The sequence below is a fragment of the Acomys minous genome (genome assembly GCF_964271855.1).
Source record: "Acomys minous genome assembly, chromosome: 6".
Classification (NCBI taxonomy): Eukaryota; Metazoa; Chordata; class Mammalia; order Rodentia; family Muridae; genus Acomys; species Acomys minous.
Window position 1 is genome coordinate 21,981,141 of NC_140487.1, and position 72,089 is coordinate 22,053,229.

The following is a 72,089-nucleotide window of genomic DNA, read 5'->3' on the forward strand; positions in this document are numbered from 1 at the left end:
TAGTTGAAGTAGAACTTGATTGTGTAGGTTTTGTTTTACCTTTGTCCCAAGTCTGTAGCGATGCCCAGACAAGAGACAAGGAGAAATGAAAAAGATTTTTCACGAGGAAGAAAGGCCTCTTCCGGTGAGGCCTTAGTCACAGGTGCTTTCGCAAGGACTTCAGCGGGAATCGTATTGGGCTGTGTCCTCCATCCTGCCTAGAACTACGGAAGCTCAGCTCACCCTGGAAAGTGGGGCTGGAGGAAGATGCATGCAGTACACAGCAGCGAAGGAGGATGAATTCAGTGCAGGAAGTTTCCACAAACTGACCAGGAAACACCCAACTCATGTTTTAAATTAGTGAAAAGTCATTGTTGCTTTTAGGGAAGATAAAAAAAGAAAGAAAGAAAGAAAGAAAGAAAGAAAGAAAGAAAGAAAGAAAGAAAGAAAGAAAGAAAAAAGGGCCTGCAATGGACTGGCAGAGTGGGTGCAAAATATTCAAAAATCTTCTCAGATACCAGCCAGTGGTGGCCACCTAAGCACTAGTGGGAGAAGGATTTTTTTTTTCTGATTCACAGTCCTGTCCCTTTCCCAAGGACACTGCTACAGGGACACTTTGAACCAGATCTAAATGATCCAGCCCAGGGAAGTGTTAAAGTAGACTTGGTTTGGCAGGGTTCCTGGCTCCCAGCCTGACTCCTGTTAATGTCATTAGGAATTCTATGGGCTCCCGTCCCTAATAGTTAAAATTACATCAAACACATTCCAGAAGTCAGAATGTTGGCACGGTAAACACATGGATCGCGGAGAGCTGGACTGGAAAACACGTCAAAACACATTCCTAATCTTATGATACTAAGCCCCAAACACTAGAAGAGTTACAGAAGGAAACTCAACAGATAATGAAAGAAAAGCACTGTCCTTTAAGTCACCACCACTAATTTTCCCAAGACAAAACTTTATTGGAGGCAGCAAGGGGTATCCTGAAAGGAGAGAGTTCTGCTTTCATCCCATGGCTGCATGAAAGTGTGCGTCGCCAGAGCAAAGGTGAGAAGCAGACATGTTTCGTACATAAACCGCTCGGAGAGTGTTTACAACCATCTTTCTCAATTTCATTCCCCCTCCCCCTCTTTAACATGTACTTTGACCTCATTTGAGGGGAAATTACACAAACAAATAAACAAACAAAAAGAATAACCTGCCCCAACTGGGAATAGAGTTTCCCCCAGAGTTAATTAGGAGACAACGCAGCTGCCCTTTTCTTTAAAGGGGTTCTTGTCTTCCGGGATTCCCTTCACCAAGGGATCCTCTCCAGAACGCTCTTCGATGTAGTTCTTTATTTCCTCAGAGCATTTGGACACCTGCAGCACAGAAAAAGAGGGAAACCAAGAGAAATAAATTAGGTCGAGGATATTGAACTTTCCCACTGGCTTTTGTGAGGTTCTTATATATATTTTTAAAAATAATGTATTTTTAAAAATTCTACCTATAATCTAAAATTTTATTCTATTTTTATATGTCATATACTCTATGAGAAAAGCACTTTATCACTCAAGAAATATTTTGAAAGTCACTGTTCATCCATGAATTTTTTTATTTTTTTTTATTTTTTTATTTTTGGTTTTTCAAGACAGGGTTTCTCTGTGTAGCCTTGGCCATCCTGGACTCACTTTGTAGACCAGGCTGGCCACGAACTCACAGCAATCTGCTTGCCTCTGCCTCCCGAGTGCTGGGACTAAAGGTGTGTGCCACCACGCCCTGCTGTCATCCATGAAATTTTTTACTCATACTTGTTCAGTGATTTCCTTACTCCCTAAAATACAAATACAACAAATCTATCATGTTCAAGTTCTCTGGATAACAGGCAGATGTTAGGCAGTCCCAGATGTTAAGGGCTGTGTCATACCACAGCTCTTAACAGAGGGCTGCATACCATGTTCCAGACCTCCACACAGTTGCACTGATACTAGTATTCATGGAAGTGGTGGCAAAGGCTGATGGGAAATGCTAGACTTGTCCGCATGTCTCACTCTGAGTCTTGCCTCAGACCTCCTCTTACAAGTTTAAAAAAAAAAAAAAAGATTATAATAAAAGCTTTCCTAGAGGCTTGGCAGGAAATCAGCTTAAACTTGTCTTGTCATGGGAAAGACTGAATAGATTTTTCTTTCCTTTTCTTTTTTCTTTCTTTTTAAAAGAATTCTATCCTTAGGAGACAAGTATGCAGTTTTATGTTTTTTTAAAAAAGATAATAAATGAGAAGTGAAAAGCAAAACTGAGTGTCTTCAAAAAGGTCTGATTTGTGAGTTAGAAGTTTGAAGTACTATTAACAATGGTTTGTTTGAGTCTTTGAGTGAGTCTCACTAAATATGGTTACATATATGTCTCCAAACATGCACAATTATTTATAAGTAAGTGAACATACCACAGTGTTATCACATCATGGACAATCATGAACTATAAACTAGTAATTAAAAAATAATGAGATTCAAAAATAAGCAGAAATCTCATTATTTCAATATTTCCTCCCCATACTGTAAAGCACTGTTTGCATAGCAGTGTGTAGAACTTACTGGTCCAAAGTTCAAAACTAGGTCAAACTATTACAGGGATTGATGTGATAATACATGAGACTTCCAAGAATCTAACTGTTGCTGGCATGTATAGTGTGTATGTCTTAAAGGAATTCTCAGAGCTGGTAAAGGGAGCGTGTGTTTCTAGTGAAACATCTGGATAAGCTCAGGGTCCCCACTGTTCTTGCAGAGGCTCCTTCGCCGGGTTTCTGAAAATGTCTGCAATCTCTGAAAGTGGATACTTGCTCCTTCTCAGATGAAGAGGATCCATCTGACCAATAGTTACTCACTGGAGCTAGATGTAACCTGTGAACTTGTCTCTTTGGCCTGAGCAGAGCACGTGCCTTGGGTGTTAGCCAAAGGTTGGCAGGATAACTCGGAGGGCACCAGGAGAACCACTCCTGAAAGGACCTGCCTTGTGGTTCACTGCGGTTTTAAGTGAGGAACTGCTTATCCTATCGGGGAATGAAGTGTTTTTCTTCTTTCAAGTGAGGGGATGAATGGAATGTAAGGGCCACCATGCTTACTCGGCCCGAATACGATCCTCTACACTTTATACTGAAAATATAATGTTTGAGAACTGTGGGCAGTTAGATGGCCCTCTTTGGGTCCAGGAAGATTCAGCGTAAGTCTTTCTGTCTTCCTAGAAGACACCTAGAGTTTTCTGAGTCGGACAGCCTGGGATGTAGGGTGTGTTCCAGGGGTAGGGTGGCTGACAGAGAAAAACTGTAAGTAAGTGATGCTTGATTTTTATGCTGACACACGAGGATGCTGCCTCGTATCTAAATTGAAACTTGAAGATGAAACATGTCCTTTCCTCTACCCTGTAAGTGCTACACAGTGATGCTAAATATTCCGACATCCCAACTTTGAAAAGGCAAACTGTGGCTTCAGCACTCATGATGCTGTCCTTAGACTGACACTTTGTCATCAGCCAAAACATCCCTCTCAAGAAACAAGGCTGAAAGTCATACACGAACTCTGGTGCCTCATATTTGACCATGTCCCCTGGAGAGGGAGACTTGGTGGCACTCAGAGGAAGGATAGCAGGTTACCAAGAAGAGACATGATACCCTAGGAGCATATACAGGGGGGGGAAATCCCCCTCAGGAACAGTCATAGGGGAGGGGAATAAGGGGAAAATGGGAGGGAGGGAAGAATGGGAGGATACAAGGGATGGGATAACCATTGAGATGTAACAAGAATAAATTAATAAAAAATTGAAAAAAAAAAAAAGAAAGAAAGAAAAAGAAACAAGGCTGTCCCACGGTCCGGACAACTGCTTTAGTCTTCTAATCACTAGATTTCTTAAAGTTACAAGAAAGACGTCCCATGGCAAAATCTAGGAACCAAGTAAATTTGTATGAAGCAACGGGCTAAGTCTGAGGGGAAAATACATAAAAAAGTGAAACTCAAAAACTTCCAGCATCTTCCAGTAATCCCTGAGGAGTACTGAGACTCTTCGGTGTTTTTTTATTATTGGCTTCATTTCCATTTCTTCAAAACGTTTTTAAATATTAAAATGTAAACAGAAGGTAAAAAATCAAAGAGCCCAGGGTGTGGCTCAGAGGTGATGACCACGTACACAATGCCCCAAGTTTGAACCTTAGCAGACCCAAATTTTTAAAAATAAAATCAATTCAAATTTTTCTTGCTGTGGAGAAAAGAATGATTTTCTTCAAAGTGGGCACGCTGTCCAAAACCCTTTTTCTGAACTATGCATCGCCTGAAGAGAAGTTAATATAGTGAGGGCTCCTACTGCCAGTGAGAAATTGAAGTAAAAATTCCAAGCCTTCCATGGAGTTTCAACGGAGACTCCTGGATATTTTTTCATTGACTGGTTAGGCTGGTCTGGAACTCTTGACCCTGCTGCCTCCACATCCTAAGTGCTTGGGAATTGCAGGCGTGTACTGCCACACCCAAACGGTAATTTCTTTTAGTTTGCAACCAGATGCCCTTCAGTATAAATTACACATTTATAACTAAATAAAGAAAACACTATGTTAATCATTTGCAATTTACAAGACAAATTGGAAATAGCATAAAAATTTTAAATTAACTAACAGAAATTCAGGCAGTTTGCTCTCAAGTCCCTGTGGAGTCAGGGTCTTTGCAAAATCAAAGCTAAAGCGGTTGGGGGATTTTAAAGTGCAGTTTTACAAAAATTCTCTCATACAATCCCCTTTCCAGAATGGAAGCCAGATGTCCTTTTCGGTATTTATTTGTCTCCCATGTTTGGAACATCTCCCATCTTGATGACATTTGGCTGTATATTCCTTACTAGCTCCTGGCTCCTTTAACCTCTTGTGGATTTCCCCGCATCATGTAGCAGCTGCCAGCCTCAGTCCACCAGAGCCCCTTAAAGAGGAGCTGCCAGAAGAAAACGCCGAACTCTTTAATCAGGAAATCCTGACCTTAGCACATTTCTGAGAGGGGGTTCTGGAATAGCCAGCCGCCTTACCTGTTGTCTCTGCAACTTCACTTCTTTGCGAAGTTGCTCGACTTCCATCTTCAGCTTTTCCTTTTCTGGCAGATCCTCGATGTGAAGGGCAGGCATCTTTGCCTCAGACCTGGGCCCAGAAGTCAGCCCCACAACTGGATTCAGAAGTCACTTGCGCAAGAGAGCCACTGGAAGCGCCCAGAAATGGGACGCTTCCCCCAAATACCCGCTCCCCCCCCAACCTCCGCGCGCTCAGGACGTGACTGGCTAGGGAACTGCAGCTCCCTGCTCCCCAGGGGCTCGGCTTCCTGCCCAAGCCTGCTCCCGATGGCCTTTCCCAGAGTCCAAGCAACTTCAAGGCGGCTTCTCCCGGCCCCACCAGTCCTGTATCCCCAGGCAGCTTGCGAGGGTTAAGTATAAGACATCCTTCTTGGCTGCTCTGAGCAGGCAGCAGACCCTGCAGGACCAGGTCGCAGCTCTGGCCAGGCCTGGCACAGGACCCTTGCCACGCCCAAGGGAGCTGCTGGGCTGGAAACAAAAATTTTACTTTTGTTCCTTTACGGTGTGTGTGTGTGTGTGTGTGTGTGTGTGTGTGTGTGTGTGTCCAGCTTACATCCGGGTTTTGTTTAAAGCCAGGAAAAGGACACTACTCAGCAGGAAAGAACGGTCCTTCACCTCTTCAAGTTTTAAAAATACACAGCATATAAGCATATAACTTTTCCATATACTACATAGGAGGGAAAGTGGATATTTGGAGCCGGAAAAGAAGCGCAATACGGAACTCACTAGGTCTCAGAAATATCTACCAAATACTTGTGCTGACACATTTCATGTGGTTTGCTAAAAAGCTTAAAAGGCTTTTCACAGAAATATGTTTGGAGGAAAGAAGTGGTTTGAGATACGGGTGTTTCCTGTCGTTAAATGACCATCTGCATTCTCAGTACCAGAGTTTTCAAGTTGGGGGAAGGAAGACGTTTTGTAACCCCGGCAGGCTAAGAGGACATCATGAGAAGATTGACAGATGCTTACAACCCCCTCCTCTGCCTCTCCCACCCCCCACAGCTCAGCAGTACACGGAGAGGTAGGGGTAGGTTTCTTGCTTTAAGGTTTTAAAGTCCCAGTGGACTTCTGTGCCTCCATGTAAGCGGCAGAATCACTTAGGATGGTTCTCCCCACTTTCTAGAAAGTAAAAGTTCACGGAGGCACAGCAGCGGATAGCCAGGAAAGTGTCAAATGGGAAATATTTGAACAGGCAGTGTCAACCTGTAGGAAATCTGCCCTTGCGGTACAACACTCCCTATTCTCCCCCAGAGACAGCCTCCCGACTAATAGTTAAATTTGGATGAAGAGTGGAGGCATTAGCTGAATATTTCAGGGTACCCAACCTTAGATACTGGTAATTGTTTAGTAAGGACAAGCTTTGTTTGTGCAGCTTCTCGCCAGGCTCTGCCCACTGTCCTCGCTGAATATATTAAGATGAAAAAAAAAAAAACAATGGGCTATTTAATGAGCACTGTTTGGTAGTCCTCCCAGCTCTTCCCAGAGCCATCGTCGAAAAAGACACTCTTGTTCTGAAAAATATGAGTCAGGGGAGGAGGAGAGCTGCAGAGGTGTCTCTAAGAGTACCTAACTACGATCAAGAAACCAAGAAAATGTTTAGACGCCCCACTTTCTGTATTTGAAACACCAGGATGTCCCAGGCTCGGAGTTGGACCCTCTGACGCAGCTTTGCTTGTTAGTAAACAGTCAAGACAGACCCACATCTGTCCAAAGGGCCTAATCATTGCTTTTAATTCCCTCTTTCTTAGCTTTAAAAGGCTGGCCAGAAATAGCTCAAGTGAGCTAGTGGAAGTAATGTGGGCTAAAGTAAGTCCTATACCAAAATTAAATAAGTTGATTAAGAAAATTATGGTACATATGTCTGCGTTAAATGATCTACTATTTTCACCTGTAAATTTCTTCCTTGTGAGTCAACTAGTTCCAAGCAGGGATACCTATTTATAAATCCATATTGGTTCATAAGCATTTGCCTCAATATGTGAGACTTAAATTAGAAAGTCCATGTATTAATCTATGATTTTTGCTTTCATTCGCAGACAATTCATAGTGTATTATCTTTTTAAAAACAAATTAACCTAAAATGTGAAATACTAAAATTTAATTATCACATAGCAATTTTCGAACAATGCTATTTTTACTTGGCTTTAAGTGGTAAAATGAAGAGGGAACTTTAAAAACTTTGGAGGGACCTGTAGATACCTACCTTTAAGTGCTGAGTTAATCTTCTAGAGAAGAACCAAGACAAGGAATTTCCCATGTAACCCTGCAGAGATGCTCTATCAGCAGTATTCAAAGGGAGTTTCACTCGTCTGAGTGCTTTTTTTCCATTTTTCATACATGCACAAGAACTCTATCAGCTATACAGCACCCAGAGTGAAAAAACATTAAACAATTTTTGTTAAAAGTAAATAAATTTATATTGGCTGATTCAAATGTGGTAGCTACTTTATACTTCTGTGTATTAGTCCACGAGAAGACTATTTACAGGATACTGTGGCTGCAAAAGTAAGTCATATCATAAGGGAAGTCCAGGTGTAGCCAGAAGTAAACTTTCTTTAAACATCTCACAGGCTTTTCTCCAAAATTTATAGAAATCTGTTCAATAAGTAATAGAGGCTAGGGAGATGATGTGGCCAGTAAAAGCGCCTGCCACTGAAAACCTGAGGGCTTAAATCAGACCCCTAACAACTATGTAAAAGGCAGAAGTGGTGCAGCACGTTAATAATCTACGGCTCCATGATGGGGTCTAGCCAGCTGAGGAGTTACAGGTTCAGTGGAAGACTCAATCCAAAAAGCAGGGTGGATATACAAAAGTGCAATAATGGCACCACCATTGTGGGAGGAACCAAGTGCACTGTGCTTATACTCAAGGCTAACTCCACAGGAGGAAATTTGTGCTTGGTAGTATATATCTGTTTTAATAAACTGGCTATGGCTAGGGAGGTCATAGACCCCAAGGGTAACTTAATAATATTATTTAGCTAAATTAGCACGCAGTCGAACTGCCTTCTTAAAACATGTTTATATTCATAGACAAATGCTACGCCCATTCTTCATGAGAAAATCCACTTTCTAGGGAATGAAAGTGAACACAGAGGCTCGTGGCTGCTCAAGAGTCTGAAAATAAGTGACATGTGACTCCTTAGTCCTAAGAAAGACAAATATGCTGTCCTTTCAAAGGCTCCGAAAATGTGGACAGTGTGGTGTGAAAAGAGTGTGAGATAGGGAGGTGGCTGCGAACGGCAACTTTTTGTCACAATTTTAAACTTAGAGTAGCTGCTGATTTCTGCGCTGAGGCCACACAAGAATGAGTCTGTTAGCTGTCAAGTATGGATGAAGGAGAGGCCTCACGGTCTCTACCGGCAAACTATTGGCAACTGATTGATTCTGTGAGGAGAGCTATTATTTTCAGTTGTCCACCTACTGATAGTACCACTTGGCTCCATTTCCCAGCTCTATGCTTGCGGTCTGACAGATGGCCCTGATTAAACTCAGTGGGTCACAAAATGAAACAATAAGACTTGGACTCGAAAAGGGGCTCGGGGCTTGAGTGTTGATAATATAAGAAGAAAATGAGATGGTGTGTGGAGAAAGTAATCAGAATGTGTGTGCGCAAAACTAATCTTAATCAATAAGATAAAAAAAAAATACAGTGAAGATTAATTGCAGAAGATGCCTGGTATTGACCTCTGGCTTTCACACATGTGCAAACACACACATACTATACACACACACACACACACACACACATACACACACACACTCAAACACTAACACACTTACAATCACACACATGCACACAGAAAAGTAACCATTTGCACTTTTAAACTGTAAAAAACTCATGATCTTCAAATAACATCTATAAATTTTCCACTATCTTCTAAATTGTTTCACAAATGTATCAAGTTTACTGCTAAAAATTTTACAAAGGAAGTTCTTTCTAAAAATACCAAAAAAAAAAAAAAAAAAAAAAAGGAAAAATACGTTGCAGTGAAAAACACCAACTTGGATTTTATTTTATTTTATGTGTTAAAACAAAGCAAAACAAAAACACTTTTCTGCCTTTCTTTTGTAGGAAGAAATAAACTAGTTTACATCCCAAATTCTGCCTTCTGAAATCATAAAAATAAATGATAATAAGTTAGGTTATTAAAGTGGTTTCTTTAAGAAAGGTATTTTAGTACATACTTGACTTACTCTTGATTCATTTGATATTTGTTTGAGCTTGATTTTTTAAAAATCTCATAACATTTTCTAGAACTTTATGCAGGTTAACCATATGCATGAGCTTCCTGTTTCAGACAGAGGCATTTTCAAATCACTGGATGACCTGAATCTGATATTCTAAACACCTCCACAGCTATTTGTAACTCGCTATGCCGAACAGTTGCCTTCCTCAGCATTGTCGCTGTACGTCTTTAAATCCTACCACAAGTGATAACTGTTGTTGTTAAAGTTCCCAGCTTACACGTACAATGAGTTTCTTTTGCAACTGATGAAACTTGAGATCAGATTTTTTTTTTTAATTCAAGTAAGTTCAACTCAATTCAAATAACAACACCAGGGTTGTTTTTCCCTCCTCTTTGGGCTTACTCTTCTGGGTCTCCACCCTTCCTCCTCCTCCTCCTCCTCCTCCTCCTCCTCCTCCTCCTCCTCCTCCTCCTCCTCCATCTTCTTGGCCTTTTGGTACATTTTGAACTCACCCACATGCTCACACCTCAAAGTATACGTGATCAAATGCTAGACTCTACAGTTACTCACTCTTACTAATACAACAGCAGACATCGTTAAGGAGCCAAACGCTGAGGCATTTTAGGCGATTTTGTTGTCCTTTGAATGTTGCTTTGTTTTTGTCTGTTTTGGCCAATTCTCCTTAACCTAATAACTCTTGACCCTGAAATGAAGAAAGTGTTTGAAGAAAACATGGCCCATTTTCAACTGCAGCAGTGTTGTCTGAGGGAACAGCCACAACTTCATTTCCTTCATTCTTGATATCTTTCTCTGCAGTTCTTCCCTTTGACTTCTTGCTTACTCAAAATACATCACATATACATCAAAATACAACACATATTTTTAATCAATAATAAACTTAACCTAGTGCCATAAGAATTCCACCTTGCCTAATATAAATATTTACTGTGGTTTTTTTTCCTGTTCTTAATTGAACTAAATATTAATGAATCAGTTTAATTCTAGCAACAGTTTCTTATTAGGTTAAACTGTTTTAAGGATGAACAGAACTTTTAAGCTTGGGGAAATTATGCTATAACATTGAAGTTGAGACCCTAAAAATTACATAAAGAGAGGTAAAGTAATATTAAATGACTTCAAAGGTATACAGAAATCATCTTGAGGGAGTGAAAGAAATTGTCTCAGAAAAGACAGCTTTCAAAGGGCTGAAATTGGAGTGGAAAGACATTTCAGGTGTGAGGATCAACATGACCAAATTCAATGGGAAGATCAGGGCATCCTGTCAGCTACTCCTTATCTCTACAGGAATTCCACGGGGATTACAATGAGGCGTTTTATTGAGCCGTCTATGTGACTATTTCTGAGCTCAGAGATTTCAAATACCCAAATAAAGATCACCCTTAGTTCATTTTATACCTTTCAAAATGACATTTCAAAGAATTGGAGTTGTTGCTTGTCCAAAATTCTCACTACAGTAGAAGAGCTGGGGTTTTTACCTTTGAACCACCGGACTTCAGAATCTATATCAAATGGTAGGATAGAAACTAGAGATGTTAATTCAGAGTATATTTTGCATATTGCTGAATATCCTAACAAAGACTTTGCATTTAATTAGAAAGGAAGGGAAATATGGAATACTTTGTTAAGTAAACACTAACTTGCAGGTGGAAAACTCCTCAGGATAGACTTCAGTCGAATAAATAATTACACTTACTAATATATTGGGTAGTGATGGATGCTATGGAGGAACAGAGAGTAAGGAAGATGAACAAAAATGCTGGGCTTGGTGGAATGAGGTTTTGTACTTCTAAATAGGGAGAAAAATAATTTCTTCTCGGGAAAAATTGAGATTGCATAATCGCTCCGGAGCCTTTATGGCATAAGGTATCTTAAATGAAGACGTGCAGCAAAGGATGTAGAAGTCTTTAGCCTATGACCCAGTGCAGTGTCCTGACCTCAGAAATCAGCCACTTTATTCCTCAGAGTCTATATTTTGCCTGTTTGGGAGGAAATAGGTTGGGTAAGTATCAGAGGGTAACTGTTTAGTGTTTCCTGTGATCTAGTGGGAGAGCACTGAGCCAACCTTCAGACTGTCTGAAAAAACCAACGGTAGACAGCAGCTTCCTGTCTCCAAATTGATGGCCATCACTTTGTGTTGGAGTATTTTGACTACTGAAGCATTCAAAATTCACTGTCCATGTGAGATAGCAATAAAGAGACAGAGTAAAATGCTTTGGTTTGGGTAGTTAGACATGTCATTTCACACAGAAACGGAGACAAAATAGCAGCATCATTCCTCCCTCCCTCCCCCCACCCCCCATGGCTTGCACTCAGCATGCTATGCACTGCACCAATGGGGAGGGCCTTCAAGGGAATGGGATGGGAAGGCTTGTAACTTTCAGCATTTTTCTAGTTCTTTCTCCAGTTAATAATAGTTCATAGCTAACAGCTGCTCAGTCTCACTGTATGGCAGACAATACAAGAGGAGTGTTTTAACTGCATCCTTTAAACTCTGTGAACAGAGGAGCCAGAATCAGTATTACCTTTATCTTTTTAGAGTAGCTGTGCTTCAGGGGAAAGCATGAAACCCCAAAGTCAGTTAGGCAGCAGAGTGGCAGAGCTCTGCCTTCTAACCCTGTGTGCGTAATCGTCTATTCTTTTGCTGGTTAAATTCACTGTGTTCTGTGGCCGCAGACTGGACTTTTTTAATGTAGGTATATTTATTTATTTATTTATTCAATGTATAATGAACTCTTAATCCAGTTCCCACTCTGGGGAAAAGTTACACCGTTAGCAACAGGTAGAACTGAATAAGAATATACATGGGATTATGTTGATAATATCCCTGTTGGTTGGAGTAAGGAAGAAGAAACAAGGAATGAAATTTCAATAATAATAAAAAACCCTGTGGATTATTTCTTGCTAAGACAAATCATCCATGTACCAAAACAATAGGACTTTTACCCCTGTAAACAAGAGAAATGCTGAAAATAATGTATGTTTAACTATAAAGGGTCTAGAAGGGTATCGTTAATATTGAAAGGAAAATGAAGACGCATTAAGCTATGCAGGCAAGTCAGGATATGGTTTTTAAAAAAGAGTTCACCAGTACTTACAGTTAATTTTTTGTTACACCTTATGCTAAATACTTCATGCAAAACAGGAGAATACATATTATTGCATCTTTATTTTTATTAAAATTTCAAGTTCATAAGTTTAAACATGTACAAATTTGATTGCATAGGAGAACAATTTGCTCTGTCAGTAAAATTCTAAATATTTTAAGAAAATTACCCCCCTGCCTATGAAATCACACAGCCTCCTTTGAGCTCCTTGAAGGGATTTTTGTCCTCTGGAATCCCCTTCACCAGAGGGTCCTCTCCAGATCTTTCTTCAATATAATCTCTCACTTCTTCACAACACTTGGAAACCTTCAGAGGAAGGAGACAGAGATAACTCATTTGTTTTAAAAACAGAATTCTGCAGACTCCAGAAATGTGTTTATTACAATACATGTCTATGTTGCAGCTTTTAAAAAGGGATTCCATGTTTTCTGCCAGTGCACATGTATTTTCCAGAGTAGGAAAAAAAACAGACCCCAGCCTTCTCTTCTAGAAGTCTCCAGAGGTTAAAAAGCTGACCCTTCAGCTGTTTCTAGTAGGCCCTGCCTCTGGCTTTGTCAAAGGCGGAGCTCGGCATCTGAGCCCAACTGGAAATACAAATAAGGAATTTCCCCAAAGTAAGTCCTCTTCTTCTTCCTAAATGTTTCATGTGAACGGTTGCTAAATTCCTGGCTTAGTCTCAGTCTTGGATTCTCAGAAGTACAGACACACTGCTTTAAATTCAACTGGAGTGACTGGTCTGAACAGTGCACAGCATGTGCTCCGCGAGGCCATGACTTGGCTGCTGTGTGCAGTATAGCTCAGGCATCTACAACACAGCCTGCACTGAGTCGACACCCAATAACCAGGCGTGTGCTGACTGGGCATTAGTCCGCCGTTTATAGTTTTATAATTATGACTTAGAAAACAATCAGGCTTCAATGTTGTATCTGTATGGGTAATATGCACATGTATATATTCAAAATAGTTCAAATTATTCATGGCTTTCAGCTTCAATTTGTTTTACTTTAAATTTTGTGATAGTAACATAGACCTACTGTATTTTTGATAATGCAGTCACCATTTTATAAGCTATGTAAACAATTTAGTGACTTTTTCAATACAATTTTATGCCATATACATATACACATACATGCATTTATATATATTTATATATGTATATATACATTTACATACATTTATATGCATTTATATACATATATACATGCATGAATATGCACAAACCAGTTATTTGTGTGCTCTAAATTCTATATTTTGAAATAGTCCTGATCTAATGCGCCTAGGTGATGAGACCTCTGACAGCTGCTCCCCCGCTGAGGGTTAGCTCATGATCAACGTGAGTCACCAGGTCAACTCCCTCACTTGCCTCTCTCACCATGTAAGGACACACTGAGAAGACACTACCTTAGAATGAGGGAACAGGCTCTGACCTTGGACCTGCACAGTTCCAGAACCGGAGAGAAAAACAGTAAAATGATTTAGCTCTTACGTAAAGCCATACAATCTATGCTAGTCCCTTACAGCAACCCGAATGGACTAAAATAACATGTGTGTGTGAGGGGTGTGTGTGTGTGTGTGTGTGTGTGTGTGTGTGTGTAACTCTACAGAAAAAAATCTATACTGGAGGAGGTGGGAGAAGAAAAGAAAGGAAAAAGCATGAGGAGGAAGACAACACAGGACAAAGAAGACAGTAAGCTTTATAGCATAATATTATTACTTAAGATTCCAGAAGCAAAAATTTTTTGAGTAGTGGGAAATGGTGGTGGTGGTATATGTCATTTTACCCCAAATAAAAACTCCAAGGTGACTAATAAGCCTAAAAACAACCAACTTGCCAACCAAAAGACACTCAGGATCTTGCACACAAGATAAAGACTTTAGCCTGTCTTCGGTGTGTTCTACTATTGGGATGACTACAGATTTCAGTCTATCTTTATCCCCAAACAAGTTTTGTCTCTATGAGATGGGTAACAGGACAGTTGGAGGCAATTATAAAGGAATTAAAATCTTAAATGTATTTGCTTAGGAATATGGTTTGAGCAATGCATGACAATAATATAAACCGCCTTTCACTCTGTTCTCATAAATATGTATATATGTATATATATATATCACATATCATATCACACACACATGATATGCTGTTATCACTTATGGAGAAGTTTTTGTTCTGCTAACTTTACTGAAATGAAGCTACCTAAAACAGGTATCTGCACTTCTCAAGATTTGCTCAGTTTGGTAAGAGTTTCCTGTTCCTTTTCTTTTCTATTCCACTTAATGCAGAGACTCTGGGTCACTATTCTCAAGAACTAGCAAATGTTTTTAGGAGAAGCCGGTGAGTTCTTGTGGCTAAAATCATCTTTGCAAAGGAAGAATAGAATGTAGTTTTTCCACTACTGGCCAGGACCGGCTGGAGAATATGAGGTCATACATTAAAATGCAACAATGACATCAAAATATTGCATAAAATGAAGAGACTCTTATCAACTCACAAGAACAAGCCCAAAATGTCTCAATGTCTTGCTTCATTTGAACGCTTAGGTAAAATACCATCTCTATCTCATATGATCCCCTATTTTCTTCTTCTTGGTCTTTCCGTAAACATGAAAGATTTCTTAGCTCGGTGATCATACAAAACCAGGCGGAGATCTGCACATGCGTCAGGAAACATAGCTCTCCAACACCTTGAACTTAAACTTATAGTCTAAGCCATAAGTTTAATTATTACCTTTCTTCGATTCTAATTATGTTTATTTTAAACAGGCATTTTATTTGTAAGGACATTGAGCTGTTCCGGTGTATACTGGGTGCATCAGGAGCTTAGTTTTCCCGTGAATTCAGGAGGACACCTACTCACCATCATTCTCTCCAGTGTCACTTCTTTCTTGAGCTGGTCAACTTCCATCTTCAGCTTGTCTTTTTCTGTCAGGTCCTCGATGTTGATGACTGGCATCTTCTGTCTGAAATAAAGGTAGAGTGTTAGCGTACACATCTGGACTACTGAACTAGACCCAGCTCATCCACAAGTGGCCCATCCCTCTGATCTGCACGGACCAGGCAAGCTGTTATTCGTTTTCTTTTAAATTGCCTGTGAGAACCAGCTTCTCATGGATTCTGCTCTGAACACTGCTCTTCTCTGAACACTGCTCTCTCCCTGCTTACTAGGCTTGGGATTTTAAAGCTTCTTCATAATCTTCCCTAATATGATTAAACTAAGTATTTCTCTTCCAACACCTGCCAGTGGATGTGAGGGGAGGGCACTGTTTAGTGGGCATATCGTATAAAATACTTAGCTTCCTCCCCCACACCGCCCTTTCTTCTGTCCTTTTGCAGTCTTACTTTCTTGGTTCTCAATTCTCATCTCTAGTGTCAAAGCCATCCACCAAGTAATCGATGCCATTTAACTCAGTCAGAGGTCATTCTTAGGACTGTCCGTTAATCCTCAAGTTGCTGGAGTATTTAATCTGGTATTAAAAGAGACCTATTAATAAAGAGTACCATTATAAATGTATCACAGAGAATGAACTAAAATGTGAACCAATGAAGCTGAGATATAGTAAATAAACCTGTTCAGAAATAAGCTACTATACAATTCAGAAGCACTGTTCAGCAATACGTGGGATTTAGAGGTAACTGCTGCAGTGCATTGGACAAGTGCTGCTGAGCAGTTATAACTTGCTAAAGGGAGTACATTAATTCTGATCTACCAACATAATTTTCACAAAAAGAATGGAAACTTCTAGCAGTCTTTCTCTTGTTTAGACTCATGGATAATGGAGAAGATGGCTTAATGGCTGTTGGTACGCACATGAAATTGCTTTAAAAGCTTATTATATTCAAATGGCATTGTGTCTTTCCCCTGTTTCTCTCCTTTTCTGTTTTGCATCTATAATTCCATCTATCATATGGTAATATTGTTATGAAACATGGATATGTTCAGATCACACGCTATTTCAGACAATATAACATTGTGCATTTATAGGAAAACACTCGGCTAAGCAACTCATGACAACTAACACATTTCTCTGCATTTATCTGTCATTTTCATTTCCAAAACATGTGCAGAAATAGTACGTGCTTTCAAGTCTTAAGATGTCCTGTGTGTCCTGAGAAAGAGATAATGTATATACTTTTTAGTGAAAAAATTCTGCATGTGCAACACAGACAGACACAGAACAGAGCAACTAATGGGGCCTACCCAAGCCCACTGTTGCCTGTGGGGTTTGCTTTTCTCACTCGGCTTTTTAAAAAATGAGACATCTGGTCTCTACTCAATTATAAGTGAATATTAGCCCAACATAGATGTCCTCTGAGAGACTCCACCCAGTGAGGGATCACAGATGCTGGGACTCGCTCCTGGACTCCAGTAGAGTGGTGAGAGTAATTTGGAAGAAGCGGGTGGCGGTGGGTGGAGAGTGTGGAATGACCCAGAGGGCTCAGAAGACCATCAAGGCCAGTGGATCTGGACCCGGGGGGGGGGGGCCTGCACAAACTGTTGCACCAACCAAAGACAGTGTATTCAGTAAACATAGACCCTCCCTCCCGTTCAGATCTAGACAATGAACAGCTCATTCTCCACAATTGTGGGGAGATTGGGGACTGCCTCTCACATGATCTCTGGTGACCCTGATTTGATCAGTTTCCCTTGGTGGGGAGGCCTGGTGGCACACAGAAAGGGAAGCAGGCTATCCAGATGAGACCTGATAGGTTGTGGCCATATGGTGGGGGAGGAAGTCCTCTTGGGTCAGAGGTCTAGAGGAGGGCAGAAGAGGGAGGAAGGGTGAGAAAGGGAAGAGACAAGTGAGGAGATAACATTCAGGGTGTACTCTGAATAAATCATAGTAAATTTTAAATGAAGGAAATAATGCCACAATAAATAACCAGCTCTGTCTGACGTTTGGCAGGTGAGAACCCATTCTCATGTTTATTCTCGCCTTCCCTCTCACTCCTCTCATAGTGTCTGTAAAACGTCACAAATGTTCCAATGACTTTTACCTGTCGACACCGCTCTTGGCACACATTTCTCCATACTGGCTCTAACACCGCAGCATGTTTCAGAAACATTTCAGTATGTATTGTTATCACCGGTAGCTCTTAATCCTTACACAGGCTAGGCCACCCTTTATTAAGATAAATATGAAAAGAATTTTAAATTAGTGGATCTGGGATAGGTCTAACAATTGACTTTCTGGCCTCCAGGAAGTTCTGGTGTCTTACTAAAAGCAAATGACCTTCCTCTGGTACTTGCTAATGGTATGACTTTGACCAGTTACTAATATCGTGACTTACCTGCCTGGAAATATAAATGAGGATTAAGTAATAACTTGAAATGTAGAAGAAGCCTTCACTGCATGCTAATTATGCACCTCCAATTTTTTCAAATTGCACTTTCGTGTGTGGCATCATCTGATAGATGCCTCTATACCCACTCTTAAATATGCTATGAACATATATTTTGGCTCTTTTTTTTCTCCTTTATTAATTTATTCTTGTTACATCTCAATGGTTATCCCATCCCTTGTATCCTCCCATTCTTCCCTCCCTCCCATTTTCCCCTTATTCCCCTCCCCTATGACTGTTCCTGAGGGGGATTACCTCCCCCTGTATATGTTCATAGGGTATCAAGTCTCTTCTTGGTAACCTGCTGTCCTTCCTCTGAGTGCCACCAGGTCTCCCCCTCCAGGGGACATGGTCAAAGGTGAGGCACCAGAGTATGTGAGAAAGAACAATACAGGCGGTAAACCTTAAACCCCTACCCAGATCTAGCCAATGGACAAAACACTCTCCACAGTAGAGTGGAGAGTGGGATATGACTTTCTCACATATTTTGGCTCTTTTGATGCCATGTATATACTTCTGTAGCCCCCCCAGAGCTCCTTTCCTAGGGAGAGGCACTCATCCACCCATACCTGTGGTTATTGACTATTATGGACAGTCCTTAGTCACAAGTTGGTCCTTGGCTGTAGAAAACACTTTGCCTGGTCCTGCCTGGAAGACTATATTCTTGTCCCCAGAGGATACAGCAGATCACTAGCTAATGGTGTCATAACAACATGACACCCTTGTCTTGGCTGAACTTTCGGTTGTAACTGACCCACTTCTAAAGCTCTGGGAATTTCAGGATGAGGCTAGACTTCTTTTCATAAACTTCTTCTGCCTGTTCTGTTTTCCCAGCTCCATTAGAGGTTCCCGAGGAGAGCTTACCCTTGATAAATCAACAACCTGAGCAGGATCTGCATCTGGGTTCTGCTTCTAGGATGTTCAGTACCTGTCGGAAGCTACATGTACTCACAACTGCCTGTTACTTTGCACACTGTTTGCTAGAATGAAATCAAATGTGCTGATGTAGTCACTACCCTGTGTCATACTTACCTACAATAGAAAAACAGGACAATTATCCAGCATTCCTTATTAATAAGTGATTTCTCAACTCTATGTTTAACATTAACATATTTTATTTCAGAGAATGACCTTAGGAAATTCTAGATAGCTTGCAAATTGAAGGCCCTAGGTCTACTCAAAGAGACTTCCCGGCTTCCTGTACACAAAGTGGGGATCACCACACTTTTCAGCTTCCTCAAGGACACTGAGACACACAAGAAACAGATTTCATGTATGGGGAGGGGACTTTAAATGTTTAGAATCAAATAGAAATTGAGGATTCAAGGAGTCCAGATACAGCTGGAGAGATGGTTCAGTGGGTGAAGTTGTTTGTCACTAGGCCTGACACCATGACTTCAGTCCCAAAATGTTAGAGAGAATCTCCATACACATGCTCACACCCACCCATCCCCAAGTAAATAAACAGAGTAAAAAATTTTAAAAATAAATATAATGAATATAGGTATACCGAAGATATAGTGATACAATTTTTCTACTTTGCTCGCTGACCAGCTTACAATGACATAATTTTTCAGAAATGAATCATGCCCAATAAACTTAAAATCATATGGACATAAACGTTTCTCTATTATTTCTCATCATAACACTCTATTTGGGGCTGTAAAATAATAAGAGCATTTCTTGTTCTGCAATAATAAATACAAACATGTACTTAAGTCCTATTATCTTCTGGACATGTATAAATCAGAGTAAAAAGAAAAAAAAATCACTTCACCTTCTAGAGACTTACACTCTATCAAAGTGGATAAATGACAATAATCAAAAGTAAATTACACGTATTTGGGTGGAATAATAACCAATAAACCAGAAAAAAGTAAGAAGAAGAGTCAGAAATTATTCAATTATTAAAAGGTGGTCAGATGATGTTCTGAGGGATGGCCCAAGGGACAGGTGTGAAGAAAGTTCCTGAACAAGCCAAGCCAAGCCAATCCAAACCAAACCAAACAAACAACAAACCCAAGCTGAAACAAACAACAAGTAAAACAAAGCCAAACAAACAAAGCCAAACCCCCAGTACTTTGACTGAAGCCTCTGCATAGCATATGACTCATTAGTAATTTAATGGTTGTTGCGGGGCTGAGATATTACCGACCCAGAGCCTAGATATAATGTACCCTGGGTTTCCTCTCAAGCCGCAGTAATAGCTACCTTTGCTCATCTTACAGTTTGACCTAGCAGGTCAAGCCTGTGACTAACAGGTGAAGCCTTTTGCAATGTGCTGACGGAATAGACCACTATCTCCAGCCAATCAGAAGGTAAACTGTCATCAGACAGGCATCCAAAGCATGCCCCCGAGATACTTTTGCTCAGCTGCAAGCTGCCTGCCTGCTGCTGTCAGATGTGTGTGAAAAGTGGTCGTGATTGGTGATCCCTTTTGTTCTGTTACTATAGCAATAGTTATCTTTGGGTGGATTTTGCTTCTCTCTGGGACTTGGCTTTCCCTTGGTTTGGTTTAAGTTTCATGCGCTGTTTATTCTGAGGTGACTGCTTAGGATTGTTTCCTGGCCAGATTTTTATTTTTGGTTTGTTTTACGCCTTTAATTCCAGCACTTGGGAGGCAGAGACAGGTGGATCGTTGTGTGTTCGAGGCCAGCCTGGTCTACAAAGTGAGTCTAAGACAGCCAAGGCTACACAGAGAAACCCTGTCTCAAAAAACCAACCAATAAATAAATAAATAAATAAGTAAGTAAGTAAATAAATAAATAAATAAAAGTACCTCACTTAAAATACCCATTCCATTTGTTAGCTATACAAGCACGTTGGTGTTCGGTGATTCCTGTTTTGTTGTTTCTTTGCTTTCCAGCCTCTAAAGACACGCTTCTGGCCTTTCAGTACATTATATCACCAACATCAGTTGCTCCACTGCGCATGCTCCTCCGTATTTGATTTAAGAGAAGAAGTCTATGTCTGAAGAAAGCCAGATTTAGCACAACTAGTTCCATATATGAGACATATATTAATTTAACCTATATGTTTTAGGTTGTTTTGGTTGTTGTTTGGTTTGGTTTTGGTTTTGCATTTAGTTTTGTTTGTTTTTTCAGCTCTGTGTAACCCTGGCTGTCCTGGACCTTGCTCTATAGACCAGGGTGGCTTTAAACTCAGAAATCGCCCTGCCTCAGCCACCTGAGTGCTGGAATTAAAGGTGTGTGCCCCAACCCCCAGGACATGTATTTTTTAAAAATCAGATTAAAAATAACTTGGCTTTACATTTACCTGAATGGTGGATATATCCTATCCACACACACACACACACACTTAACTAAATATACTAGATAATAAAATAAAAAATCATTCATAGACAAATATTTTAACAAATATTCAAAATTACAAAAAAGTGATGAAATAGGTAATCTACAAGTTAGTACAAGCTCTAAAAACTACCTCTAAACTTAAAATTTTTTAAAGTTAAAAGTCAATATCTAGAGGTTATATCAAAACTAGAGATGAATTCTAAATAAATCCTTAATTTATCTCTCTGAACATTTTTTCTTTATTTTCTAAAAGAACAAAAATCAGTTTCACATAAACACATTATGGCCTATTTTAGAATAAAAACTGAGGGGAAAAAAGAGAAAGATACCATTCTACATTAAGACTTTCACAATCAAAAGCTCCTTCCTTCCTTCTTTTCTTTTTTTTTTCCGAGACAAGGTTTCCCTGTGTATCCTTGGCTGTCCTGGATTCACTTTGTGGATGTGCTATGAATTTACAGAGCCCAAGGCTGGTATAACCCGCACACAGAGCTCCCCCTGCCACATCGAGATGATCCTCACTGAAAAGGAGCAGATTGTCCCAAAGCCAGAAAAGGAAGTGGCCCAGAAGAAATAGATATCCCAGAAGAAACTGAAGAAATAAAAACTGATGGCTTGGGAATAAAAAACATACAATTAATGCAGATAAAAGTAAAAACAAAGAAAAAAGAAAGAAAAAACAAAAGAAAAATACTTTTAGATGAGAAAGAATTTACACAGTAAATATTATTCCAATGTGAAAATAGATTAAAACTAAAAGATATAGTATGCTGTAAAATACTGTAAAAAGCTTTAAAAGAGTGAATGTGGTTATAACTAAGTTGATTAGAATTAAGGGTCATTACATTTTTAGGGTCAAAACTCAAAGAAACTGATGCCTAATTCTCTGATTAAGACAATCAGGTCTTCTTGAGAACTGATCGGGTCTTCGAAAGGTTTATGGAGAAACACCTGGGGGTGGGGTGATGCTCAGCAGGCACAATGTATAGCCAGTTGAGAGTCTATTCCAGCCAGCCGGACCACTCCCAAGTGCCGGGGACCCAAGTGTGGTGCTGAAGGTCCACAACACTGGGTTTTTTAAGACAGAAAGGACAACTTAGCATCTCACTGGGCAGCTGCAGAGCCTTTACTAAAGCAAGCACATTGAACCAAGCACTTTTGACAGAAGATAAGATAAGCTGATAGCCGAAGGGGGCTTCTCTATAAACTGGCAGTTTATCAGAAGCTAAGGTCAGTCAGCTAGGACGTCCTGACCTTCAGATCCTTGAATAGAGCTTGGTAATTTTCCATGGAATTCTTCTTCAGGAAGATCATTCTAGTTAAACCTAGAATGGCTTCAGCAAGAATGCAAGATGGAGGAACCTGTGCACTGTTTTAACCCTGTCACAGTGTGTGTGTGTGTGTGTGTGTGTGTGTGTGTGTGTGTGTTGTTATTTTTAACTATATGTAAGTATGTGAGCCTGCATGTGGGTGTGTGCAGGTCCCAGAGGCACTGGATCTCCTGCAGCTGGGGTTGCAGAAGGCTTTGGACTCCTCACATTGGTTCTGGGGACTGAATTCAGTTCCTCTAGAAGAGCAGAAATGGCTCTTAAGTGCATTGAACCATCTCTCCTGCCAAGACACCAATTTCTAATGATAACAACACTCTTAATGTTCTTCACCTGGAAAGTTAGTTTCTTGATTGAGGATTTAAGATACCCTATATCTTGACCAGGATTTTAAAAATTAATTAAGCAGTATTCACATTTTACTAATAAAAAAAGAAAGTAGATAATAGCATGATAACGCCTTCTGGAGTCTAATTTTCTTTTTTATTAAGAATTAAAAGAAAAATGTATTATTATGTCTACACTGTCTATGGAATTTTGGTTTGTAACAGGTTTAATCTCTTGTTTATATCACCATTATTAGTATTATTTAATATAACAAAATCTTGTGAAATTTTACCTGTATTGTTATTTAATTTCTTCTGTAATTTTTCCATTTTCTTTTTCATACTAAGAGTCTGGTGCAATACAAATGTAATAAATCAAGTTAGCATCCACAGATAACAATTATAAACTAATTGGATATCAAAGGCCAGCCTTTCCTAAGCATAGAGACAGATACTCCATATAGAGTATAGATATAAAATCAACTGGAATAAATAGCATAAGCGATAAGAATATGTTTAAACATTGCAAATAGGGCACAAATAATTATAGATATAGGGTGACTATATAGTAAGTTTTAAGACAATATAACTTGATTGGTTAAATCACATATCTCTCATCTATTACCCCCACTTTGTTAGGCTGGACCGTATTCTTAGTAGTTTTAATTTTAGACAAATGACTCCTATTATGTGCCTCATGTTATAAAAAAGAATAAAATAAAACAAAAAAGACCCTGGATAGTGGTGGCTCATACTTGTCTTTATTCAATCCAGGAGGCTCTTCTTCTCTTCTAAAGTCTGCTTTGCTGCCTGCTACGTATCCTTATCTACATCAGATCCAAGGATTGAGCCTTCCTGAAAAAGGGAGAGGGAGCAATGAACAACGTGTGATGTCTGGCCATAGTGGGAAACATCGTGTGGCCATGCCCTACCCTGAGCTTCCTGCAAGGATTATTGACTAATTATAGCTGCCGTGACTGTGGGGAGGTTGGAATGTTGCAGGTCTAGAGCTGACACAATTATCTTGAGCTATCTCTAGCTCCCTTAATAACAGTCCCTTGCCCACCTCCCTGTCAGTTATAACACCTGTATGACTAAGGTATGAAGCATCTTGGAAATCATCATTTAAACAGGCCATTAGCTCCACCAGAGCCATCGGACAGCATCTGAGACTTACAGACCAGATTTCTCTCCCCTCTCCCCCAGCTGATGCTTCTACAAATGTGTTTGAAAGGTGCCTTGATTTATGATTCTGGTTCTGTTACTCTAAAAACTTCACAAACCGTGCTGTCACATTGGAAAATGGACTTGAGGTAACCTGAATCTATGTCTCTGGGCCATGGCTATTCATATTTGCCTCCAGAATAAACTCTTACTCCTGTTAGGTGAGAGTTGTCATTTTGCACCAATCTGGGCATCTAAGAGAAGAAGAGCATCCAAGGTCAAGCCAAAGACAGCACAAAGGGAGTGACAAAGTGCAGCGCGTGAACACACGAGAGGGTAGCATGCGGAGGCAGCACACACTTCTGTCTTGCGAGCTACTCCCAAGGCTTATCTTACCCTGAGTGAATTGGGAAACATGGGGATGTTTTCGGTATTGGGGTGCCATTACATGTCATATATTAGCAGGGTTACCAGCATCTTGGCAGAATCAGGTTGAAAGGTAAAGGCAGAAAAGAGACAAGCGCAGTAACTGAGGTTTGAAAGAGTGATGACTGAACCCGGACAGGAGGGGAAGCCAGCGCGGGAGGAGAGATCCCAGGTAAACTTTCAAAATAGACTCAATGGGGTGTGTTGATGGACCTATTGCTAAATGAACATGGATGAGGAAAAAAAGAAAGAAAGAAAGAAAGAAAGAAAGAAAGAAAGAAAGAAAGTCAGATAAACTTGAGGATTTGGGCCTCACCAACAGAAAGAAGAGATTTTACTCTGAGGTCAAGGACACGGGAATGAGAAGGGAATATTAAGTCTGTGCGGTCTGGTGGCCGAAAGCACTGGCGGAAGAGGAGCTTAGGGACACGCCAGGGGGAGGGACGAGAAAACACAACACTAAACTGCAGCTCACACTTTAGTAGGGAGATGAGATGAAATGAATAAGAAGAGTGAGTTTGCTTTCTCAAGGAAATAATGAGATGACACTAGCTAAATGGTTCCTGCCTTTACCACCTTCCATGTGTGTGTGTGTGTGTGTGTGTGTGTGTGTGTGTGTGTGTGTGTGTGTTGTATGTGGTGTGTGTGTGTGTGGTGTGGTGTGTGTGGTGTGTGGTGTATGTGTGTGTGTGTGCTCTGTTTTCTTTCTAAACTGAAACAAATATAGCACCCGACTACCTCCCCTTACACCCCATCCCGAAATTATCATGGCCAAGCATCCCTATGAGTGTTTGATGTTAACACAGTAAAATAAAATACAGCCATCTTTCCTATCTGGCTGTGCTCTCAGCTTGAGGAGGAACAGGAGTAATGCTCAAGAGATGAGCACTTCATGCAGGCAAAGGCTATGCTGAGGGAACAGCTTGCACAGTCCTTGGAGTTGGAATGAACTTGCAAAACTGGGAAAAATAGAAAACACTATGTAATGTGAGTACAGATCAAATGAGGATGGTGTGATGGGTTGAGGTTAGTAAGGGAGACAGTGCTTGGGTCAGGTTGGGTCTTGTTTAAAAAAAAACAAAAAACAAAAAACATGATATAGCCTGGTGTGGTAGCACATGCCTTTAATCCCAGCACTGGGGAGGCAGAGGTAGGTGGATCTCTGTGAGCTCAAGGTCAGCCTGGTCTACAAAGTGAGTCCAGGACAGCCAAGGCTACAGTGAGAAACCCTGTCTTGAAAAAAACAAACAAACAAAAATCATGATATGAAATGCAAGAGAAATCCCTGAAGGCATTTGGTTTGATTTTGAAGTAGGGGCATCTTGTGACACACGGTCTATACTTCTGTGGGGTTGACTGGGAAACAAGAGTTTGGATAAGGTACTTCTGCAGTCGTGTCTTGGGAGCTGATAGGCTTAACCTACACAGGTTACTTGAAGAGTATGAGGTTAATCTTCACCGTCAACCTGAACTATACTCAGGATCACGAAGAAAATATGTCTTTGCGTGGGTTGATGAAAGTGTTTCCAGAAGGCTTTAACTGAGCCTGGAAGGCCCACCGTGAGTGTGGGCAGCACCCCCCAATTGTGGGCCTACACTACGGGGCAGAGCAAGAGAGCCTGGCCCCAGCAGTTCGTTCTTTTTGCTCTTGGACTGAGGAGGAAATGGGACCAACCATCTTACACTGCTGCCATCACAGTCTCTCAACTTAGATGGACTGTGTCCTTTCTTAAAACAGGAAGCCAAATAAACTCTATCCTCCTTCCTTCCCTCCTCAAGTTGCTTTTAGTTAGATATGTTACCAAGGTAACAATATAAGCAATTAAATGTAGCCCAGGGTATGCTGGTGCACAACTTTAAACCCAGAAAGAAAGAAAGAAAAAAAAAAAGACAAACAAACAAACAAATAAAGCAAGCAACTGATGGATCTGGCTCTAAAAGACACTGGCAAATCAAAATGGGATTCTGAGGCAGGAGTACCATAACTACTGATTGTTGGTAAAATGTTTTCATTTGCTCATTGAGAAATTTATGCAATATACTTTGACCATATTCTTTCCCCTCTCTTAGCTTCTTCCAAATACTACCCCCTCCATAGCATACCACCCCACCTCAACTTCATGGTCTTTCTCTTTAAAAACAAAAACACACACTCAAAAAAAAAAATATGGAGTTTGATTTGTGATGGCAACTATTGAGCACGGACCCTGCCTCCTGTGTGGTTGGTATGCTCAGTGTCACTCCAGTAAATAAAACTAATTATTTTCTCTTTCCCAGGAGCTATCACTTTAGAATAGCTTCTTGGCTAGATAGGAAGCTATACCCATATTCTTCCCCCACCCCCGACTCCATACTGGAATGCTGTCTGTCCTAAGCTTGTCATGCACATCGTGTCAAAGTTCCTGTGAGTTCATATGTGCATCTGCTCTGTTGTGTCTTGAAAGGTTTATTGAATTTATAAGATCCTCAGAGATTGGGTAGCAAGTCAGGGACTGGCTGGGGGAGTCACCCAAGGAAAGGGCAATAGAATACAATGTCAGGAGAGGTAAAGGGAGAGAAGTAAAATGGGGATTAAAGATGGGGGGAATGTGAGGGCACCATAGAGGACAGAATACAGTGAGGAAAAGGTAACACTAGCTGTCTTCTGAAAAGCCATATGGAAGCACACTTAGAGACCATGCCTTAAGCAGCTTCATAGAAGTGTCACTTATTTATTTTTTAAAAGTGTGATGGCTCAGAGGTTAAGAGCACTGACTGCTTTTCCAGAGGCCCTGAGTTCAATTCCCAGCAACCACATGGTGATTCACAACCATCTATAACGTGATCTGATGCCCTCTTCTGGTCTTCATGTGTACATGCAGGCAGAGCACTGTATACATAATAACAAAAAGTGAAGGTATATTAATAAAACATCAGTTTAAGACATTTAATATTTTCTTAATCAGTTCTTAGTTTTCTACTGGACACTAAGGAGCTGCTAAGTAAGCAATGTTGATGATATAAGGGTGGATAAAGACCGTTCCCCATCACATGTTGATGTAGGCATCCGTCTGTGCCTGCATTCACAGTTTATACATTGTAAAGAGTTCTCTTTGCTGCGGCTGTCAAGGCTCTCACCACCTTTACTGCTTACCAAGAGGAAAGGAACAGCTCCCCTGAGAAGTAGGAAGTAACTAAGAAGGTGAGAGGCAGAAGAATATGATATGAAGACCAAGAAAACCACTTCAAATATGAGGAAGGATTAACAGTTGTCAAGCAGTGACATAAAGGTTAGACAAAATAGAAATGTAGTCCTGGGTAATGTTGATTAAACTGTTTGGGGTGTTATGTGTACCAAGAAGTCCTGGACAATGTGACAACAACTATTGTCTTTTATAAAAGCAGCTCCTATTCAGTCTCTCCATAATATGGAACTTTATTTGAAAAAGAATGTGGAGGGGAAAGCAGGAGATGAGGAGGTAGCGTCAGATAGAACCAGGAACAGTTTTGGTAAATTTGACTAAAAATTTGAGCATGAAATGAAGCTCTAGTAGAACATAAAGGACAAATGAACGTTCAGTCTGGGTAACAAGTGCTTCAGAGAGAGAGAGAGAGACAGAGACAGAGAGAGAGAGAGAGAGAGAGACAGACAGAGAGAGACAGAGAGAGAGAGAGAGAGAGAGAGAAACAGACAGACAGACAGACAGACAGACAGACAGAGAGACAGAGACAGACAGAGAGAGAGACAGAGAGAGACAGACAGAGAGAGACAGAAAGAGAGAGAGGAGGGGAGAGAGACAGATAGAAAGAGAGAGAGAGAGAGAGAGAGAGAGAGAGAGAGAGGGAGAGACAGACAGAGAGACAGATAGACAGACAGAAAGAGAGGGGGGAGAGAGACAGACAGACAGACAGAAAGAGAGACAGAGAGAGAGAGAGGGAGAGAGAGAGACAGAGAGACAGAGAAAGAGGGGGGAGACAGACAGACAGACAAACAAAGACACAGAGAAACAGACAGACAGAGACAGGGAGGGAGGGAGACAGACAGACAGACAGACAGACAGAGACACACAGACAGAGAGATAGGGAGGGAGGGGGGGAGAGAGAGAAAGAGAGAGAGAGAGAGAGAGAGAGAAAGAGAGAGAGAGATAGGCTAACTATTAAAACCTGGAAAAGATGCTAGCTAAATGATATAAAAAGTCTAGAATTGATTTTTATAAGAATCAAGGGAGCAAGACTTTTGAAAGGACCAGAGAGGAAAGGATTCCAAATAATAGTCAAAGAACCGATCTGAAATTGGGCAAGAATAGCTTTTCCTTTAAAGTATTTATTTTTGAAATTCTAACAAATATAGTAATCTGTGATATAGATTATGAAATGAGATTAGCTCACTTTGCATTTCTCTTTCATTCTTCCAAGACCTCCCATATAGCCCTTATTGCTCCATTTCAAATCATGACCTCGTTTTTTTTCCTTAACCGTTGTTGCATTTATATATGTGCATATATATTCCTAACTACATAAAGACAGCCTGTTTTGTCTGTGCTTTGTAAGTGTGCTTTCCGAGCTGATCATTTGGTATTGGATAGCCAATGGGTGTACTCTTTCCTGGGGGAACATAAGTCGAATGGTAGAGCAACAACCTGCATGCTTACATGGATGTTGGGAGAACGGTAGGAGTCCTCAGCTCTACACAAAAAACTACAGTTTTTCCTTTATAAGGGGAAGGAAGATGGGGTAGGAGATTTGTTTGAACAGCAGGAACATCTCACCCATCCCCTGCTGGTGGAGTAGACACAGCACAGGCCAGTGTAGTCAACTCTTTCTAATGCAGATGTTCTGGGTCATCTAATAATCATAAGAGAAATGCATTGGCAGTCCTAGGAGCTGCAGATTCCTTTCAGATGTGCCTACAGACTCCTCCGTCACACAGATGGTAGATTACCTCTTGAATTTAATGTAAGACATAAAACCTTTCCCACATAAGCTAAAGCAAACGAATATTTATAAGGCATACAACATTTGCAATCAATGCATAGCCAACACAGACTTTGTCTAAATTACAAAAGTGACAATATTTTTTTTTTTTACCAGAAAAGTTGTCTACATTTGAAAGGTCAAGGTCTATTGCTTTGTGCTAAATATAACCCTGAAAATGAGGACTTTACTGATTAGCTCTCTCAATCCTCTAATCTGATTATCAGGGTGGGCAGATGTTCCTCAAGAGCATTATGGCAATATATTTACTGTGTTGCTATCTGTTTGCTTCCAAATGGATTGTGAACTTCATGGTTGGGTAAAAGACATTTGAGTTAGCACCACCCTGGTACTGAACTATGGTTATAGCACATGTCCTACCTGAGCATCCCTAATCCTAAAATCCCAAATGCAAAATACTCCCAAATAGGAAACTTTCCAAGCACTGATACGATTCCACCAGTGTGGAAAATTCCATACCTGATTTCAACCTCCACACGTATTTCAATAACATTTTAAAGGATGGCTCAGTACATGTGACACTCAAAAGAACTGTCACTAAGGTCACACAATACTATTTTTCTATTTATGTCTTTTTTTAACTTTTTTAAACCAGTGTTAGATAATATTAAATTCTTCCTCCTTGTTGTTGAACCATCTCTCTTATTTTTCTTGATGTCACATTCCCATATTTGTCCTTAGTTAATTGACAGCTCCGTTTTAATTAATCTGTCTCATTTCCTCTGGCCAAAGAGGACATGACTTAACACTCAGCCTTGAAAGCTCTTTTATGTGATTTCAACTAAGACATAGTTATAAAGTTCTCACACACTCCAGATTAAAATGCAAGTACACTAAAATATTGTGTAAAGTTATCTTCTAGCTACTATATAAACTATAATGAAAAAATTAAATTTGGGTTTACATTTGAGTCCAATCCCCAAGACATTTCAGATAAAACACCAGATAAAACACCAGCAACAGGCAAAAAAATCAACTTGCTGATGAGCAAACCTGGAATATATTAATGTTCTTAATATTTTATTAAAAGTACTCTAGTGAGCTTGCTTATGTAGTTATCATCTTGGCGCCCTGTTATGCTATGGAATCTCTGACATGTTTCTTCTATATCCTTATCTCAAAAAAATAAGACAAAGTTTGGTACATTTTAAACACTTAGCCACATTGTTTTTATTCAGTGATTGTAAAAAAAAAATGACCACAGTCGGAGACATATTATATACTCTGTTATCTCTTGCTCTGGAGAGAAAGCAGGATTGATACCCGTAAGTCATGGAGAGTGTACATCATTTGGCTTGGATCTTTGTTACGCTTTCTTCTCACATGGGCTTGCAGCCTCGCAGAGGATGCAGTAGAGAAACTATGTTCCATGTGATCCCATTCACTAGGAAAATGTAGAATTGACTGAGCTGAAGTTCACAAAACCTTCCTGCCTTCCATCTCTTAGAGGAGATTATCTGCCCTCCCTAGGGGACCTGTAAACACTTCCTGTAAATGCTGGACTTACTTCCAATCTTCCCTTGACAGCTTTCACTAACAGATAGAAAGACCTTTCTGCTGCTGACATCATTACCAGTCTAACTCCTTGAAATGAAGTTAAAGAGTGTAGCCCGAGTCACATAGTTCAACTAATTCTCATCGTCCACTAGTGACCTAGACATGGTGCTCTTCTCCAAGGTGCTTAACGAGGACAGACACCATTTGTCTCAGTTCTTTCTCTAAGTTCTCTGCCAACTGGAAAGCTGTTGGACTGCTAGAGGTATGGGCATTCTGTGAAGGATGGTAGGATGTGCATACAATGCAGATTTCCTTCAGACTCATTTGTTATGGCCGTGGTAGGTGTGAGAGGAATCAGGAGAAATGTCAGGTATGCCTAGAGGGGCTCAGGACTCCTCAGAGATCTGTATTTAAATCCAGTGCTTAGTGTTCTACACTAAGCTCAGACCTAGAAGTTGGAATGAGTACAGGGCTGAGACTTTTTAATTCCGGCTCTACAGACAACTACGGTTGTCTCTAAACATGACCAGGCACTTAAGGACTCAAGGTCTCAGTTTATACCTCTGTAAAATCAACCTACTTCTGGTTTCTTGTGCTACTGAAAACATCAGAACCCCATGACATGTATTTTACAGGATTCCAGACTATTTTGAGTGTCTCTTTAGCCACAGCCACCACCAATGAGTGTCAGGTGTTATGATAAGAATGAGTCACTCAGGAAGACATTTTCCTAGTTCCCTCACAGCTTTCCTCTTCCTGTTGACTCTGGACAAAGGAACCATTTTCCTTGTGGAAACCCTTTGACCTAGATAGAGGTTTAAGGACAAAGACATGACATTACACATGGCTATGAAAGTCACTTTTCTCCTCCCACATGTCCCAAAGTACAAGTTTTGTAATGTTAGAGTCATCTCAGAAATTGAAATCTCCCTTACTTTGGAAGATGTCCTTCTTATGTGTTCTTCGACTATTAGGCATGACTTCCTCCCTGACAAGCTGGCTTGATGGACACAAACTTGTAATTTGTTCAACTTTTCTCCCTTGGTCAAGGGTCACAGCACCTTTCAGAATTCACCCGCTTTGGGACAGAAAAGGGGGAAGACACTAACAATACCCCTAGTATCCCTAACATGTGCCTAAGGATGCAACACTATAGAAAAAGAAGAGGTGTCCTAAGTCCCAACTCCACTCTCTGTCTGAGAGCTGCTCTGAGGGTCCCCACTGATGGAGTATGCTTGGCTAGGAGAGCATTCCCTGGGGACCACTGCAAAGTAATGTCTAATTAGTGTGACTCTTCCTATGCAAAGCAGCGCCAACCTCTGAGCGGGGAGGACAGAAGACTGTAGCTGTCAGTCCCACAAGGTCATTCCCTATTGCTGTTTCCTGATCCCTGGCTAACAAACAGTGGTAAAGCAGTCCGCCAAGGCTGCCAATGGGAAGCTGGCTAGGTATGACGCGAATGATCTCTCTGACATCATGCAGGGAGCTAACAAGTTCTTCAGACACTTTACATCTAACCTGCCCCACACACCTTGACACAGCTTTGTACCTTTCTCACTGAAAAAAACTCTGGAGGCTCAGAAAGTAATAAAGTCCAGATCTCTCTTCTAGTAGTTCTAAGTCTATTTCCCTGACACAGCATTCAACTTAAAAAAAAAAAAAAAAAAAAAAAAAGCTGCCTGGATTCTAATGTCTTTCCAGTTTGGAGATATATGATACATTGCCATTGTACTCAGAGAGGGAACACATAAATAGTGAAAATTCCTGTTTCTAAAATTCCCCTTTCCTGATAATATGCAGAATGCAACAGGAGGGACTAATCCCTTTCTTTTCCCTAGAATGTGGGAGTAGGTGAGTCTCTTTCAGCGCCTGCTGGCTGTCTCTGTGATTCACACACTTAGCTGGCTCGTGGATCATAGTCACCTCTACCCAACTCTTACTTTGTTGAAGTTGCAGCCCTGACTTGAAATTGGCCACCTGGTCCTTGACCACAGACATAGGGGAGGGGAGAAGGGGGGAAGTGGGAGGGAAGGAGGGAGGAATAGGAGGAAACACGGGAAGGGCTAACAATCGATATGTAATATGAATAAATTAATTTAAAAAAAAAGAAATTGGCCACCTGGAAAGTATCACCATATGTAAATGAGTGAAACAAATGTCCCGCCCCTTTCTTTCTCCGGGTTTCCCCTCTCCACCATGTAAGTGGTTAAGCTTCCTCTGTGAGCTCTGACTGTTCTTAACTACTGCTGTCTAGTAGCACTGGCAGCATTTGCAGACAAGATCTGACTCCATCCTTTGACAGCAAAGAAATTGAAAACAGGACAAGTTAAAATGTGCAAAAATACCCCCAGAGTACTGACCTACTCTGAACCAGTGAGCTGTACTCTTCAGAATTTTCCAGAAGTTTGAAAGAGATCTTCTTTAAACTCCTAGTATTTTCAGGGGAAAAAAAATATCAGGGACAGTCATTCATTAGAGAATGTCTGTTGAACAAGAGGAAACTGGGCAGAAGGCAGGACCATTTATCAAGAGAGTTCTTTAAAAGTTCCACTCAAATTTCAGTGTTGACTTTGATGTTGTATAAAAAAAATGTTGGCCATAATTTAATATATCAGAAGAATTCCTGGGCTTTATTAGCTGTGCTTCTTAGGGATAGGGATATGTAGGAAGGGGTTGACGAAAACTTCAAAATCCACCAAGAAGATCTCTCTGGGTCCTTATGTTCCATTTGCCAAGATCCTCATTGTACTCAGGATGTAAAAGTGTAGTGAGCATCCTGGAAATTCCTGCGGCAGTTTCTAATTCTTCTTTATGCAAGAATAGCGAAAGTCCCATTCCACACAAAGCACTTTCATTCACAGATACAAGCCAGAAACTTTGTGGCATGGCATTTGTATGCTGGGTTTAACAATTGAACTATTAATAACACAACATAGATATATTACAAAAAAAAAGTAGTTGAGGGAAAAAAATCCACACAAACCATAAGGCACAGTGGCATGGGGGCTTCTAATGTCAGCATTAAGGAAGTGGTGGAGTAAGAAGTTTCAAGCATTTGTTGATGCTCATTCTTTGCCTCAGAGCCAATTGGAAGTCAACGTGGCCAACATTAGATCCTGTTAGAAAAAGCAATAAATAAATAAACAAATAACCAAACAAACTTTTAAAAAAATTAGAACAAACAAAACCATAAACCGAAGGAGCACTTCATTTAAAAACCTGATGCCTATGAAATATAAGAATGAGCAAAACTTAACAATGGGCACAGAAATCAAAGGTGCCAGCCAGCTGCCGTGCCTTGGCATGGCTAGTATCTCAGAAGGAGCTTCCAAAGAAAAGAACCTTTCAGAATGATGAAAACTCTCCAATTCTTCAGCAGTGAGGAGGTGGAGGCTAACATTGCAAGGCCATCCTTGACTATGTGGTGAATTCAAAGCCAGCCTAGGATCCAAGGAAAGAAGAAAAAAAGAATGTGTTGTGATTCTTGGTTAGGGTGGTGACTTCTTACAGGGAGCCATTCCACTAGCTCTACCCTTAAAACCTCCACTGAGTCCAACTTCTACTGGGTGGGGAATCCGTTTGGAATCCACTCATTGACACACAGATTTCCAACTTCAGAGTCCATGATGATGAACCAGCGTCGGTTAAGAACTATTTGTCCTTCCCCCAGGCCCCTAGCCCTCATGTTCTGTGCTCTGAGATTCTCTTTGCGGTGAAGGTGCAAGCTGTCGCATGAAGCAATCCTTAGTAGGTCATTTCCTTGTGGCTAGCTAGTTTCCCATTACTGACATCCGCACTCCACCCGCATCCCCCAGGCTGCAGGCAAAAGTTTGGGAATCAGGCTCAACTTCTCAACTCCCGGGAAATTCCTCTTAGTACACACTGTGCGCGCGCGCGGGGGCGGGATGGGCCACTGCTCCAGGCCTGAATCAGCCACAGTTTTGCGCTCCGCCCCGTCGGGGGTCCGGGGAAGGCCGTTAGCTTAAAGGCAGCTCTCCTGTGAGCTAGCGACCAGCGCTCTCTTCCCTCCGTGCACCTAGGGAGGCGCAGCTCTACGGGATACTATGGACCCCGCGACGCCCCTGCGGATATGGATCCTGCCGCTGCTCCTGGTGGTCTCTGCTCACAGTCTCGCTTCAGTATCCGCCCAAGGTATCGGACTAGCATCCCACTTACCCCTTTTTGCTGCCTCCCAAGGACCTGCTTCCTCACTAGGCTGTGCCCAGGTCCCTGCCGCTGCCAAGAGGAAATCACGCCCTGCCCTAGTTGGTTCAGAAACTTCTGTAGTGATCTCTGGGCCAGACTTTGCAGCCTCTGCCAGACTCCAAATCTGATCTTCTGCCCTGTTGTTTTCCTTCTGACCCTCTTACAGGGAATAACTTAGAGACCTGCCTTTTGCCCAGGGAAGAGGGAATCTGTCGGGCCGCCCTTCCCAGGTTCTACTATGATAGGAAGCAGCAGGAGTGCATCAAATTTATTTACGGAGGCTGCATGGGCAACGCCAACAATTTCTACACTAAAGAACTCTGTGAAGAGACTTGTGGAAGTATTGAGAGTAAGTGTTCCGCGGACCACTGGCCGCAATCAGCATCTTCAGGAAGGGGAGGAGGGTTCAGCCGATTTTCCAGGTCTAGTTGTGTCCTGTAACTGTAGCCTAAAGTTTCCAACTTGCTTAACAAGTTTCACAGGTTCGCTCCCCGCACCCCCCCCCCCCCCCGCCGCCCATTTGTAATTAGTTCTTTGAGAATTTCAGCTAATGTGTTTGGATCATTTTCACCTCGCCCCCTTTTTTACCCATCCAAATTTGTGCTCCCCACACCCACCCCCAGCCCAGAGTAGAGGTTGTGTTGTCCATATACTCTTGGATGTGTGACCTTCACTATAGAGTGGTCGCCCCATCTGGGGCTGCATTTTACAACAAAAAGCAACCAACCAAACAAAACCTAACTTTGCCCCAGCATCACCTCCTCAGTTAGGGGTGGGAATTCGTGCCCACCTCCCACCTGATTGCTTTTAAGTTTCTCCAAAGTAACTCCAAATCTATACCACTAATGGAGTTCGTCTCACGCCCGGATTCCACTGCGCCTGCGTGTCTGTATGGCCTCAGGAAAAGATGGATACGCCAATCTCAGGCCATCATAAATGCAAGTGGAGGACATCAGTGCTCTTTTATATCCCTGATCAGTCCCAGAAATACGGTCTTTGAGGCCACCGCTGCCTCCTGTCAATTACCCATCACTTGAAATACCCTTGAAGTGTGATTTAACTCACTATGCAACTTTCTTTCCCTTACCTGATTCTTGGGTTGGTGTAGACTTAGAGACAGTCAAGCCTCACAAGAGTCAACTCTCTTTCACTTTGTCATTTTATAATTATTTCTATTAAAGATGATATGGGACCGTCAACAAACGTAGGCAGGAAGAAATGTGTATTGGTGTGAATAACCTTTTACACAGAAACAATCCGAGAACAGTCTTCCTAGGGGACTTGAAAGCCATATCTCAGCTGAACCAAGCCTGCTCACACTATCAAAAGTTCACCTTCAAGTGAACAGAAAGACTTTTGGAATTTATCATTCCAGCACGAAATAAGGTTACCGTCCCCCAGTAGTTTCAGAAATTATGGTAAAGTTTTGAAAGTACTACTAAGAAGGTGGCTTTGATTTTTATTATCATTTTGTCAATTTCTTAGGTTAGCATACCAAACAGTGAGCCTCACCAGGCTCCTTCCTACACACATGCCATTGTACTTTTTCCTCCCCCCACCCCCTTTCTCACCCTCTGCCTCTTTCCGTTGGTTCTCCCCAACCCCAATAGTCACATCTTCAGCTGTCACACCACATGCACCCTGAATACCCTCTTTGCCCCTCTTGCCACGTCTAGCTTTCTTCCTTCCCTCGTTTGTCTGCCTTTCTACTTTCTTCATACACCAACTTCAGCCTAGATTCTCTATGTGAGAGGGAAAATGTGTGGTATTTGTCTTTCTCGGTGTGGCTTGCTTGGCTTCTCATGATGATCTCCAGTTTCACTCATTTCCCGAAAAACATCATGACTTTTTAGTTTCATCTGAAAAACATCCCATTGTACATTCAGCCACATTGATTTAAAAGTCTATCCGTTGTTAGACAGCTTGGGTGTCTCTGTCCTTTAGCTATTGCGAATAGTACATGAATAGAGACGTAAATGCAGGTTATTTCTTCTTGATGTGTACGCTCAGGGATGTCTACACACCTGAGTGAAAGAATCGGGTCATACAATAGGGCTGGTTCAGCTCTTGGAGGGCCTTCTCCCGATGACTACCATAGTGGCTACCCCAGTTTGCACTCTTGTCAACTGTTCCTTCTTCTTGCTCCAACACCTCACAGCACTTGTTTGTTGTTTTCTTGATAGTAGCCCAAGAAGACTACTTTGAACAGCATCTTTTATTGCCTTTCCCTTCCCCAGAAGTCCGTCCAATTTGTCGGTTAGCACTCAGAACGCAACCATGTGATAAGCCTAATACACAGTATTTCTTCAATCTGAACACCATGACATGCGAGATCCTTAAGCCTGGATTGTGCAGCATGACGAACAACGTGTTCCCTGATGAAGAGACGTGTAAGGGGTACTGTGAGCCGCATCAGAGTAAGTGGTTTTCATCCAAGTTTCCTATTAAGATTTTTTAGGCGAAAATCAAGAACTTGATATGAAATGAGTTGTTTACATGCTGGTGAGTACACAATAACGTGGTATCACGTGTGTGTGTGTGTGTGTGTGTGTGTGTGTGTGTGTGTGTGTGTAATCAAATCCAGAGTATGTTGATGTTAACAGCTACTATCCTGGAAGCATGGTGCCCTTATTTCTCCATGTGTTGGTACAAGCAGAAGGTTAAGGATGTGCAAAATTCTCCGGGCTGGACTGTGACAAAGCCATGAACAAAATGTTGCTACTTTTTCTCCTGTTTCTGGGGAACACCAATTGATCATCTCTAACTAGAAAACCTGAGATATGAAAACTTGAAAATCGGAAACTTTTAAACACCTACCTTGCTTCTCAAATGGAAATTTCCACACCTAATCTCATCTGATGGGTAACAGTGAAAAAAGCAGGCGCACTAATATTTTGCATTAAATAATTTTCAATCTCGGTTAGAAGACATAAAACTAGCTTTGTATATGAGGTAGTGGGATATGTAGGGCTAAGACTTTGGTTAAATTTCTGCGTTCTTTGGTAATTACAAATTATAACACCAAAAATATTATTTCTTTACCTCTTTCCCCCCATTTCTTTGGCCATTTCCACCAGATGAAGCAGACACACAGATTTAAAATAAAATACTTGATTCATAAAATCTTCCTTATCAAATGTTTTGGTAGAGCTCTGTTGCCTTCCTGTGTAAACATACACAAACAAGTATTGACTGTATGTAAATGTTCTAGCTGTTGGTACCAGCCCAAGAAAGTTTGTCAAAGTATGTCATGTACAGTCCTTTAAAGCTAAGTTCATCTTAGCATGTCTAGTTGTAGGTTTAATTTCTTTTTACACCCAAAGGGTAAAAGACACAGTTTTAGATGAAATTGAGTAGGAGGGGTAAGGGAAGTGTTGACTGAGGGGGAATGATATATATATATATATATATGAACTTATAATATATAAATTCATATATATATATATGAACTTAAAATTTGTATTTAATAAAAGACAGAATGATCAAAATAAAGCAGGTAAGCTTCCCCGTGGACTTAGACACACCTCTTTTTTGAATGGTTCAGTATTGTTATTCAGAATGAGGCCAATGTGGGTTTCTTCAGTGACTCCATTAACTATCAGCACCTTTTAGTTTGATGTTACACCATTTCTAATTTCTTTTTCTTTTTCATAAAGTTCCTTCCTATTGCTCCAGTCCAAAAGATGAAGGCCTGTGTTCTGCCAATGTGACACGCTATTATTTTAATACAAGAAACAAAGCCTGTGAAACCTTCACCTATACTGGCTGTGGTGGGAATGAAAATAACTTTTATTACCTGGATGATTGCGACCGTGCTTGCATTAAAGGTAGTAAACTTTTTCTTATTCACTCATCAAGCAGAGATAATGAATAATCCAAAAGGCAAGTTCTGCTTTCTATATCCATTTCACTAGTGCCAAACGGCTACTTCTAGGCTAATCCTACACACATAGCACTGGTGTGCTGACTTGGTTGGCCAGAAAGAAGTCATATACTGTCTAGCTGAGAAACACAGTCATTATAGTGAGCTCAATGAGCTAAACTGACTTTATTTATTTATATCTTATTAATTTATTTATATTACATCTCAATGGTTATCCCATCCCTTGTATCCTCTCTCCCTCCCATTTTCCCCTTACTCCCCTCCCCTATGACAGTGACTGAGGGGGATTACCTCCCCCTGTATATGCTCACAGGGTATCAAGTCTCTTCTTGGTAGCCTGCTGTCCTTCCTCTGAGTGCCACCAGACCTCCCCATCCAGGGCAGCTAACCTGACTTTATAAACAGGATAGATAAAAATGAGGCAAAATCAGAAGAATACTGGAAATGTTGATTTAAAGTGAGTGGCAGACTGAAGCCATTTGATACTATTTGTTATCTTGTTGTCTTTAGCCTCAGCGAAGCCCAAGAAAAGGAGGACAAAAAGCAGTTTCATACCCAGAAGAAGGCCCAGATTTTGGAAGCAACGTTCTTAAGCATTTCCTTATGCTTAAAGAAACAAATCATTAGTAATTTGTTCCTCTGATTTTACTTATACGCTACTTTTTTTTCAAACCTGTGTATGTTTACTCCTAACAAGCTGCTTTCCAAATGTGAAAATACAGTTTTTAATTTACTGTTCAGATGTTTAAGAGACTGAATCCTTTCAGTGTATCAGATATGAATGTGAATATGACTCACTCAAGTTCTTGGGGTGGCTAGTGCTATTTTCAGGAGATAGTGGTTACTAAAATAACAGAAGGCAATATGATTGTGCAATTTTACCATATATGAGCATTAATGGAAATGGAAAACCTATTTCATTATGAACTTAAAGGTTTGGATTAAATATTAGGCTCCAGGAGACAAGTTGCTGACTTATGAACATTTTAGTCAACCATCCCACTGGGTAATCTACTTTTCCACATATACTTCCAGATTGCAATATTGTGAAGAAGGGAAGATAACTCAAAGTTACAATTACTATTGGATGGATTAAAAAAACATTTTCCTAGAAAAAATTTACCTATGCAATTCTGTGTTTCTTTGTTTTGCCATACTTGACAAGCTAAGAATCTTCTTTGGCAGAATGTGTTGCAATATTTCCTCAGGCAAAAATGTTTTGGGGAACACAGACATTATTGAATCTTTTGTACTTTTGTATCCTGCACCAAAACACATGTATGATTTAACTTGAATTTCACAAATAAACTATTTTAAAAGTGGTTATTACAATAAGATATTCATTTTCTTTCTCTGTAAAAAAAAAAAAAAACGTACTTTTTTTTTTTTTTAGTAAATGTAACATTTAAAAGTGACTCTTTAGCAAACTTACAAGCACATCTTTGCCTGAGAAGAAACTTATCTAAAAACCTATGATGGTTATTTTGAAAACATATGTATGCTTGAAACATTGACTGCAGCAGGAAACTGGAAGCAAACCAGATGTATGAATGAGACTGACCGAGAAATTGACACATGAGGTGTGAGCAGAGTGTCTGTGTGTGTATTTTCAGAGCCAAGAATAAAGTGAAGAGAGAGGGACCAGAGAAAAAAGAACAAACACACACAACCATATGCCATGGAAAAAAATGGCATATTTAAAATAATTACCTAGAATAGGATGGAGGCAACAAAAAGCTAATGGATACGAGAAAAATTTTAGATAAATGAACCTTCTTCTGTAGTTTTACTTTGGAACATGTTATATTTTGTATAAGTTTTAACAAGCTAAAAAAAAAAAAGAGGCACTTTTGAACATTGAAAAAAATGTAGCTGAGAACCCAAGGAACTATTGAACAGTAAAATAAGTACACAGAACATCTAGTCTCAATTTCAGAACCAGTCTATGCCCATAAATCCTTGGCAGTATACAACCTAAGGATCTAAGAATTCTAAAGAAATCAGAGAAAGTATTGAAAAGTACTCTAGTTGCAATTAGTTATTACTAAACAGTGTTGCTATTCTTAACCTGCATTGTATAGGATGCTTTATTACACTATGTATTTAATAAAACTGGAGACTTCTTTGGAGTCAAGTTTTATAGTTTCAAGAGAAAAAGCATACTTTTTTTTTAAAAAAGAAATCTTAAAAAACTTAAGTTTTCATTGGAAATATTATTATAAACACAGACTCCATGAATTTTGAGGATGCTTTTCCCCTTCTTCCCCTAAAACTCCAAAAGCAGTGACAACTCCGTTGTGCTAAGCACACTTGCTCATCTCTCTTATTCTCCTCATAATATACTGTATTATCAAGAATCAGAATGCTTAGAAGTCCCCAAACCCAAGTCGGACACAGGAACTATCCAGAGGAAACTGGGCCACATGATGTATAATTCAGGAAGCAGCCAGTGGCTGATGAATTGTGTAAGTAGCTCACGCAAAAGGAGACGGTATGAGCATCAAAGTTCTTAGGCGATCATGGGCTCAGATCAGTCTATGGACACACATCTGTTGATCCCTGGTCACAGGTAGAACCACAGCCATTCTAAAAGCTCAGGCCTCTGCCACTTCATTAAAAACACGCCCAACATAACCACTGTTTGCCAATTAAACACTGAAAGTGAGGTAACTTTAAGTTCAAAAATGAAAGAAAATTAAACTGGCCATGAAACTTCTTCCAGGCAGAGGGAAATTCCTTCCTAGCACTCATTGTCAGCCTGAGAAAAATTCCCCTGTTGTGTTTTTACCAGACAGACTTACTAAATGATTGTCTCCTTCTGTAACACAAGATGCACATGCTTACACAGACACGCAGGCACATACAAACAAAAGGCATGCGGTGCTTATTTAAAATATTCTGTGTCATGACTCCCATCCCCTTTATCACAAACATTGTAACAGCCATGCAAACTGAAACAGCCAGGGCTTCAAATCCCCTGTGCAGTGCTTCCTCCAGGTGTTCATCTGGCTTCCAAGCCTTGTAGACCAACAGCTAATGGTCTTATCCAGTAAGGGACTGTCTGTTCTGGGGCTGTAAAAAATCTCCGAGATGGTGCAATGGGGAATAAATGTCGAAAATGACCCTGAAGAGGAGATGTAAGATAAACTCACTTGAACAATGTCTGTTGGTCCTCTTTCAACCTGGTGAGCACCATTATGGTGACAAGAATTGATCCTTACAGGCTTCTGCTTCTTTGAAAATGTGTCTTTTGAAAATGAGAAAACATATGAAAGTGTCAAGTTCTACTTTAGGAGTGTCTGTGTACTATGATACGCCAGTACACGGAGATAAGCAAGCAGAGAATCACAGTCATTCAGGATAATTTCCTTTCCCTTTAGTGACATAGTCACTCACAATTATTTATCAAGTATATGCAATTAATTTTGTTATGACCGTTCTTTTCTTATGCTGTGAAAACCAAAACAATCCCATCCCCTTCCTGCTGAGGCTTCCTCTAAATCCAATTATTCGCACTAACACCAGGGTACTTTCACAGAAAAGAAAAGCTGATCATGTTATTCATTTGTTAAAACTGTAATGTTATTATATTACATTAAATCACTGTGTATGTGTGTGCTGTACATACACTTCATGAGTGTTTACATGTGTGCATGCAAGTGAGTGTATGTGTAGGACATATGTGTCCTACGTTATAGACATATATTAGAGGTTGACATCACATGTCTTTCTTGATCAGTCTCCAGCTTACTTTTTTGAGAGAGCATCTTTTAGAGAGGTACATTAGTTTGAATAGCCTGACTGGCCAATGAGCTCCAGAGATCCACCTGTGTGTGCGTACACACACACACACACACACACACACACGCACACGCACACGCACACGCACACACACACACACACACACACACACACGCGTTCTGGCTTTACAGATATGTGCTACTTCACACAGCTTTAGGATGGGTCCTGGGACCTGAACTCAAGTCTTTATGCTCGCACAGCCAGCAGTTACCCACCAGCCACCTCCCCTACCTATTTTTCCTATTAAATCTTTATACTAGCCCCCAGGACATTACTGTATTGCTTATGAGTAGAGCATCCTGTATCTGAGACCCATATTCTCAGTCCTAGCATTATAAACACATATTCTCAATTAGTCTATATAGAATGCGGTTTTCACATTTTTTTGTATGTTTATGTGCTCCATATCCAGGAGGTTTGATACAGGGAGCTGGAGATGGCATTTACATATGTGCATTAATCCTGACAGTTCAGTCTGTGACATGATGGTGCCAGTAAAGATGCATATGGTGAACAATGACGCTGAAAGGTTAGGATGGACACTTGGTAAATCATTGAGAAACATGCTTTCCTGCTTTACTATATGTTTTGTCTTTGAAGACTTCTCCTTCTTTCATGGAAACATCTCATAAACTGAGTCTTCCTTGAATTGTCAAAATAGTCCTAGACCTCTTCAAACAGGTTTAATCATTGATCCTAAGAAGTTGGCCAACTGCACCAATTTTTAGTTACACTCATGCTGCATTGAATTATTTTCCTAACAGTTCTATTGAGGAATATGGTTTTCATGCAAACTTAATAGATTTTTTTCAGTTTTCAAATGTATTAGCATGTTCCCAGTATAATATGTAGAAAATAAAAGATAAAAATAAAAATGAAGCAATACAGAATTTGACCAAGTGATTAATAAGCACATTTCTGTTTTCTTGAGGTAAAAGTCATTGAGTAAAGAGCCACATGACTTTGTCAGTTTATACTGATAAATGATATTGGTTTGTTTCCAACTACAATTGTTCAAATATGACATATACAGTGGGTATAACAAAAATGAATCACTTCCTTGTGATAAAGTGGATTTTTAATCTGTGGTTGACTGATGTTTCCAAAATTATTACAGAGGTTAAGCTTATGTCTATATGAATTTAAGATGTACAGCCAAATATTTTCATACAGATATCCTGAAATAATGACCATAGGGGAATCAACTTACCATATGTGTCACATTTCATTGTTAACTTTTTTTTTTCTGGTAAGAACACCTAAAATCAGTGTCTCAGCCAATTTTCAATGCATAATCTTACTAAATGTAATCCTTTTGTCATATATTGCAATCATCGTGGGCTTGTTTACCCCACCTAACTGCAAGTTAGCATTCTCTATTTAAACGTTTTCCATTTCCATCCCTTTACCCCTGCTAATCAGTGTTTGAATTTTGTTTATATTGCCAGTTGCCAATATAAGTGTGATCATGTAGTATTTTTCTTTCTATATATATCCTTGCCTTATGTACTCTAAGGCCACCCATTCTGTTGCAGCTAGCAGCATCTCCATTTCCAGAGCTGAATATGATATACGATTGATTGACAGGTAGATAGATAGATAGATAGATAGATAGATAGATAGATAGATAGAGACAGAGATACATAGATGAAAGATGGATAGATAGATAGATAGATAGATAGATAGATAGATAGAAAGATGATAGATAGATGATAGATGATAGACAGACAGACAGAAATATATTTACAATTTCCTTGATCATCAGTTAACAGACACTTGTATCATTTCCACAGATTAGCCGCTGGGCACTATGCTGCAGTGAACAGCAGCATACAGATGTGTCTGTGTGGTACTTTGGTCCTTTTCCTCTGAGAGCATGCCCAGAAGAAGGATTACTGACAGTTATATTTTCAGAGCCTCCATCATGTTCTCCACAATGATTTCAGAAACACACATTTCTAAGGTGTGTTGGGGTTCCCTTTTCTTTGCCTTTTCCATGACCTTAGCATTTCTGGACGTATAGGTGATAGCTAAGAGATGGGAATGTGGTAATGCTTCATTGTGGTTTTTGATTGTCATGCCCTGGAAAAGCAATCTGGAACATCTTTTCATTTTATTGCTGACTGTTTTATAGCTTCTTTGGGAAAATATTTGTCCAGAGTTTTTGCTTGTTTCAGTTTTTCTATTGAGTTATACATTCTCCCATGTGGTTTGGACACTAACCCATAGCAGATATGTGACACACACCGAGTCTCTCCCATCTCACAGGACGGATTCCCATTTGTCTATTGTTTCCTTTGCTGTGCATACATGTTTTAATGTGATCTAGCCCTGATCGTCCAACTCACTCCTCTTTTACTTTTGCTGAAAACATTGCTGAGTCCAGCTCCAAAGACGTCACCCACCCTGCATTTCTCCTCAGAGTTGTATAGCTTTGTATACGTGTGTGTATATGTTCATGTGTGTGTGTGTGTGTGTGTGTGTGTGTGTGTGTGTGTGTGTGTGTGTGTGTGTGTGTGTGCTCGCGCACAGGCACAAGAGCACCAATGCATATGTATCTGTGTGTATAGAAGCCAAAGACTGGTTGCAGATGTCTTCCTTAATCTATGTCTGTCATATTTTTAGAGACAAATTCTCTCATTGAACCTGGAGGTCACCAGGTCCTCTAAACTGGCTGTCCAGCAGACTCCAGGGATCTTCCTGTCTGTGTCTCGCCAAAATACAGATTATAGACACATGCCACCATGCACCTAGTTTTTAGGCAGATGCTGGGGTCTCACTCAGGTTCTTAGCCTTGCCAGGAAAGTCCTTTACTCACTGAGCCATCTCCTCATCCCTGGGTTTTTTAATTTTTTAATATTAGGTTCTTAATCTATCCTGAGTAAATTTTACCAGGATCTAGTTTTATTCTTTTTTATGTAGATGTATGTTTTCCCTGTTCTATTTATTGAAAGAACTGTTCCTTTCACACTGAGTCCTCCTGATAAGCTTGGTCACAATTAATTGATTATGTAGTACTTTTTTTTTCTTTGCTGTGTGCTTTATTATATTGGTTTGACTTTTATCTAGTTTTATGACAATTATTTTTATGCTACAACTTAAAGGCCAGAAATGTGATACCTATAATTTTGACTCTTCTCTCAAAATTGTTTTTTAATAAAGTCACTGCTTAAAAATTCACTGAAATTTTGATATGCATCTATATATCACCTCGAGTAGCATAGATATTTTAGCTATATTAATTATTCTAGTTTACAAGCACAAAGTATCTTTCTACTGATTCCTATCTGCTTTAATCTATATTTCATAGTTTTAAGTATACAGACCTTTAGATTTATTTGTGAAATTTTAAAATTGTTTTTTTCATGTTTGTTTAAAAACTAGATCTTCATTAATACCTGCACCTATACGTTAAATCACAAATTTTCTCTTCTTTCTGTTACAAGTCAGACCTGAAAATACCTTCCTTCACTTCCAACTTACTTTCTTCCAGCTATCAAATTCTGCTTTGGTTCCACAGCAAAGGGCATGTTAGCTTAGATCTATTTTTTTTCTATTTATTTTTCTCTCATACAATACACCCCAACCACAGCCTCCCCTCCCCCCTCTTCTCCCAGTTTCTCCACCGTCTCCCCTCTCCCCCAGATTCACTGCTCCTCCATTTCCCTTCAGGAAAGAGCAGATCTCCCAGGGATATCAACTGAACTCCACATAACAAGATGCAATAAGACCAGGCACACACAACACACAAATCCTCATACCAAGGCTGGATGATGAAACCCAGTGGGAGGAAAAGGATCCCACAAGCAGGTAAAAGAGTCAGAGACATTCTTGCTGTTAGGAGACCCCTGACCCCATCCCCCTCCCCAAAAAACCCTGAGCTAAACAGCCACATCAGAGGCAACCTAGGCAGAGAGCCTAGGCCAGACCCATGCGGGCTCTGTGATTGACGCTTCTATCTCTTTGAGCCCCTATGACCTTTGCTTAGTTGGCTCTGTTAAATTTATTTTTTGATGTAATATTTGATGATATTAATAAGATTACTGTCCTGCTTTGGTGCATTCCTGCCCCCCCCTCTCTCTCACATGTGTGTGTGTGTGTGTGTGTGTGTGTGTGTGTGTGTGTGTATGTGTTTGTGTGTGTGTTTACCAACAGACTTATGTAATATAACTCATAGTTGCAGCAGTCTATTTCATACTAATAAAAATTTGCACGCACTCTCTCCTCTTTACCTGCTCTTCCCTTCACACTATACTCACCGAAGTCACAATTTCCGAGTACTTTTGTAATATATCTATTAACATTATTTAGCCACAGTTACTTTAATAGTTTGGTCTTTGAGTTTAATAGTAGAATAATAATTGACTTACCTACCAGATACAGTAATAATTATATCTTAAATAATAATGACATTAAAATGTATCAAAAAGTTAAAAAAAGAATTATTTATTGTGTATATATATCTTTGCCTACCATATTAGTCAGGGTTCTCTAGAGTCACAGAACTTATGGAACAAATATCTATCTATCTATCTATCTATTCATATATATATTCACATATATTCATATATATCTATATATGAAATTATTGGAATGACTTACGGTCTGCAGTCCAACTAATCCAACAATAGCTAGCTGTGAATGACAAGTCCAAGAATCCAGTAGTTTCTCAGTCCCACAAAGCTGGATGCCTTGGCTGCTCGTCTGTATATGCCGGAGTCTTGAAGAAGTAGGCTGCAACACCAGTGAAGGGATGAATATGAGAGCAGGAGGAGGGCAAGCAGGTAAAGAAGATTGTAACCTTTCTTCTTTCGTTACCTTTATATAGGCTTCCAGCAGAAGGCGTGGCCCAGATTAAAGGCGTGTCTTCATGCCTCCAGATCCAGAGCACACAGGCGTGTGCTCCATTTCGGGACTGTAGTTCATTTCAGATATGGTCAAGTTGACAACCAGCAACAGCCTTCATACTACGTCTGCAGAATCAATCACAGCGATAGACTATATCGAGCAATTGAATGATAAAAACTGCACGGTCATTGGAACAGATGCACAGAAAGTATTTGTAGATATCAATAGCCTGTCATACAAATTTTCAGCCAGTAATTATCGAAGGAAATTTTTCAGTGAATAAAATCCATTTATGCAAAGTTCACAGAAAAAAGAAACCAAGCAGAAAACAGACACCTTTTCATCTAAGACTTGATTCAAGTTTTTCTATTCATGTATGATTTCTGAAGTATTAGTGCATTTACTCAGAAGATATCTAAGTTTTTATTAAAAAAAAAAAAAAGGAAGTGGCTTTAGTCATGATCACAGATGTCATGAACTTATATTTATAAAACTCTAGAGGTTGCCAAAATCCCTTTTAGATTTTAGAAGTCACTAAAGTAGAAAGATACAAATCTCACACAGTAAAATCAGTTACATTTCTTTACACCAGTGAGCCTGTAAAACAAAGAATAAAGATTATAATCACTAAAACTGTAGAAACAAACATAAAAGCCCTCTAAGAAACCGATTTGAGAATGGTTATTGTTGGTGATGCTGAACTTGCATTTTGTTTAGCATTATTAATTTTGTATGTGTAAGCATTAAAATTAAGTATATTCAGGATGAATGATAATTTCTAAAATTATACTTCATTTGCTATTTTATTATATTATGAAGCCATTTACAGATTATTTTTTCATTGCTGCAGTGATTCAGTGCTATTGTGAAGGAAGGGTATTGACTTCATAGTTTATCACTTTTTTATGCTATAAAGAAATATTTTTATTAATGAAACATGTTCTTCACTTTCTTTATTTTTTTAAGCAGCTTTATATGGAGGACATGTGACTCTGTTCTTTCTAAAGCTTCGGGCTTCTCGCTGGTAATGGCAAATAGTCCCACGGAGGATGTGACTCGCCAGGTTTCTTAGTTCCAGCGATCTCTCTGCAGAGGTACACAGAAGTATTATTTTAGGAGCTGTCGGGTCAGCTATTATGATTCTTCAAATTTTCCCGTGAGCTCCCCACTCTCCACTGCTTTCATCTTTCTTTCTGTTCACTCTAAGGCTCCAAGGGACATTTGCTTCCTGCTCCCCTTACTGTTCCCCCACTCCAGAAGTTCCCAACAGCTGTCACTCTGATTCCTCAGTCCGGTGACTTCACAGGAAAAGCCTCTTTACCTTGAGAAGAGTGCGGCTGTTTGTGCTTTGACAACTCCTTTTTCAAACAATCTTTGCTTTAATTCTCCAGTTCAATGTAAATTGAGGATTATGGTTTTTCTTTTCTCACGTTTCATGCAAATTTAGGTTACAAGTGTCTTCCTTAGATCTCATTATGGATCTTGACACCCTGGCCAGGACATGAAGAGCTTATTTTGTATGTATGTACTATTACCCTAAGGAAAATAAGTGTCTCCTACAATTTGTTAAAATTAAAATAATCTTTAAAGTTTCAAAGACATACATGGATCAATTTTCTTTTCTTTTTTTAATCTTTTTTTTTTTTTTAGCTTAATCTGATTTTTATATTCATACCTCTGAATGCATACAGAATAGAAAAGGTACATACAAGGCCCTTGGAGCCTAAGCTCTTTAGTTCATGCATGAGTTTGTAACCTTCGCTTAGCTAGTATTTGATGCTAATAGATTCTTCAGCAAAGGCACAATTCGGTGTGACCTTGAAAGAGGGGTCTGCAGCAGAGTGCAGATGCTCCCCTCTGAGGCTGCATGGATGCTAATCTTATATTAATCTTAGGCTATTGGCTCAGCAGGCTTTTTCCATGTTTGATACTGAAGAGGTCTGCCCTCTGTTCTTAGCCACCCTCTTTTGGGAATTTTTTCATCCAAATCATAGCATTATAATTGTCCCAACACATTCATATTCTACAATGTGTTTTAAAGTTAATCTTTTAGGATGACTTTATTTACATGTTTTACACAGAGAAGTGGCTCACTCCTAGTTTTTAATTTTGAGACTATATTCCCAGCCCTATATTTCTTGAGCTTACTAGAAGCAAGTGTCTGCTGATGTATCACCAGTTTAATTGTTACATGCTGAAAGAAATGTTTCAAATGCTCTATATTGTAGATGAACATGTAAACCAATTTATGTCTTTTTAATAATTTACTCTTTATGAAAAAAAATATAACTTTCTAACTCAGACTTTGTGTAAATGTTGTTTGGTAGAATTAATAGCCAAGTCTTTAGTAACAGTAATCCATAACTCATTTTGTTCTTTAAAATCAGGACATTACAAAATTATTGTCAGTAATGCCAAGAGGTATCAAAACAAATATTTATTTGCTGGAGTCTGGGTGCTGGAGTCTGGGTGCTACTCATAGGCATTTTCCTTAACTTTCTTTTCCAAGGACTTATAATGGTTCTGTGATCATGTCACAGTGTCTTATTTCTCGGTCAACATAATTTTTAACTATTTGAACATTCATTCTTCAGGTTAATTTTGGAATTTATTCATCAGGTTAAAAAAATACCATTCTACTAATTAGATTTACACAATACATCTTTATTTGAAATGCTATCATTGTAGTGTAAGAAGTTGGTGGCTAAATGGTATACAGTGCAAATGAGGCCGGGTGTCTTTTTATTTATTTTATCAAATTATGCTCTGCTGTGATGGATTTTTTTTTTCCTAGACATTGTCATTGATACTGACGGAAAGTTAAATAGCAGCCTGTGGTGGTTCTTCCACTTTACTCGATAGCATCAGGTGACTGCGGGGAGACCAGGGGATTTCTTCTGTGGCAAATGACAGCTCCAGATCAGCAAATTCAGAGCCAGACTGAATTTGGCTCTGGGTCACCCTTTTATGTAGCACGATGCATACTGACTAAGCAAGCCTTTCCTTGGTCACTTTCACTTCTCTAGGCATAATGGGGCTGTTTTATTGTCACTGGTACAGGCCAACCATCTTTCAACGGGACACAGGTCCACATAGAGCACACAACTTGTCTGTTATGCTGGAGGCAGGATATGTGTGTCAAACAGAGCTATGTCTTTTTGGCTCACCCTTGACCAGTTTCTTCACAGAGCATTCTGGGAGGTCTTATCTGGAAGGAGTCAGATGTATTTTAACCACAGCAGCTATTATTATGTTTGCTCTTTTGCCAGCTAGTGTTTTTTTTTGGGAACCACATTTTATTGGAAAAACCCCATAGGAATAAAAGGCCAGATGAACTCTTCCTTGTGTTGGGCTTACATCCTACAGCCTAAGTATGTACTACCAGCCTATGAATCTCAATCCTTTCCAGAGTTTGCAACCTTAAAACCCTTTTGCTTTTCTCAAAGATAAGGTCTCTTCTCTGTTGAAAGGGGAAGAAATGGATGTCATAAACAAGTGCTTCTCTATAGGACATGATAGCAAAATCACAGGAAATGTTTCAGAAACATCATTATTTACTCAAATGTTTGGTACTGGAACCTTTACAAAGTGTTTTTTTTTTCCTCGTTTCTATTATTGGTCAGTTTCACAGAACTTAGTCCCCTGCTCCAAGGACTAACAAAGAAGAAGGTGAAACTTCTGGTGTTGTCATGTTCTGATCTAACAAATAATAAGCCTTTCCACTAGTTATAATAGTGTTTCGGCTGCTATTTTTTTTTAATTTGCAAAGAGTGATACATTCTCATGTTATCAACCTGAAATTTCTCATTTCTCTTCTTTCTTGTTGTATTGGCTAGAATTTCCAGACAAAATGCCACATAGTTAGTGAAAAATAATGTTTTTATTTTAGCCTAGCTTTTATGAACATTTTTCTGTTCTTCTTACTTCAGCAAGTCTGTTGAATATAGGTTTGAAGTGTGTATTGTTCACCACATTAATGTGCCATAAAGTCCTTTTAATTTAGTAGAAATTTTGCCTCAAATCAAATATAGATTATGGATTTGCTTAGAAATCTATGTATAAAAATGATCATACTTTATTCTGTGTTTACTCTTTGGTATAGAGTATCAAATAGATAACTTAAAACAAATATATATATATAATATATATATATTATATATATATATAATATATATATATATATATATAAATTCTGAAAATGTGAAGCTTACACAAACCTTAGAACTTTAAATATAGTAGCTGTCCTGATTACAACTGTCAACTGGAGCCAAATTAACATCATCTTGGGACAATGGTACCTCAGATGAGAAAATGCCCCGACCAGATTGGCCTGCAGGGTCAATGCAATGACCAGCCCACAGTATGCCACAAAACCCCTGCAAAGATGGTCCTGGGCAGGTGAAGAACGAGCTGGATGTTAGGTCGAGATGCAAGCCAGTCACCAGCATTCTCCCATGGCCTTTGCTTCACTGTTTGTGTCTCCTGCCTTGATTTCCTCCTCTGGCTGCCCTTCATGACTGATTGCAGCTGGTAAGATAAATAAACCATTTAGTCCCCAAGTTGCTTTTTTTCTTTTTCTTTCTTTCTTTCTTAGTTCATTCTTTTTCCTTTTTTTTTTTTAATAATTTATTTATTTATTCACTTTACATCCCAGTCTTGTTCCCCTCTCTCTTCTCCCACCCCCACTGTCCCTCCTTTGTTCCCTCCTCCCCTATTCATCCAAAAGGCGGAGCTCCCCTACCCATCCACCCATGCCAGCTCATCAAGTCACATCAGGACTGAGTTCATCTACTTCCATGGCCTGGCAAGGCAGTCAGGGGGAAGTGATCAAAAGCAGGCCACAGAGTCCATGTCAGACACAGCTGCTGCTCCTCTTTCCCAACTTGCTTTTCGTTATAGCCTTTATCATAGCAATAAGAAGCAAACTTTTTAAAATATATTTTATTAATTTATTCATATTATATCTAAATTGTTATCCTATCACTTGTATCCTCCCATTCCTCCCTCTCTCCCGCTTTCCCCCTACTCCCCTCCCCTATGACTGTGACTGAGGGGGACTTCCTCCACCTGTATATGCGCATAGGGTATCAAGTCTCTTCGTGGTAGCCTGCTATCCTTCCTCTGAGTGCCACCAGGCCTCCCCATCCAGGGGAGCAGGACCTTTTAACTGGAATTTTTTCTCATTCAAATGCCCTTTTCAATTTTGCCATTATTTTGATGGTGGGCAAAAATTTGCCACATGTTCTATTTTTATTATGATCTGGGGTTGTATATGATTACTTAATTGAATTTTTAAGTTTTTAATAACTTACATAAAGACTTTTACAGAAGTTCTCTGCTACAGTGTAGCCTTCTTTTTTAAAGGGCTCTTGGTTTATTGCAGTTATCTATATCTTAACTGCCATTCCTTAATTTTATATAGAATTTTAAATGTCATGTCTTTTTAAAAGTAACTAGTATTTAATATTAAAAAGTTATCATCTTTATGAGACTTCTAAATAAACATTCAATTAAGTGTGACACTACTGTGTCTTTTCACATCTTAATAAATTTCTTAATTTTTCATTCATGTAAATAACTCTTTAATGATCCTGATAGCTGGGTTTTCCTAGCTTTGAATTTCATTGTCATTGAGTGAGGTAACCCAGACCCAGGAAGACACACATGGTATATACTCACTCATCAGCAGATATTAGCCACTTAATACAGGATAACCACATTACACTACAGAGACTGATGCACCAACCAAGGACCATGCATGGTATGAACCTAGACCCTCTACTCAGAGGTAGTAGATAGGCAGCACAGTCTCCTTGTGGGTCCCACAATATGGTAGTAGGGACTACTTCCGACATGGTTTCTGGCCTTCCAACACTGACCACTTCCATTATGGCAGGAAGTGGTCTCATGTAAAACAGATGAGACATGATAGGCTGAGGTCAGACGTTAGAAGAAAAGGACTCCCCTTTCTGAGGACTAGGGGAGGGAGGAAGGGGGGATGTGGGAAGGGATAGGATTGGGAGGTGATGAGGGAGGGAACTGCAATCGGGATGCTACTTATATTGCTAATCTTACTACATAGGAATAGCTCTGAGACTGGCTGAGACATGAAAGTCTATACCTAGGCAACGTTTCTTGTTGGTGACAGAATCCCTGGGACTTATTATGAGATGCCATTCTTCATATGGCATGAACAAAGATTTTCAGTTGTCTTTCTTCTGCTCATACAGAGAGCAAAGAGCCAGCCTTAATTGTTCTGTGCATTCCACACACCTCATACATTTATAATATTAGGACTGTATAATGCTAGTGAGAAATTATATATGTTCAGAACAGAAGAACCAGATACTGATGCTGGATCAGACCTGACAGGACTCATTCCTCTCAGCATGCTGGACATGACATCCTGCATCTTCCATGTTCCAGCCCCAGGCGCCTCAGTTGCTGTAACTCATCAGCACAGGACAGAGTCAAAGAAAGCTTCCAATCCCAATTGGTCCAGCATTTCAGACTGCCCCACACAAGACTCCTATTAGGCCTAGAATTTCTCAACATTTAGAAACTGAACCATGAATGCTATTCCTGGCTCGTTTAACCATTTCTCCCAATTTTATTTGGCCCCAACAAGGGTATTAATTGCCCCAAATCAGCTGGAAGAAACCTTGAAAGAATGATACCTCATTTCTCCTAAAGGGGGTTTGAGTAGGTAATTTTTATTCTTTTCTTTTTTTTTTTCTTTCTTTTTCTCTCTTGGGCTACAGATGTTTATTTTCATTGGGAGTTGGTTATAAGTTATTATTGGTCTTATCCAGAGAGAAAAAGAGGTTAGACTCAGGGATGTCTCTCTTTTCCTTTATCTTTCTTTTGTAGGTATAAAGATAGGGGTTGAAAACAATGAAGGGGGAATAGAGAAATATATAGGGATGATAGGACGAAAAGTAGATTATTGAATCTACTCTTGAACTTAAGGCATTAATTGTTACAAATAAGGTTATTTTGAAGCAATTGGTATAGAATTTTGTATATTGATGCAAAATAAGTTTACTTTTGATATATTGTATGGAATTCAAGTTTAAGATTATTCTGCACACACATTATGTATATTTCTACTCTAATATGAGGTATTATACCAATACAACTCAATTATAATGCAAGGTTTACTTCCAACACCTTCAGAGTGGTATTGTAGGCTGTTTAGGATAATTAAGTAACACAAACTAATTGTTAATTAATCAAATCATGGTCATGTCAATTACTGGTCTATTTTTAATCACAAGAATATACATCCTAGGTTTCACAGATAGATATGATTCTATAGATATACATGGTAAAAAAGTTATAAAAGGTCTTAAAAAAACCTCAGAGACCTACAAAATATGACATTTAAAGATGTTTTCCTATTATTTAGGAAAACAAGACAGGTTAACTTCTGGCAACACCCAGCCTACCTCAAAGAAGATGATGAACATTAAAGAATTGCCTTATGGAGATGGCTTCAAATGTGGCAAACAAGCCACTGGGCAAAATGCCATCGTTTCTGCCACAGACAGAATTCTGCCTAAAAACGGGCAAGCTTGGATGCAAGCAGAGTGGATGGCCAAACTGCCAAGACAGGGTAAGCAAGTCCTCAATAGTTCCTGCCTCACAAACATGTCTGTCAGATATACTGGGCCAGAAGGCTGAAGAGGATGCTTCAAAGTTATAGTGAGTTTTGGGTGACTGTTCAGGCAGCAAACTGTTTCTGTCATTTTCTCATTTTGGAAGCTGCTAACCTGCACTTCCTTTTTACTCATGTAATTAAGTTTTATAACTTCTTTAGTCTCTGATGGGGTTGAAGGCCAGATAGTTTAGTTTTACAATTTAACTTAGCTGTTTGGGGTTAAGATGTTTTTAGGTCTAGATAGATGCTTTAAGTTGAAATAGATGAGATATGATAGATATTGATTTTCATTCAGAAATTTAGACTCACCAAGAGAGGAAATATGTTTTCTTCAAGGTTGTCAAATACAAATAACCAAAACACTATGAATGTATGAATGTAACATTTATATAATTCCTGATTTTTTCATGGTTCTTCTTGCTGTATGTAGTTTACTGTATTTATGTGTAATAATGTAAATGTATATGTAAAAAAAGAAATATAATAAAAATTGCAAAGAAAAAACTATGCCAAATCATAACATGATACTATATTATCTTTATATAGTAATGTTATGTCTGTTTTTTTAATTCTCATTTTTCCCTGTCCAAAATTATGCTTGTTTATTAGAGCCTTAAAATTAAAATATAATTGCCTAAAATGTTTTCTCACTGAACAAGAACACACGTTACTTAAAAGAGGTTTTTTTTGTTTTTTGTTTTGTATCGTAAGTTCTCATAAGTATTAATCCCAGAGGATTTGTATGTTATCAAGGGTCTAAGACCCTTTTTAGTATCTAGAATTTTAAGAAGGTATCCTTGGAGGCATTAATCTATTATCTACATAATTCTAGCAGCATGTTAAAAAGCCTTATTCATTTTTCACTGAATAGAGAAAAAGAATAACAGTTTCTCTGGATGAAAACACAAGAAACCAAATGGCAACATTTCTCTTTCAGTTTATTACTTATACACAAATATATTTTTCCACTTACTAGGACTTAATGTCTTGTAAATATTAATTTTGTGTGTCTTTTTCTTCTCTTTAAATTACCATTGTTTATAAATTGATGCCAAAGTTGAAAAATTCAGTGTCATAATGGTTTTATTTATTTTTTATGTACTTATGGATACTTTCATTACTTGTTGAAGTAATCTGCAATATGAGTAGTAATTAGATTCGAATTTTTCCATAATTCCTAAAATAGATTGTGTATGACAACTATTGTTTTAAATAATTAGATGTTTATTTTATGGTTCATGTATGGTGTTATGTGAACCTCTTCCAAAAATGAGTTGGAATGTCTCTTCTCCTTTTCTAGTGCCACACTGTTATATGTCATGAACTTAAGGACCATGGTAGCACACTTTTGACACAATTGTGTATCTCTGATAGATTCATCTTCTGTTACTATGTTGTCTCTTTGTTCTGAAGTCTATTTATCACACCTCAGTGCAGCTAATCATTTTTATTTAAGAAGTCAGTACACATATATAAAAGATGTAGAGCTTGGCCAACATGTGGGTCCCCTGAGAATGGGAGTAGGGGCTGTCTCTGACTTGTTGCTTGCCTCTGTATCACTTTCCCTTAGCTGGGCTGTCTTGTCTGGCCTCAGTGGGAAAGAAAGCATTAAATCCTGCAGTTGCTTGAGGTGCCAGGCTGTGTTGAAATCCCTTGGGGGCCTCCTGAGAAGAAAGACAGTGGAGAAAGGTGGGGGGGGGGGGAGGGACTCATGAGATAGGACTGGGAGCAGAGAAGGGAGGAGACTAGGATCAGCTGTAAAGTGATTAAATAAATAAATATAAAAGAAAATCAATGTTTGACTTATCTTCTCTGTCCTTTTTTTCCACTGACCTTTTCATTGGATTTGCAGTGAGTTTGCTATAATATATATTGTTGGGATTTAGTCTACTCTTTAGCTAATATTTGTCCTTCGGTTAGTTTGTTTAGACCATTTGCCTATAAGATATTTATTGACACAATCATATTGTCTGTTTTCTGGTTAAACACACTCCTTCTTGATTTTGTTTCTCTACGTCTCTATTGTTGTCTGCTTGCCCTTTTTACTTGTCTAAAAACACTTGACAGTGTATCTATCTCTGCATAGTTTTCAAAGTGTTTGCTTGTGTGTTACAATGTCAATATGTGACTTGTTACAACTAAGTAATATCAATATTTTGTAACTTGAAGTGAAGTGTGAGAAACACTTTTCCTATTAGTATAAGTCTAATTTCCCCACTTTCAGATAGAAATGCTTTGAGTATCAGATGGGATGATAGTTTTTGCCTCACTCTTCAAACGTGGTTTTTGAAATCAGAAAGAAATCGTATGATTGTTATATGTGCTATTCCTTTTCTCATTCCTGATACTACTAAATTCTTTCTCCTATAATTCACTTTCTATCTGAAGTACTTGCTTTAGCCAATTTTCAAAGATAAGTGTGCTAGCAAAAAAAAAAAAGTTTAAAAAATCTTAGCTAAAGAGTAATTTCTCTGGATAGAAAATATAAAATTGAAAACTATATTTTCACCACTTAGAGTATGCTCCACTTTACCTGGCCTCTATTGTCTTAGATTAAAACAAACAAACAAAAACAAAAACAAAAAACCTTTGTTCCATGAACTGAATGCACCTTGCTTCTCTGGCTGTTTCATGGACTTTTCTTTTTATTTTCTTATAGTGGTGTTAACGTCTTTGAAACAATCCTGTTCGAGGTTTCTTATTTTCTGGATTCTATAGCTTTTTGTCAATTTGGGGAGTTTCCATCCATTACTTCACCACAAATTCTTTATAATACTAATGTGCCCCTTCTTTTCCTCTCAGCACCCAGTGATATCACCCAGTGATAGTCTTTTGTTATGAGTTGAAAATTTTCTGAGTTCTGCTTGTTTTATTTTGTTTTGTTTGTTCTGTGCTTTTCAAATTGGCTAAATTCTACTCACCTGTGCTCAGTTTATAGACGGGCACACCACACTCGTGTGCACCTATCAACTCCACTTAGCAGTATCTTCGTTTCTATGCTTATCACTTTACTAGAGGTTGCCTAGAAGCCTGGGAGATAATTTGTTTCCCTGTTGCATGGGTCTGACATCATAAGAATTTTCATTAATCCCATGAACGCCTGGGTGTGTCTTTATGACTACATTGGAGGTCAGAGAACACTGCTCTGATGGCATTTTGGCTGGGAGGGCTGGACCTGAGGTCCTTTGCTGTGTTAGTCATCTAACCACAAGCTTCTCCATTAACCTCTCACATACTACCTTTCAAAAGTTTCCATAGTCGCCTCTAATGTCATTCCAAGAGATTCGACTTGTACTTACTGGAGAGGAGCAACAGGAAAGAGGTCTCTGCCACATTTTCTGGATTGTTCGTCTCCTTTATTTCCTCATGATTGCTTGCTCAGAGACTGCCTTTGACATGATACCTGAAATAATCAGCTTTCAGGTTACCCCAAACTAGTCATTTAGAACAACTCACCCTGTGTGTGCCTGTGTGTGTGGGTCTGTCTGTCTTGTCTCTGTCTCTGTCTCTTTCTCCCCCTCTCCTCCCCCTTCTCTCTCTCTCTCTCTCTCTCTCTCTCTCTCTCTCTCTCTCTCTCTCTCTCTCTCTCTCTCTCCCCATGCGTGTGCACGTGTGTGTGTGTGTGTGTGTGTGTGTGTGTGTGTGTTTGTAAGAAAGGCATGCATGTAGAGGAAAGCTGCAGGCCACGGCTACCACTATATTTGACACAGGTTCTCCTGTCATTCAGCTCTAGCATCTGTTTTGCGTATTTGCACAGAAGCTTTGGGGATTACTAACACACACAAACCGCATCCATCCCTCCAACTGCTCTGAGAATTCAAATGCAAGTCCTCGTGTTTGCACAATAGGTTCTTTCGCCCACTGAGTCATTTCCCCAACTATGTAAACATTTTTGACACTTCTATTTTTTTTCCTCTGAATACTTAAACGGTTAGTATAATTGCTAGTACATATACTATAATCAATAACTATTTTTGAATGAATAAATTAAAAAATTACATTTTAAGGGTTCTTATATGTTTGTATTATCAATTCCCTACTTCAGAATTGACTCAATGATTTGCTAAAAGACTCAAAATACCACACTTATATGTATGTAGCAATTGCCTGGTTGCACAAGTGCTCCCGTTATTTTTGCTTGGGAATAAAATAACAGGAGTTACTTATGTCACACTGAGTTGTCCTTGTTCATTCAGTAGAGCTATTGATTTCTTAACTAGCCAGAATGGCTTTGGTTTTTTTGTTTTGGTTGTTTTTTGGGGGGGGGGTTGGTTGGTTGGTTGGTTTTGTTTGTTTGTTTGGCATTGGTTTTTTAAGTAACCAACATGCCGTGTTTATGCTCTTACCTAAAGACTGCTAACTACTGGGCCACAGCTGGTTGGATGGACAGCTGTTTCTGGTTGTGAAAGTACTAATCAGCCAGTACCCCAGTTCCTTCTTCAGGGGATGTGAGGAACAGATTTTGGACTTCCAGCCTTCACATGTGGTTGAGACAGAACAGGAGTCAAGAGATACAAGTTAGCATTCAAATGGGGTTACCTCTTTGCTTTTCATAGTAAGGTTTCTCCTAGACCATGAATAGTGGGTGATTACAAATAGATGCTGTGATTTTCTATTCAAATTGCAGTTACATCTATTAGGAGGAAAGCAACTTTGCTTCTTTAGAAGAATTTCATGGTTTTTTTCCATACCATCGTAAGAAGAAAGACAGCTGTGTTTCTTCTGTGACGATTAGAGAGTTTTGTGTTGCTCAGCCCTGAGTCATAGTGACTCCGTGTAACACATATTTTATAGATTAGTAAAATGCACATTACCGATAATGAGGCAGCATAATCATGAATCGTTAGCTCAGAGTGCAAACCGGGGGCTCAGATGTCACAGAGTGGCTTACTTTTCTCATTTGCAAAATATACCTGCCACCTCAAATTGGCAGGATTCAGGAGAGTGATGGATGTAGTATTAACTCTCTTAAGGAGAAGAGGCAAGAGGAGGATTGACAAGGGACATTGTAAGGCAGCGTGGGGGAACTCTATTGTAAGAGCAAGATATGGTATTCTCCAGTGCTCTGGGTCGGTGGGTGTCAATGCATTCATTCACTGGAATGAGTGAATGTCCTCCTGTGAAATATGGGACTCTGGAAACAAATGCGTCTGGATGGATATTGTTGAAGCTATTCTGGTTTAGGACTTGATAGATGGACAAATAAAGTGAGAAGATACAGGAGCTAATTTCCTCAGCCAATTCCTGGTAGGGGAATGAACACCCAATGGCCACAGTGGCCTTCAGGTGTTTTAGGCAGACTAGGACATTTCAGCATGTAGCAGATAAGTATCTAATATAAAGTCCCCCTGGGTGGGGTAGTGAGTGAGAGACCACAGCACCTATCCTGGGGGAATGTCTGGAACCATGAAGAACCTCGGGGAATGCTTCATTTGCTTCTGGTTCACCCTACACTAGCCTTTCCTCTTCATCCAAAACTTTTCATGAGTGGTATGTGGTCCACAAGCAATCAGCTATGAACAGGACTGGAACATTACTGGTGGAGAGTGGAAGAGAAAATAGATCAGGCAAGAAATAGTCCTGTGAAGCATCACTGGGCCACAAGCAACAGGTACCTTGCTCATTGGGGGTCTAACTCAGGAGGAAGGTTTATCACAGTCCACATGGGGTGGAGGGAGAAGGCAGAGGCTGAGTATCCAACAGAGAAATGTAACCACTCTTCTAATATTTCACATGGGGAATGCCCTCAGAAACAGCTTGCTAGCAGAGCAGATACTGAGATGTCGATGTGTCATTAAATGGATGACTGCAGCATTGTGCTACTTCTAGAAGGTATTGAATTGTTCTAGTGGTTAAGAAGGCCTAGAACAGGTAAGGAGGTGAAGATATTATTAGCAAGATTTTTGTTTACTAGTATTTTATGAAACAGTTTTTCGAACTATTCATATCTACAAAGTTACTGTCTCTTATAGGAACCTACATGGGATCAAGTCAAGTTAATTATGTTGGTCATATGTCTTCATCTTCACTGATGTCCAAATTGAGACATATCCAAATTAAGACTCTCAGAGTGGGGAGTACATACTTATTGCACATTTTACTAAAGGTACAAGTTACCCACAGTGACTGGTTTCATTCATTGTATAGGTGTGTAGTTACTACCTCACAGTGTAAGACCTGCTCTAGAAGTTGTTCATTTCTCTCTTTGGTTTTAGGATTTTTATTAGCGTATATCAAATATACAAAGTAATTGGTTTCATTTTGGTATTTTCATACATACTCATAATGTACTTAATGGTTTTCATCCTTTATTATCCCCTCCTCTACCTTGCCCTTTACCCTTTCACTCTCCTAAGAGTAAATGTTCTGAGTGGCTTTGAGGTAAAATATGCATACAGTAAAATGCGTAACATCCATTCCAACTATGCAGTTCATACAATTATCAAGATAAAGACCAATATTTATATCATAAAAATTCCTTTATTTTCCTTACATACATCTGCTTATCTTTCAACGGAGGCACCAAATTATCTGTTAAACTTTTACTGTTCAATAGGTTTCTGAAATGAAAAGTATGCCTCTTTCACTTAAGTATATCGGGCTAATTCCTTTTTTTTTTTTTGCCACCATTTATAGCATTTGCCAATCTCTTAAGTCATTCTGGCAGTAATGCCTCACTGTGCTTTTAGCCGACATGCCTTTGATAACGTGATTGAGAAGTTGTCTGTGTATTTTGACGACTTCTACAGGTTCCTTCCTGAAGTGTTTATTGAAGTCCACCATCTGCTTATACCGTCTTATTTCTATTGCTGAATTAAAGGAAGTTTTGTGTCTTCTGGATGCAAGTGAATACAGAAAGTGTAGGCTTATTTCCCAGTCCCTGGCCGAACTATTAATTTCCATACAGGGTTTTGTGATGAGCTAGTTTCGCCTTAAGCCTAATTCATCAGTTTTCCTTTATTCTGTATCTTTTCTTCCTATGTACATATTAAGAAACCTTCATATGGTCATTGGTGGGATGTTAAAGTATCTTTTATTTGCCTGATTTATTTGCCATCTCAGAGGCTTACTGCCTCCATCTGCTAACCTAAAGCCTAGTCCTGGAAGCTTTTAGCTTCCTTTCAATCTAATCTAGGCCTGGGATGTTTTCATACTCTGAGACTTACTTGCAAAGAAGTTCACCCTCTCTAGCTCTTTATGAACTCTGGCTGACTGGTTCAACTCAGCTTTTCTTTCTCAAACTCCTTTCCAAGCTGACTGATTCAAACTGGCTTCTCTCAGTTTCTCACTGAATTGCTCTGTTCGGCCTCATACTAACTTTGGCAATCCATTCTAATCTTCCGGATCCTTCTCATTCTCTTGATCTTTCTGTCGTCGCCTGTGTCTACCTTGTTCTCCAGCTGCAGCCTGTCTCTGTAAAACCCTCTTTAGTAAAATTGCCTCTGAACTCCACAAATTGATCTGCCAAGAATGCAAGTCCACTGCACTGCCTCTCAACTCACTCCCAACCAACCTGCCTCAGCAGCACTGAGGAGAGCTCAGAGATCTGCCTGCTTCTGTCTCCTGAGTGCTGGGATTAGAGGCGTGTACCACCACGCCTGGACCTAAGCTTTTATTTTATTTTATTTTTTCTGAAACTTGTTCTGCACTAGGATCTGCCTGCCTTTGTCTCCTAGGATTAAAGGTGGTCTGTATTCTAGCCAGATCACACAGACCTGGAAGGTCTGGCAAGGTGATCTTTTGCAAGAGCAGCCATATTCTGAGCTAAAACCCTCTACAGCGGGCAAGAGAATTTCCTATATATTTTCTTGAGGATTCATGGTTACTTTTTCTTGTTAAGGTCTTGGCAAATGATGGCTCCAGAAAACTCATCATATAAAGAATCAAATTTTCTAACCTATGATTTTTTTCTCTCATGCACTCCAGAGATGGTTATTTGTGTTCTGAAAAGATTGATCTTGGTGTGAGTTTATCACTTTTATAAATATTCACAAAAATCTATTTTAAATATTCATTTGCCTTTACCTTTATATTTGTGTACGCGTGTTTGTATAAGTGTTTGTGTTTGTATGCGTGTGTGCAACTGTATGGACACATTACCTGACAATGAGTAGGTTGGCTTGAAGGTAACTCAGCTGCTCAAAGACTCTTACCCTGAGCAAGAGCTTCTGCATGGGTAAGAGTAGGATGTGGCTCTTCTCAGCTGGGCTTGGATTTGGCACCCTCGCTAGTCTCCTTTACTTTCTGAACCTTAACACCCATCCCTCCTCCCTCCAGGAAGGAATACTTGTTGTACCAAAAAAAAAATACCCAACATAGTCCATGCTACATGTGCATGCCAAATAAATAGAATACATATGTGTGTGTTGAATGCGATAAGTAACCTATAAAGAGATATGCATGTGACTGGGTAAATGCTGTGTTTGTTCAGACTACTACTCATCATAGCCAGAGGACATAGCTACAAATCAGGAAGGCATTGAAGTGCTAGAGATTCAGATGCATGTTATTAAATGGTAAATCTGGTCTAAAACCTCTGTCATCATATTTGTTTCCACAGTATATCCGTTTACTTAAAATTAGCCATATTCTATCAACTGAAAAAATCTATACACATTAATGCTCTTTAAAATAGTTTCATAGGCAATCACAATGTTGTCATTTTATATACTAATTTTTGTTATTTGATTACTTGTTTAATAGTTACATATTTTTTTTATCATATTGGATTCACTCATCTGTTGATTTAATTTGACTAGAAAGAAAGACATGCCAAAGGAGGGACTATTTCTTCTTTAAAACTAAAATGTAGTAGTTAGATTTTTCAATTGCTGAAATAATAGAGCATTTAACACCTAGAAAACCAGTGCACATTTGGAAACATTATAGAATTTGGGGAGGCATATGATGGGCACTTATTTCTTATGTTTAGTATTACACTTGGGGGTTTCTGAATGAGTCCATAGAAGGTCTCTGGTAAACTTGAAAATTATGAAACCTCATGAAATTAACTGGTCTTTTAACAGTATGCTAGCTTGCCTTTTCTTAGAAAAGACATCTTAATTTCAATTATCCTAAAATAATAATTCTGAGAAAGTAATTAACACCTGAGACATTTGCTGTCTGATCTATTCTAAATCAATCATTCACCTATTATTTAATTTGGGGAGATCACACATTTGAAATAATGTTGGTTTTGTTTTTCTCTGGGTACTCTTTTGTTTTAAACATCTTTGAAAAATAGGAAATACTCAAATTCTTTCTATGGTTGTGTGAAATTCTGATCCTATTTATTTGGCAAAGCAGAGGAAAACAAAAAGGTTTGCTCACTGGATCACAATCTGCAGAGCAGCAGATGTGGGCACCAGCAAAGGCTGCTTGCCACTCAGAGTAAGCAGGACAGGCTGCAGCATGCAAAACAGCAGTTTGTCATGACTGCTCTTTACTTTCAAGCACATCCTTCTTCTAATTAGTTCCACATCCTTAATACACGCTCACTTGCTTGCTTTGAAACCTTGTTTACAATAAAAATATAATTTTCTATAGCTGATGTATACCACATAACCAGAGAATAGGAGTCTCTTTCTTTCTTTCTTTTTTCTTCCTTCCTTCCTTCCGTTCTTCTTTTCTTCCTTCATTTCTTTTTGGCAGAAGGAAATTCTTCCTCTATTTTCAGCTTTTTATATGTTTTGAGCACAAAAATTATAAAGAGAGAAGCACCATGGTGACTTTAGGAAATACTGGGTAAACAAAATATGAAAACTATAAAAGGACAACACGGCAGTTCTATGATGCTTATCTTAATAGTAAAGTACAGGAGAGTTTCTAGAAACACCCCAAAGAAGGGAACTGTCTTCTTCTGAATATTTTTACCACATAGATAGAATCTCAGTGACAGCTTTGGCAGCAGACCTAGTGAGTACACATGACTCAAAGAATCATGGAATTGTACCTTTGTGTCATATTCTCAAGCACTTAGAAGTAGCTTTGTGATGCTCACTAAAATCTTAATTTCAATGTAACCTATTTTTGTTTGTATGTTTCCTTTCATTTTGGGAGGTTTTTGTTTTATTCTGGTTTTTTTTTTGTTTGTTTTTGTTTTTGTTTTTGTTTTTGAGACAGGGTTCTCTGTGTAGCCTTGGCTGTCCTGGACTCACTTTGTAGACTAGGCTGGCTCTGAACTCACAGAGGCCTCAAACTCACAGAGATCCATTTGCCTCTTCCTCCTCCAAGCTGTGTGCCTACCTCATCCAGCTTAATTTCAGTTTAGAATATACAGCAATTCTCAATTAACTTAATGTTTGAATAAATTTCTAGAGATTTAAAAATCGTCCTGCTATCTACCTCCTGTCTCACAGACAATGTTCGTTGGCATTATGAAGACCTGGATAGAAGACAGTAGATTGAATTTAGGGTTTAGTTTTTCTTGCTCATAAATACAGAATATTTTAGATACCACATCAAATGCAATATTTAAGATAAACTCAAGAAGAAAATAATGAAAGTGATAAAAAAAAAACCCAACAACTAAACCGCAAAAAGCTTTGTGTTAATTTATTCTCATGGGATAGTGACCTTAAATGCTAAATGCAGTAAGAAGTTCATATTATTCCATAAAATTAGCATAATTATAGGTGTCAACATAGGTCAACATCCCCAACTTCAAAAGAGATGAAAAATGAATAAAACAGAACTAAGGGATATAACAGCCTCATTGCATATAACCAAAATAGTCCAAATAAATTCATTGCAAGTCATATTATAATGGAAATGACACAGTGCTATCAGAGACAAGAGAAATAGTTAGAAGCGGCCAGAAGGGTAATATCCTCTAAAGAGGTCACTGTCCTTTGTAAAAGACAAAAGGAGCTGTATCTTGTCTAGCCTCCTGTAAAGCAATGTATTTTGTCATATTTCTGATAAAGGAATAAATGTCATACATGCATACACACAGAGTTGTACATTTGTGCATATTAAACCTCCTGGGGATGGCTAAGATATTGATACTACACGAATTTAACATGTGCTCAGACAAAACCACTAGATGTGAGGAAAGGGAAATATAATTATTTTTAATTTTTTTCCCTGCGTATAGAATATACCCTCCAACATGTATACACACACACACACACACACACACACACACACACACACACACACACTCCTTCATATATATTTTACTATCAATGCCTTTTATTACAGGATCTCCTGCTGTCATGATCAAGCAGGAAGGACAAAAGTAACCTTATAAACATTTTGCTAAGCATCATAGCTCTCCATTACACGTATGTGTTTTCAATAACAAAGTATTTATATCCTTTTACATAAAAAGTTGTAGATGGAGGGCATAAACACATAACAACTTCCTTTTTTTTAAAGAGCATGAGGTGAATGGAGGTTGAAGTTGCTGCATTTACTGATAAAGATAGACACAGCCCCAGAGACACCCAATTCAAAAGTAGATACTAGGGCCTTGGAGGAGGCAAAGTTTATCTGAGCTCAGGGCCCAACTTTCTATTGCCAGCTGAGTATCCTGGCATGTGTCTGTATCCTCTCTGTTAGGGTAGGGGTGGCAGCAGCGGATCCCAGAGCTCACTGGCTAGCCCGCCAATGAACTCCAGGTTCAGTGAAAGATTCTGCTCAAAAACGTAATGTGAACGGGGAAGAACATGTGTTATATCAAGTAAATCAATTAAATTAAATTTAAAAAATGAGGTGAAGAGTGACATAGGAAGACACACTGTGCACACACATACATATTCACATGAACTGGCACCCACATGTACACACACACACACACACACACACACACACACACACACACACACACACACAGAACATTGCAGTGACAGCCTCTGGTCTCCTTAGTGGTTCTTTGGAGATGATTTTTCTTATGCTGTTAGACTATATTAACCCAGAGAAGAAAGTGAGGTTGAGAAAATTATGATCCAAACAGGTCTGAGCATGCCAATCCAACCCCTACTGGTCAAAACAAGGAGGACACTACTAGGTGTACGCTGGGACACACCTTCCAAATGACTTTCAGTGTGTTCCTCAGATTCATTCCTACAAATAAGTAAGGCCTTTAAGATGCTGAGACATGAGGGACCACTGAGATGCTGGAACATGAGGGATGACTGAGATTCTGAGATATGAGGGACCACTGAGATGCTGAGACATGAGGGACCAATAAGACGCTAATACATGAGGGATCATTGAGATGCAAGGCACAGTACCATGAGAGGTTTCTCCAGATGAGACAATTCACACGCTAGACCTAGAACTCCTATAGTCTGTGATAAATACATCAAGTGACCTTGTGAAAGTTTCATACATAAAAAGTATTTCTATTCTCAAATGCTCTGAATCCCATGCTTCCAATAAATACAGCCACTACCCTAGGATAGAATGAATATAAAGTTGAAAAATATAAAGACATTGAGATTTTAGAAAGATGGGGCCACTGCTAGGAAGAAGTCTGTTACGCCACGAGGCACAGGTTGAAGCAGGAAACACAGGAATGTCCCAAGGTCTAGGAGAAGATGCAGTGATAGAGATACAGACTACATCACAGAGGTGAAATGTCACAATGCCCGCTTTACAGCAAGCGTGGAGTGCCATTGGGCAAGGCATGGGATCTGAGGCAGGGCGAAGTAAGAGATAAAACAGCTGAGTCTTCAAAATTGCCTAGCAGTCACAGAAGGAATGAAAAGTTTGACAGGAAAATAATACCTGTTAGAATTTCTCACTGATAGAGTGAGGGCATATCTCAGCCGACTCCCTGTAAGCAGAAAATTACAACCAATGACCTGCAGATCCTATTTCTAAATAAAGTCTGACAGACAGCAGCATTTCACAGTGCATCCATCTGCAGAGGACCACATTTCCTCCTGAAAGTACAAGGGCTATGCCTGGGTGAAGAGGAGGAGGGAAGGGAAGGTGTCCTTTAAATACACAGGAGTCCATGGCTGGTTCTTCAGTCTGTTCTGGTAACTGTTAACTACCTGTTGCTCAGGTGATTGTGGGTTAGAACAATACAGTGAGACACAGCCCATGTAGTCTCAGGAAGCATATAATATTCTTTTCCTGGGTAGGGCTTTGTTTTCATTTTCTCTGGGATTTTAAAAACTAAGGAGCATTCTGTCCATTTGCTTAATTTCTGTCTGCCCTGCACTGAAATGAGGTTGGCAAGAGGTGTGTGCTATGTAGCATTGTAGCAATGAAATGAATCCTGGTCTTCTCACTAGGTCTGTTCACCCTAGAGAAAGATCCTTACAGATAAGTGCGGAGTATGAAGTCACTGAGGGAAAAAAATCAGATGAGAGTCCATATTTTTTCCCAGATGTGTTTGGATCACTCTGAAAGCTGAAGTGATTCACGAGGCAATCTTGGAGATCAAATTTGTCCCATAACGGTTTGGGATCCAGCCCCTTTATCTATGGAAGCAAACTCTAGGCTTAGTTTAGGCTCCGTAGTACACAAATAAATAGCCTTATTCAAAAGTCTGTCAAAATGCTAGTCCTTCAGCAAAACCAGACACAGCCTAGGCAGAGGGCTTGGGACCAGAGAGGGCAGAATGCAGTTGTGTGTGGCTGCTGGAAAAAATCTAGGAGGTAAACAAGGGTAACTCCCACCATCCCAGTTGCCTTCCGTTCTGCTCAGGCCATGGTGCAGCTCATCTTAGTGACTAAAAACATGATAAATTACTGCTTCTGTAATCCTTTCATCACAGTACTTGGTAGTTAATAGCTCAAACACTGTCTTTTTGATGGGTTCCCAAGCACAGTATTTAGAATTCCTTTCTCCCATATGTAATCTTCTATGGCATATTGTTTCATTCAGAGGAAGGACAATTCTTTTTATTTCCAATGTTTCACTGAGCTTTTCATAGTAGCTAGTGTGTGTTCTAAAGGATTCTTCTCACTTTACTTTGTGCTGGAGATGACTTTAACTCCTCTCCATGCTGACACCTCTAACTTGATGACACACTCGTGGAGACATCTTTCCAAAAGGTTTCTTGGTGGCATTTAAAATGGCAAGAGGGACCCCAATCTGCCTCCTTATTAACAAATTCTGTGCTTGTTTTCCAAGAGGGTGCAAATTTAAAATGCCACTTTTCATCAAGTAAAACAAAAAATAGTTCTATGGCTGTAACAATATCATGCCCATATGTTAAAAGAAAAACATATGTGATTGAAGTTATGCAGAAGATACAATTGTTGTGTTTAAAGACATTGTCTTATTTTAGTTGATTTTTGAATGAGGCTACATACTCTTGTGTTGTTGAGCCTGAACTAAGCCTAAAGTTTGCTTCCAAAAGTAAAAGGCTGGAGCCCAAGTTATTATGGGGAAATTTAATCTCCAAGATGCCCAATTCAGCATCAATTCAGCTCTTAGAGTGACCGAAAGGCATTTGGGGAAAATACTGACTCTCATCTGATTTTCCCCCAGTGATGTACTCCACACTTACTTGTAAAGAATCTCCATGTCAGCTTCTTCCAGCATCATCTCGTGCCACATACATCAACAACACTCTAGAGGTTTATTGCTTTTTAACAGTCTGTGTAGCTTCACTCCTTTTTTTTCAGGCAAGAGATGTCTTTATGTCTTCTTCCAACTTCTTCTCCTTTTCTCCTACCCTTTACTCTTTATACATGTCCCTCTTTTATCACTAAAGTTATGTCACCTTCAAAGATATTTTTGTGACATAACTTTGGCACTAGCAATTTCTTTTTTCAATTCTTTTGAGACCTCTTTTTAAAATCAAGCTAGCTAATGATGTATTTAAAATGCATAAAATATTTGTGTAACATGTTCAAAATTTTTTATATCATATATTTTACATTTTAAAGCATTGAGTCAATATAATGCAGAATAAGTAAAAATCAAAATGTAAAAATATAAAATAAAATTACCCCAATCATATAAGTAGGTCTCTTATTTTCACAAGAAAACATAATTTCAGATTATTTTTTAAAAACATTGTTCAGATATGCTTGTACAAATAATGCCTGCATAATAACCATTCCAATTGTCATGCCAATGTGGATGTGCAAATTTTTACAAGGTCCCTACCTTAGATAAAGAACTATAGGCACTTGATAAATGCTGAAAGACAACCAGTTTTCCTAAGGATGGAGACCCCTCGTAGGCTATTTAGTACCAAATGGTTAGTTCTCAACACATGCACCTATAAGCAACAGTAAGTGAACCCAGTAAGTTGCAGTAAGCTAGCCAGCCTCCATCTTAGGTTTGAGAGCCATCTTATAGTAAAGGTAAACTATATTCATTCATGTTTATGATTAAATCTGGTCCACAAGGATGGGTGGGCTATGTCTCACCTGTAACCTTAACTACAAATGGTTCTGTGCTGCCTGCTCCAGGAACTAGCAACTATGCCTTTGTCTCAAAAGGTTATTATGACCACTTTGCTGTAACCACCTCACCACCATGTCTTTGCTACAGGAAGATGCTATGACTACCTCATAACGATCACTCTGCAAACATATCTTTGCTTCAGGTTATAAACAACTTCTCATGTTTATGTTCTGGTTCTTTAACCCCATCCATTTCCTGCCAAATCTCCACTGGAACCTCCCTACTCTTGATCTATAAGACTCCTTATCTTAACTCTGTCCAATGCCGATCTCTTGAACCCCATCTTAAAGGAGAGACAGCCTATATATGTAGACTCAATTTTCTTAAGCAATATATTTTATTAACAACTTAGTAACCGAGCCTACGTCAAGTATAACCCAATTAACCAAAACAGTAAGAAATGAGGATTAATGGACACAATAACAAAACCTTAAGGATATCAGTTCCGAGGAACGATACTGGTCTGGAGCCACAGGATTTCTTCCACTGGAACCTGGGGTAACCAGACCCCAGATTCTCAGCATGAGCTGGAGCTCTGAAGCCTTCCCTCAAGTGGTTTTCTCTAGGAGCATCTTGAAGGGCAGCGATGAACAGCCAAATCTATCCCAAGTCTCCAATCCTCCCCGCCACCAGTTCTGGGCTCATTTATATATCTCCTCCCAGAGTCTGTTCATGGGATCTTTTTCAGCTGGCTACAATCAAGCTCCTGCACAAGGTGGTTGCTCTTTTAGTGAATTAACATCACCTGTTCTCTCAAGAGACCATTCCGATCCCGCACTTGGGATCCTAAAGAACAGGTTTCTCTCCTTCATATATACACACAAAAAAAATTTTTTAAAGCTTGCTTTAATTAATTGATTTTGACATGATTTGAATTCACAGTCTTTCTCCTTACATCTGTGTGATTAATGTTGTACACAATATGTGTTTATATGTGTGTAAGACACAATAATTACTATGAAAAAAGAGGACATGAGTCTGAGCTGGAGTGGGGAGGAAGAGAGGAGGTAGAGAGGAGAGGAGTGGGTAGAAGCGATGTAAACGAACGATGCTCGTGTACAGAATTCTTCTAAAAATTATAAAAATACTTAAAAAGTGAAAAAAGACAATCGCACAAAGTTATACTCCTTGACTTTTCTATGTAAACAATGCAACCAGACTTGATTGGTGAAATATGTTTGTTTGTTTTAGAAGAATTCTGCTGATACATATAAATTATGCATAGGCATAATTATAGAACTATAAAATATGACATTTGCTAACACTGGGTAAAGTCAATAATTAGGCAATAAATAAAAATACTTAATAAATGATTGATTGAAAAACTTTTTTTTTTTCGAGACGGGGTCTCTCTGTGTAGCCTTGGCTGTCCTGGACTCACTTTGTAGACCAGGCTGGCCTCGAACTCACAGCGATCCACCTGCCTCTGCCTCCCGAGTGCTGGGATTAAAGGCGTGCGCTACCACGCCCAACTTGATTGAAAAACTTAATAAAATGATTAGTCTGTTCTCATTGCTCTTCGTGGTCAGTCAGTATTACTGAGGTCAGAAGCCTACTGTCCATTTTTTTGGGTTTTTGTGGT

The 72,089-nt window shown here is 39.4% G+C and overlaps 3 protein-coding genes across 6 annotated transcripts; 1 reads left to right on the plus strand and 2 right to left on the minus strand.

Moving 5' to 3' along the window:
* Positions 1-917: 917 nt before the first annotated feature.
* GNG11 (G protein subunit gamma 11) lies at positions 918-5,504 on the minus strand. Its single transcript, XM_084785784.1, has 2 exons — positions 5,011-5,504; positions 918-1,340 (listed from the first exon to the last, which is right to left on the minus strand). The coding sequence occupies exons 1-2, from the start codon at positions 5,104-5,106 to the stop codon at positions 1,215-1,217; spliced, it is 222 nt and encodes a 73-aa protein (XP_084641910.1). The 5' UTR covers positions 5,107-5,504; the 3' UTR covers positions 918-1,214.
* Positions 5,505-12,481: 6,977 nt separating this feature from the next.
* On the minus strand, positions 12,482-47,264 carry GNGT1 (G protein subunit gamma transducin 1). Of its 4 annotated transcripts, XM_084787573.1 has the most exons (5): positions 34,908-34,963; positions 34,074-34,172; positions 33,092-33,847; positions 15,220-15,322; positions 12,482-12,671 (listed from the first exon to the last, which is right to left on the minus strand). In XM_084787573.1, exons 4-5 carry the CDS (start codon positions 15,313-15,315, stop codon positions 12,543-12,545), a joined length of 225 nt encoding a protein of 74 aa, XP_084643699.1. In that variant the 5' UTR covers positions 15,316-15,322; positions 33,092-33,847; positions 34,074-34,172; positions 34,908-34,963; the 3' UTR covers positions 12,482-12,542. The 4 variants fall into 4 exon arrangements, with proteins under 4 accessions (XP_084643699.1, XP_084643700.1, XP_084643701.1 ...); XM_084787574.1 differs by lacking the exon at positions 34,074-34,172 and having other exon boundaries at positions 33,092-33,160; positions 34,908-34,930; XM_084787575.1 differs by lacking the exons at positions 33,092-33,847; positions 34,074-34,172; positions 34,908-34,963 and adding an exon at positions 47,224-47,264.
* TFPI2 (tissue factor pathway inhibitor 2) lies at positions 34,280-40,155 on the plus strand. Its single transcript, XM_084787571.1, has 5 exons — positions 34,280-34,883; positions 35,104-35,286; positions 37,175-37,354; positions 38,594-38,764; positions 39,331-40,155. Exons 1-5 carry the CDS (start codon positions 34,796-34,798, stop codon positions 39,411-39,413), a joined length of 705 nt encoding a protein of 234 aa, XP_084643697.1. The 5' UTR covers positions 34,280-34,795; the 3' UTR covers positions 39,414-40,155.
* Positions 47,265-72,089: the final 24,825 nt, after the last annotated feature.

Coding starts and splice junctions, on each gene's coding strand:
- GNGT1 (XM_084787572.1), bottom strand. CDS start 17,383: ATGTGTGCCAAGAGCGGTGTCGACAG. Junction 15,323..17,357: donor GCCAAGAGCGGTGTCGACAG/GTAAAAGTCATT, acceptor CCTTTATTTCAG/ACAGAAGATGCCAGTCATCA. Junction 12,672..15,219: donor TGACACTGGAGAGAATGATG/GTGAGTAGGTGT, acceptor CTTCCTCTGAAG/GTTTCCAAGTGTTGTGAAGA.
- TFPI2 (XM_084787571.1), top strand. CDS start 34,796: ATGGACCCCGCGACGCCCCTGCGGATATGGATCCTGCCGCTGCTCCTG. Junction 34,884..35,103: donor CGCTTCAGTATCCGCCCAAG/GTATCGGACTAG, acceptor ACCCTCTTACAG/GGAATAACTTAGAGACCTGC. Junction 35,287..37,174: donor GACTTGTGGAAGTATTGAGA/GTAAGTGTTCCG, acceptor TCCCTTCCCCAG/AAGTCCGTCCAATTTGTCGG.
- GNG11 (XM_084785784.1), bottom strand. CDS start 5,106: ATGCCTGCCCTTCACATCGAGGATCTGCCAGAAAAGGAAAAGCTGAAG. Junction 1,341..5,010: donor TGAAGTTGCAGAGACAACAG/GTAAGGCGGCTG, acceptor TCTGTGCTGCAG/GTGTCCAAATGCTCTGAGGA.